We start from the raw sequence: 70,844 nt of genomic DNA, 5'->3' as shown, positions 1-70,844 counted from the left end.
TGAAAAAGCTGTGCAGCCACAGCGGCCCCACTGTTCTGGCTGGGCCCCTTAAAAATCCTGGCACAACCTCCCAGAATTCTCCACTGTAAACAGCTCTGGCCACCACCAGCAGGGATCATATGATTATCTGCAGGCCTTGGAACAAGATATTATCTCATTCACTGTACAGATGAGACTTGCAGACCTTCAATTCTCTCTCGAGTGAGAGAACAGGACAGAGTGAAGACACGTAGAGGAACAACATGTGGACCCCAAGGTTAGAGAAGCAGAATTTAGGTCCCAGATGGGAGGGATTGAGGAGATGCCTGACTCTTGGGCTGAAATCCTCTTGTAAGTCTATGGGAAAGATAAAGTTGATATGTCAGACTCTATTTCCCTGTAACTTGTTGAAAAGCACATGAAGGATGAAATGTTTCAATTGTAGACATGAGCAAAAGCATCCATGCTGAACAAACAGATATTGAAGTAGCTTGAACAGAGAGAGATGAGAATGATGAAGACCCTTTACCCCAGGGAAGAAGAAGAGAAACTCTGTTCCCAGAGATGAAGATGATCTCAGAGACAGATGAAGAGAACCTTTGCTTCTGAGCAGCTCATCCTTAAAAGTGTACCCCATTAGCCAAAGATTGAGCCCTCAAAAACAATTGTGGAGAAAGCTGTAGGTCGAGGGGAGAGACTTTTACAAAGTGATGAGATTTCCATTCTCCTGGGCAGCTGATGCACTGTGACTTTGAAGCCACGAGAGAATTGTCTCTTGTGGAGAAGTCTCCATAACATGACAAGAGAGACTCCTCTCCCTAAGTGAACTGGGAAGACTATTTTAGAGATGGTAAACTGGCTGAATTGTTCCTGCACTCTGTCAGTAGGAAAGAAAAGAAGGTGTGGAGGGAGGAGAAGTGTTGTGAAGGTTTTATTCTGATTCTTATTATTCTTTTAGTTTTATTAATAAAGTTCTTTCTTTATACCCTTTAATGTTTGAGCCTGCTTTGCCTTCCTCCTAATCCTATCTCACAGCAGGAAATGAGTAAATAATTCTAGTGGAAGATTTGGCCAGCACTAAACCTGTAGTAGCTAACAGCTGGCCTGGAGGCCTTCCAGTTATAACTAATCCCGATTGTAATTTTATAATGTAAATAATTCTATAACTACCATAATGATATAACTTGAGCAGTCTGGGCTGTTGGGGAGCAGGTCTAGGCCATCTGGGACACGGACAGCCATTGGCCAGTTAGCCAGGTGACAACTAATTTAGCCAAGCTGAGCTAACTGTGCAGACTTCAAAGGGTACATAGGGAGAACAGCCCTCAATAAAAGTTGGTTTTTGTTGCACGAACAGGGAGGTTTTTGTCATCGCTTCTGTCTCAACTGCAATGAGTGGTGACCCCGATGTGATAGGCAATAGCCCGGCTGTGGGGATCGTGGTGGAGTTGGAACCCCAGTGGGGGAAGGTGACTGGGAAGAGCTGCCAGCAGTCGAGAGCTGTGGAGGTCCAGACCTTGTAAATACAAGAACCTGCTGGGGACCCTTGTAAATAGAAGATTCTTACAAAAAGAAGAAGCAGATGGAGATACAGGAATGTGATTTTCCAGAGAAGAAATAGAAGGGGATCAGAGCCATGGACTGGACACAGCTGCAAGAGCTGCAGCAGAGACACCATGGGCAACGTCCACCAGGGAAGTAGCTGGTCAAAATTGGATGTTTCTGCCACTCCTTCCCAGTCAGGCTCACCTCAGCCTCCAGCAGAGTCAATTCCTGCAATCCTCCCATCACCCTGGCAATGGACTCAGAATCTGTCCCCACGTGTCCCAATGGCATTAGGGTACACTGTGCACCAGGATCAACTAACACTCTATATTTCTGTGGCTCTGATGTGCCAGGACATCAGATCCACACCACTCAAAAGACCCAGTTTTCCTGTGCCTCTCCCTGGCTAGAGGCAAGGCCCCTCTAGCCCTGGTTATTATTTCCTTCCTGGGCATACATACCAGAGGTTCCGTCAAGCGGATCCGACAGATCATCCTCCCTTCTGTAATACCCAACACCTCGGTCACGGGAGGTTGAGGCTACCTTCACTTTAGTGGAGCTCCCTCAGTTAGTGTTTCCCTCCTTGAGTTGACACACCTGTGCTGCCAGGACAGAAGTGGGTTTCCCATCCCACCTTCTCATGTCTTCCCCATGGCCACGCAGAAAGAACCGCAGGCAGCTCATGGGGTGTATACTCTCTCTAGCTGGGGGATGTTGGGTTCTGACTTTGGGGCCTGTGACTTGCACAAGTGCCATATGGGAAACTGTTCCTCCTCACCTCTTCCCTCATCTCCTCTTGGAGGCTCTTAATCACAGCACAGACATGAGCCTGCATCAGGCCATTGATCATACTCTTGTAGTTCCTAAGCTTGTTGGCAACAGAATTCACTGTTTCTCGGCTGTTACCAGCATTAATTGTTGCATTCAAGGTGGTGTATTGAGATGGGCCTAGGCTTGCCAGATTCCACAGCATCTGCCCTGTGCACCTGGCCTTGTCAGGGTCATTGTCATGCTGTCCATCCCTCCCAAAGAGCACCTCCAGCACTGCCACTTCTCTCAGCTCTTGGATCCCTTCCTCAAGGGTGCTCCAGCGCATTCTCTCTCTGTGGACAAACATCGCTCTTACACTCATTAAAAGTCGCTCCCAGAGGGAAAGGGATCTGAGTCCTGGGTCAAAGGTCCCAAATTCCTTGCCTCAGTACCATCCAGTTGCACACCTGCACCCATAGGGCCTTAGACCCAAAGTAACCAGGTTGTTTAAGCCTCCCAACCTTCCCCTGTTCAGTTGTGTAGACTGTTAGTAGCAAGTTCTCAGATCTCGTTGTTCCTATTGCTTACTTTTCGCTGCAGGAATTATAGTATTGTTAATTGCTCTTTCCCATTGGATCTCTCCCTCAGACCCTGCCTTAATCCCTCCCTGCACCCAAGTGTATAAATATCCCTACCCTACCCTGGACCCTGCTTTTTTCCAGTTCATTCCCAGTACAGTGCACGCCTTCCTGTTTGTTGTTTTCACCTCATTAAAATTCTTTTTCCAAACAATTGGATCAAAACTGTCTCTCTCCATAAAAGTCGTTAGATCCATTTCCCGGGGAAACCACCGGTCAGACTGTACGGGCTTGGACCGGGGGGTTTCGAGCCGAGCAAAAACCCCACGGTGCACAGAGAGAGCCGCGGAAAACCCGAGCAGCGAGGCTTCAAAACGCCCGAGGAATGAACAAGGAGCCTCTCCCCGCCCCGGCCCCGCACACATCCCCTCCCGGGCTGCCGGGGTTTAGATACAATAACCATTCTTTGGGCACAAAGCAGAGGATCATGGAATTACCATCACAAGAACTCACTGCAAGAGAATCGTGTATACAATAATCACATATATCTATCTGTAAAAGCACGTACTTCACTGTGGATCTGATACCGAAATAATGAGAAAAAGGACTAATGTAGATATAGTAGTAGTCATGCTAAGGCTTAGAAAACTGCAGTTCTCAGACAGGCCCTGGGAACCAGCCCTGGGAATGAGCTGGGGACTGTGGAAACAATAATTAAAGATAATTAAAGAATTTAGTGGAGCATATAAGAACATCTAGAAACTTTCAGGATAAGGCTGAAGTATAATAATAAATAAAGGGTTCTGGTGATGGGAAAACATGCAAGGGGGAATTAAAGGGGGGTAGCCTATAGTTTTGAATAGACAAGCATGCAAAATTTATAACTTTTAGGAATGATATCTACAAGATTTATGTATCTGTATTGTCTTGAAGAATGTGTACCTCTGCACGTGGACTACTTTGTAAAAAGGTATAAAAAACTTGACGAAAAAGGGAACTGTGGGACCCTGACTTTGGACGCTAGTCCGCAGGTTCCCCGGGCCCTGAATAAAGCACCGCATAAACTGACACTCTGTTAGTTTGTGTTCTGTTTGGGGCATCGGGCAGCAAAGGGAAAGCTACTCTGCACGCCACTCCATGCAAACAGAAAATCCTGGATTTGGGAAAAACACTGGCTTAGGGCGTGCTTTGTTTTCCTCCTCCCTTTTGCCACCTCCTGCCTTTTTCTCTCTCTCTCTCAGTGAGCACTAATTTTTGCTGTACATTTTCCCTCAGATAATTTAACTGCTTACCATATCAAGTGTAACAGTTGTTCTCCACCCAAATTTAACATGAGCAGGTGCTACTTCTCTTTCAGGTTAAAATAAGAGCCTGAATGCAGTGATTTCAAAATGAATAAATTACCTTTCCCTCTTTCAGTCCAAAATGAGCTACTGCCACCTGCACTTGCCCTTCCCTTCCTCTCCTGAACCACCGAACAGCCCCACTGGGATGGCAGGAGCTGGGCCTGGGAACTGCTGCCTTGGAGTTGCATCTCCTCCTCCCGTGGCCGCTGCTCAGAGCCCAGAAGTGCTCTGAGAACTTGAAGTTGTGGCAGCTGGGTTAGAGCCTACATGGGAGGAGGAGAAGGTTCACCAGAGCCCTTCTCCTGCCGTGCCAGCTCCAGGGCAAGGAGTGCAATGGAAGCCAGCCAATGTCCAAAGCCCATCTGCTCTGCCAGTTCCTGTGGGAATGAGCTGCTGCAGAGGGGAAGATTTGGGTGGGAATGTGGTTCTCTAAGAAGGCCATAAGTAAATGCTTGCATGGGGACTTTGGCTTCTGGAGCAGTGGGGTAGGGCTGTTGTTGGTTCCTACCCCTCCATCCCATGATGATGTAAGGGGTGAGGGATGCCATGTGTGCTGTGCACTGGCAATGATCCTCAAGAAATCCTTCTAATCCTCTTCTTCGAGCTAGTCAAGCTCCTGGAAATGACAGGACAGAAAAAAAAAATAAAAAGGTGCTCAGTTTTGTGCCCTTCTTCCCCTGTGTGGTGAGGGGCAGGAGGCAGAGGTCCAGCTTGGTCTCTCTCTGACCTTTCCTTTGAGACAACACTGTCTGCTCCCACCACAAAGGCACAGAGGGTGCTCTTTGTCCCCACCAGTGGGAAGTGGCTCTGCTGACCCCACTAAGAGTGCTGGAAGATGAGTCTGTGAACTAAACAGTTGAATATTGCCTAGAGGGGGGTAGCAGGCAGTAGATGTTGCCACCATTCTCTTTCCAGGAACCCACTGGGAGTACTTGAACTATCGACGATGAGAGAGAGACGGGGACACTGAATGGTGATCAAAATCCAATTTTTACTGAGCACTACATGTGCTTATATACCATTTACAGGAAGGCTGGTAATATTTTACTGCAATCACATAGACAAACCTTACATAGACAAACTCTCACATAGACAAACTTTACATTTGGACTTAGTAAAATCTTATTTCCCATAACCCAGACTTGATCCAGTCCTCTTGCAGTCAGATCTCTGTTTGCTCTTGCCAGGCATCCTCGTTGTCAGGCTGCATTTGCTGATTAAATCTGCAGTACTATCAGTCTCATTTGCATTACCCATATCCACATCTCCCCCGTTTCTTTTAACTAAAAATACACTCTTAAGCGATTTGTCTATTAAATTCTTAACACACTGTAAAATACAAGGAATAACTACTACAATGCATAATATGATGCCTAATACATGCAAACCTATTTTAACTAAATTCCTGACCCAGCCAGTGAGTCCCCAGTGCCCTAAGAGCCAGTTCAGCCAGTCGTACCCATGATCTACCCGAAGTTTATTCACACCTTCTTTGAGGGCTTGAATGCTGGCATAGATGGGCTGGGAGTGGTCAGAAAGGTTAAGGCAACACATCCCATCGAATTCCTCAGCCACAGGCGGCGGCGGAGCTCGGAGGCGGCCCCAGCGCAGGTGGGAGCCGCGCTCGGTTGTGCGGGGGCTCGGGGCTCGCTGCGGGCCGAGGGGGCGGCAGGGGGCTCTGGCGGGTTGGTTGTGCCGGTGCCGGCCCGTGTTGGCGCTGGGCTGAGGGCGCTGCGGGAGCGGCTGCCCGCGGTCTCCTTCCCGCTGGGGCCTCGGCAGGAGCCGGTGCCGGAGCAGCGCTGGCTCGTCCCGGTTGCTGTGGGTGGCACAGAGGTGTCTGCCCTGTGCCCGGGGCTGTGCGGGAAAATTCCCGTGGCCAGAGGTTTGTGTGCCCGCAGGAGACAGAGGAGTCCTGTAAAAGTGACTTTATTGATGAACAAAGAGAGAGGCCATGCGGCATTTGCCATGCGGTCTCTAAAACGCCGCCTCCTTTTTATCCTCATTTTCCCGGCTGCGTCTCCCTGTCCCTTTCCCCGCTGGCTGAGGTACTTGGAAGGTTCCCGATCCGCCTACTGCATGTCCTCGTTAATATGCACCCCCTACTACGATATTAATCTTACTGCTTTCAATCCCTCCTTTTCTTATTTTCTCAAGAATTGCCTTTTCAAACTTTTAATTTCCATTGACTCAGTCTCTTTTCCTGCATCCTCTTTGGCGCAAGGTGTCGTGCATGGTAAAAAGCTGAGAGTTGCTGCAGCACGTCAGAGGAGCAGCAGCATTCGTTTAAGCCATGGTCAGCCAGAGAACCACGGAAACGTGTCCCATTCCCATCCTTTCTCCGGAATACGAGATATTTTCATATTTCCTTTGCTATCTGTTTAACCACTTTTCGGTTATCATCTATTTGCAAACAGCCGTTTGCGTCATTTAATTTTCCACAAACTCCTCCTTCTTCTGTTAGTAGATAATCTGATTCCATCCCATGGTGAAATGTCTCGTTCCTCATTTCAGTGGCTTGGTCAGCAGGAAGGTCAGGAGCTGGAGCTGTCTGCTTGGTTATTATTTCAGGGATACTTTTTAACCTAATTATGCCACTCAAATTATGGATGGGTTTTCTGTGTCCTGATATGAATTCATTCGGGATCGCAGGGGTTGGTCCATGGTGTCGTAGGATTTGTTCTGGTGGCCGTTCATCTTTTTCCCTTTTTTGGGTGCTCCCTCCGTCCAGGGCTGCATCAATTGAACACTTTTATCTTATGAAATTATAAAATGTTTGGATTCCCAACTCATTTCTCTGGACTAGCAAAAACACCTCATTGCTTTGGGGAGAGGGATGATCCCCCCCCACACACTTTTTTTCATGAAATTTGCTCAATATTCTCCATTTGCTGTTTCCCTTTGCAGCTTAACCAATTTCTGTTTCAGTCAGATATCCTCACTATGGGCTCTGCCTTTAGTTGTGCAAATTCCATCTGTGCAAGCAGGCAGAGCTGGGGGTGAGGGGCAGATGGACTCAGGGAAATTCCTCCCCCAGGCAAGAAGGCCCTTGGGCATTGTCCACACTTTTCCAGAGCAATGTTAATTTGCATTTCTATAACTCCTCTCCTGGCTGCCTGGAACTAGGATTTTCTTCCAGAGCAGCCTTTAGGTGATTCACACGTCCACCCTCACAATCTGCTTTATTTTTCTTTATTATTTTTTTTAACGATTTTTTATTAACTATTTATGCGTTAAAGCCTCACCATTAATACTCTTCTAGGTTTGCAAAATGCAACTTAAAGGTGAGCTTCTAAAGATCCATTCTGAAATTCTGCCGTCATTAAGAGCCACCACAAATATATAGAAAAATATTCCAATGCAATCAAGTATTTTCTACATCTTCTCCTAGGAGTAAAAATTGCTTGTCACACCCCTGGCCCAAACCTAACTGACAGTCTAAATGTAGGATTAATGTGAAAATTTTTTCTCATGGTGTAATCTTGTCACTGAAACTGCAGGGACAATAAAAAACTCTCCAGCAATATCTTTAGTGTTAGAGAGTTAAGGCATTACTTGATTGTGGTCAGGATGTGCAACAGAAATAATTTCATCCACACATAGCCCGGGTGTGCAGAGAAAATCATTCCATGAGATGTGAATTTTACTAGATTTTTCCTGAAATTTTACAGTCTGAAACATTGAAATCCATTGTTTTAGTGTTTATTGCTTCCAGGTTGTGTAGTTTTTAGTCTTTAGTTTCCTACTGGACCTGGATTTCTCCTCCTGTGATGTTAATGAGGTCCCACTCCTGGATTTCCTTCTCAGCCTTTTCCAGACCAGGTGTCTCCATCTATGGCGGGTGCAGTGTCTGGGGTGGGTGTTCCTTGATGTTTGCTGATGTTTCCTTGATGTTTTGTTGATGTTTGTTATGTTTGTGGATATCTTTTGGGCTATTCCCAGTCTGTTGAGATATTAAACTCATCTCTGTTGAGTGGTCTAACAGTCCATAAAAAATACCTTTTAAATTTTCTTTCCTGAGAGAAAGGCAAACCGAGCCTGACTAGTAAAATGAAATGTAAAAAAATTTAAATTTGGTATACTTTCCAACAGTGGAATCGCAGGCAGCCCAGTGTGTGAGTGTAATTGAGAGGCAGAGTCCTGGGTGGATGCTGTGAACAGCAAAGTGCCAAGGCAGGCTCTGTGCCAGCCCAGCTTCCTGTGGCAGAGATTTCACAAGAGACAGGATTCTGGCCACAGACTGCTTGAAATATACATCCCTTATCTCCAGCCCGCACTAGGGGGAGAATTCCCAGGGTAAGGAATTGCAAAGATCAATTCCAAGGGAGAGAATTGAATATCTGCCCTGGCTCTGGCCAAAGGTTATAATGGCCGGATGCTTGGCCTTCAGCCAAGGGCACACACTGACTCAGAAAACACTTCCTAAATGCAGCAACATGTTGCATACTCATAGACCTTCATGCATTATTCAGAATCATTGTCCTCTGACCTGTAAATCATTATTTTTTCCTTCCCTGGGGTTTTGGTGTCCCATAATCCAGGAATGTGAAGAATTTCCTGATTATCTTTTTTACCATTCTCTGAGTTAGTTACATGAACAAAAGATTTTTACATTAAACTCCAAGAAAAATATATTTATCACACAAGTATTTATAAGTTTTTTTAATTGCAGAACTAAAATAAACTATATTCATACAGCAATGTTTTCCAGCATATAGCATTCATTTAAATATTTGCAAAAAGGCAATAGTATAATGTACACTTATAACACACATAGAATTCAAATTTCTTTTTTGCAGTCTGGAGGAGACATAGCTGGTGGTCCAATCATTTTGTTATTTTCCATTTTCTCAGGTTTATTCCCTTTTCTCCTGTCCATAGCACAACACTGAGGATATTTGGGTTTAAAAAGTCATACAGTGTTGTGGCTAGAGCAGAGAATCTTCAATGCAGGTCCTGCAATTTCCTATTAATCCTGAGAATTCTTACAGCTGCTTTTTAGTCCTGGATTACTTCTGAGATTCCCTGGTCCCTCTCTGGGTCAATACACCTCAAACCCTTAGTTAAAATATGTCCCAAATATTTAACCCTTTTCTCCACCATTTCCTCTTTTATTTCAAATACTCAAAGATTATTTTTAGCCTGAACATTCAGCCATTTCACAGAGGCTTCTTCTGCCACTTCTTGTCCTCCTGATTGGGGAAAGTCATCCACATCCTGCATTAACCCAATTCCTAGGTAAATCCTAGGGAAAAATTCTTATGATATTTTCTGCAAGATTTGCCACAATAAGGCCGGTGCTTCCCTGCATCCCTGCAGAAGGACCGTCCATGTCTTTTCCATTTTCCCTTCTATCTCTTGTTCCCACTCAAAGGCAAAATCCAGTTTACCATCCTGTGTAAGTGGGCATCCCCAGAAAGCATCTTTGCCATCAAGGACTGAATGGTGTCAGTGTGAGGAGGGCACCTGGTTCAAGATGGTGTAAGGATGTGAGAGCCCCTGGGTGCTGGAGCCCCCTTGGACCCTGGGGTTCATCCTTCAGGGGCTGTAGAAACTCTGCCATGGCCTTTGCCTTCCCCTTGGCCTTTTCCTCCTCCCTTCTTGCATTCCCCTGCTGTGCCTTTGTGACCAAGTGCTCCAGGGGCTTCTTCTGCCCCTCCTGCAGCCCCCTCAGTGCCTGGGGGTGCTCATCCTCTGACAGCTGCTGAGCTTTCTGCTAAATCATTCCTTTCTGCAGTGACCCAAGGAAAATGCTTAAAAGCTGATCTCGATGCTTGCCCGTCCAATCGCCATTTCCCAGCTGTTCCTTTGTCCTGCTGCTCCTTGTGCTGTGGCTGCCGTGGCCAGCCCGTATCCCAGAGCCGGTGCCTGTCCTGCCGCAGTGTCCAAACGCGGCCCCCCCGGCGGGCAGGGCCGGCAGCTCCACGGGGCCGGGCAGCGGCCGGGGCGTCCCGCAGCCTCCTGGGGGCCGGGGGCCACTGCCGGGCCTGCAATTGCCGGGGGGTGCTGGGCTCAGGCAGCGCCCGGCGCTGAGCCCCGGCTGCCCCACAGCCCCGGCCCGGCCCCGCAGCTCCCCACAGGCCCCCAGCCCGTGCTCCCGGTGCCGCCCCTCTGCGCCCGCTCCTGCCGCTGCCCAGCACAGAGAAACCCCCTGCAATCCTGACCTCCTTGTGTGCCTGTCCTGGCAACCGGGGATACAAAGGATCTGCAGCAGCTGGCAACTTTTGACGAGAAGAGCCTGCTGAAAAACATCCCCATCCTCAGTATTTTTCTCTTCCTCCTCTTTTCCATCATTCTTTGTCTTCCCACATAGATTCTTTCTGCTGCTTCTTGCCTGAACCATATTCCCTGCACTTCTCATCACACCAACACCATCCATCCCCTGTTGTCTAAATCCCTTCTGGACTTCCCTTATTGCTCCCCTGTGTCTCCCTGTCCTTGATTACCTCTGGGAGAATGGGCAAACTCCCTCAAGATGCTCCCAAGGGACCCTTCAGAGATATTTTGGGATCATCATCCCTTTGGCCCGGATCCCTTCCTGGCTTTCCCTTTCTACCCTCCATGGGTGCCCTGCCATGTTTAGTCCCCGAAGATCCCACTGTAGTCCCTGCTGAGATTTTCAGTGCTCTCTGGCTGCCGACTCTTCCCAGCCCCCCTGATCTGTCACTCGTCTGTCTCCTGGCCCCAGCGCCCCCCGGCAGGGGAATTTGGGGAGGTGGGAGGGGGGGAGCGCCAAGGCCGGGCCCCCCCGCGCTGTGGTGGCGGCAGCGGCTGCAGTGGGGAGCGAGTGCGGGCGGGAGCGGCCGAGAGCCCAGCGCTGCCCCAGCCCGAGCTGCCCCAGCTCCATCGCTGCCCCTGCGCTGGGATGCTGTGGGTTTGGGGGGAAGAGGGAGCCGGCAGTGGGTGCTGGGCCTGGGGGCAGCAGGAGAAGGGAAGGAGAAGCAAGGTTGAAGAACAAAATGGTCAAATAATGCATATGGGAGGAGCAGGTGGGATTGTGCATGAGAAGGAGGAATAGTAGGAGGAAGTGAAATGTGAGGAAAAGCAGGGACACAGGAGAAGGAGGAGCAGAAAAGAGAAGCAACACAAGTTTCCATCCCTCCCTCTATCTACAGCCTCACCCCTGCAGCCCCAAGTTCATTGCCCCCCTCCAAATGCAGCAGGTGACCAGAAAGGGGGATCTGTGATTTTCTGAAGGATGAATCTTGGTGTTTGAAAGCTTTATTGGGGTAAAAGTTGGTGTTTTATTTCTTTTGCGGGTACTGAATCTTTGTATTTCAAGGGGATTTTGGCTGAATCTTGCTTTGTGGGGCGCTTTTGATGTGTATCTTGAGGTTTGGAGGATTTTGGGGCTGAATCTTGGTGTTTCAGAGGTTCTTACAGACACAATATGGCCAATAATTTTCTGGGATGAACTTGGGCAAAGGGGAACCGCCAGCTCAAGGCACTCCCCTCTTGTTTTTTCCCCAAACCAGGATTTTTCATTCCCAAGGCATTGGCAGATGGAGGAGGAGGAAAAGCCCCAGAGATCTCTCACGAGGAGGGGCTGCAAACCCAGCCCAGGGAGCTGCGAGGAGGAAAGACCCTCCCTGAGCCGGGAAGGCGGCCGGAGATCCAGGCAGAGCTCAGAGCTGGTGGAGAAGCCTCCTGGAGGGGAGAAGCCCCACAGGTGCTTGGAATGTGGGAAGGGTTTCAGATGGACCTCCGACATGATCCGGCACCAGGTGATCCACACTGGAGAACGGCCCTATGATTGTGGGAAATGTGGGAAGAGCTTCAGGACTATTTCTCATCTGATGGAGCACCAAGTGATCCACACAGGGGAACGGCCCTACACCTGCTTGGAATGTGGGATGAGCTTTGGGTGGAGCTCTGACCTGAGAAGGCACCAGCGCATCCACACTGGGGAGAGGCCCTACGAGTGTCCCAAGTGTGGGAAGAGGTTTCACACCAGCTCCGATTGCCTCATCCATGAGCGGATTCACACAGAGGAGAGGCCCTTCCGCTGCCCCGACTGCGGGAAGGGATTCAACCGCAACTCCCATCTCACTGTCCACCGGCGCATCCACACTGGGGAGAGGCCCCACGAGTGTCCTGAGTGTGGGAAGAGCTTCTCACAGAGCTCAACTTTGACCCGACACCAACAGAGGCACCACTAAGGGAATCCCTGTGAGTACCCCAAGAGTGGGAAGATCTTCGTGCTCTGCTCCAGCTCCATCCCCCATGGGAGGATCGGTGTTGAATGATCCCCAGTGACCCCCGTTGGGCAGAGCCCTGGTGATCCGTGGTCCTGGTGATCCCTGTTGGGTGGAAGGAAGGGGTTGGAGAGATTTCTCTCCCTTTTCCTTGTCCCGCTGTGATTTGGTTGGTAATGAATTCCCTCGCTGTGCCCAGGCTGGCTCTGTTGTTCCCGTGCCGGTGCTCGGGGCGGGATCTCTCCTGTTCCTTCTCTCACTCCCGGGCCTGTTCTCAGCCAATGAGAGAATGCGATGAAGAAGATTCAGCCAATCAGGGAGAGCAGCTGTGATGACTCACCGCTTGCCGGGCAGACCCGCAGCACCCAGTGTTCCCCACCTGGACCCGCCCTCCCCGCCCAGTCACGATCCCCACTCCGGGGTCCCCTCAAGTCCTTTCCTAGTACCCCCCACTAAATGAACTGGGTGTAACTGGGAAGCTTTACTGGGAACACTGGGAGCAGCTGGGCTTAGGCAGAGTTCCAGCAGGGCTGGGGGAGACCCACTACCCTCCCAAAATCAGTGTGTGGATGGAGCAGGGGGTCCTGGCCTTCCGTGAGTTCATGGGGAGGGGCTGCGGCCGCTGCCGGCTCAGGAGCTCTGTGGGCAGAGAAAAGGGGGTGACACCCGGCTGGAGGTCCCCAGGAGGAGCACACACACTCTGGGGGCGGGGGAATATGAACCCGGGGTCCTCCCCTCAACTTCTTGCACAGGTAGAAGCCGAGCCCCAGCGCCAGGAAGACGAAGCCCAACACGGAGCCACCAATCTCCGTCAGCACATTGCTGTGAGCGGCGTCTGGCGGCATCTCTGGGGGACCACAGGTGTCAGGGCCACCCAAAACCTCTCACGGACATTTCAAGCCTCTCCAAGAATCCTCCCAATCTCCCCCAGCCCACCTAGGGCTCCCTAAAACTTCTAATTCTTCTAATCTCTTCCTGGCTTCCTTGGGACCCACCAAAGCCCCTCCTGTCCCTTTCAAAATGCCATAACTCCCTCTCATTTGCCCCCCACTGCCCCAGGACCCCCACACCATCTCCCAATCCCTTCCCAGCTACAGTAGAACTCACGAAGATCCTCCCAGTCTCTTTGCAGCACAACCAACCTCATTCCAAACCCTGCTTTCCAATCCCTGATCTTTTTCCAGCTCCTCCACGTTCACTCAAAACCTTCCCAGTTATACCCAGCACCCCCAGACTCCCTCCCAGTGCTCTCCAGGACCCCTAGAACCCCATCCCACCCTCCCCAACATCCTTCAAACTCATTCTCAGCCATTCTAGACCGCCGATCCATTCTCCTATTTTAATCCAGGCTATCTCAAACTCCCTCCCAGTTACTCCCAGCACACCTCAATCCCTCTCCCAGCTCCCCCAGTGCCTCCCCCACGCCCCTCCCATTGTGAGGTCCGGGCCGTGCTCCAGGCTGATGTGCTCCACCTGGTAGCTGGAGCTGACCCTGTGCCAGGGGGGTTTCCAGCAGCACCAGGAGCTGGTAGAAATCCAGTCCCCATTAGGGACCAGATTGGTGGCCACCACATGCCCCGGAGCTTCTGCTGGCCCTGGAACCATCTCAGCTGGATCTCGGCAAGGCAGAAATCCATCACAGAGCAGAGCAGTCAGCCGGGTCCGGGCTAGGAGCTCGAGGGCCACAGTGAGATGGGCACTGGGGAGCGCTGGGAAAGAGCGGGGACACACTGGGATCAGCTGGGGGGAGACTAGGAGAAATGGAAGAGGGCTGTTGAGGAAGTGAGAGGGACTGGGGATGAAACTGGAGAAAGTGGGGGAACACTGGGAGAGAGTGGAGTGGATTGGGGAACGGGAGAAAGAGTGGAGGTTCGGGATTGGACTGAAAAGGACTTTGAACAGATTTAGAGGGATTGGGAGTGCACTGGGAGAGAGGGTGGAGGTCTGGGAGTGCACTGGGAATGGAATGGTTGGGGACCGAGAGGAATTGAGAGGGACTCTGGTGAAACTGGGAGGGACTGTGAGGACACTGGGAGGGACTGGGATGGACTGGGAGAGCCACCCGAGTCACTTGGGTTGAGGGGCAGGAGGCCTCGGGAATGGGCACAAGAAGGGCTGACGTGTCTCGGGTGATTCCCAGGGAGGTTCTGAGGGGCTCCAGGGTCATTCCCAGGGCAGGGCCCGAGGGGACACGCTCTGCCCCACGCTCACCTCTGCGCTCCACGAGGAACGGGCTGGACAACTCGTAGTTGTGCCGGCAGTGCCTGTCCACCGCAGCCCGTCTGTACTCCATCCATTGCGGGTCGCTGTTCCAGTGCCTGGCAGCCTTGTCCCCAAAGGAGGTGTCCCCACGTGCAGCCCCACATCGCTGCCCAAGTGCAGGAACTGCTCCCGCTTGGAGATGTTCCTCTCCACGAACCTCAGCCGGTCCGTGCCGTGAATGAAGTGACACTCGGACTGAACCATCTCCTGGAACAGCGCTGTGTGTGCAGGACACAGGTCCGGGGGTGTCCCCCCAGCAGCCCCCCAGCAGCCCACAGTAGCCAAGAGCTCCGGGTCCCTGCCACACGCCCCATGGCCAGCACTGGATAGGGTCTGACACCTCCCCCCTGTTGGAACCCTGGAAACTGAGGGGTTTGGGCTTTCTCTGCTGACAGACATTGACCCCCAGGAAAACTCTGCTTTTGACCTGAGGCTGTGAAGAAGCTTTCCAGAATTGTGATAGAACTGGGATCACTGGTGTGTAGTTTGAATAGAAGTGTGTAATGTCCCATGGTGGAAAATTTAGAATTTGTGGTTTTAGACTATATTAATACATATAAAACAAGATGGAGGTTTTAGGGTGGAGTTTTCTTTCTTTTTCACCTTCTTCACGGGTCTTGCTGGTACTTTTGTAATTGGATAGAAAATTCCACAGTGCAGGTCACAGGTGATTGGTTGTTGGGTTAAAAGTAAAAAGAATTTAGCTGTGTGTTCTTAAGTGGACAGATTGGCCCTTAAAATGCCTTGTAGAGAGAGATACGTGTCCATTTTTGGCCTGTTAGCTAGAAGTGCTGTAGAACTCACTGTAATATAGATAAGAATAAAATATCTGAGTCCGAACACGAAATTCCGTCTCTAGAGCATTTAATCCCGGCTCTGTAACAACAAAAAAGAAGATAAAACGCGATACCCCCTCCCCAAATTCTCCTGGCGGGGGGCGCTGGGGGCGGGGCGCGGGTGGAGTCCAGGTGAGGAGCTCTGGGCGCTCTGGGACTGCCTGAGGAGTCATCAGCGCCGCGCGCTCTGATTGGCTCAATTATTTTGGTGCCTTCTCTGATTGGCTGAGGAGAGGCCCGGGAGTTGAGAGGAGGACCGGGAGAGATCCTGCCCCAGGCTAGCGGTGGAAGAACATCCAATTAACAAGGCATGCAGATCATTTCCCAGCGGTGCCCACACTCCTGTAGGAACTAAATGCACCGAGGATCTCACGAGGGTCACCAACTCTCTGGCGGCCAAATCCAGCCCTGCGCTCCCTGCGGGTGCGGGCACTCTGGGAAGGGCTCAGCTGCGGGTCAGATGGCCGGAGAGTGGCTTGGTGGTCACCTCGTGTGTGAGGCAGTGATGGGCTGGGGAGATGCGTGGACACTGCACATAATCACTTCCAAGCAAAAATCATTCCAGGAAGGAGTAACAGCTTCTGACAGAGACCAAGTGTTGCCACCAGGTGCTCCTGCCAACAGCCGCCTGCAGAAAGGAGCACACACACCAATGCACGGGGGCTTTGGCTGTCCTCTGACAGAGAAGTCCCCAGGGGACACAGGTCTCTGTGGCAGGAGCAGGCACCAGCATTGGCAGGCCTTGGGGGCGGCAGGTCTCCTTTGGCAGGGACTCTGCCACACCTGCTGATTTCACTGCTCCCAGGACTCAGAGCAGCATTCGTGCCCTGGGCCATACGTCCCGTGTCTGTGTCACACTCCTGTGTGTGTGACGGCCACCCAGCACCGGGTCTTGTCCCAGAGCGGCCCTGGCAGCTGCTGTGGAAGGCCCCGATGCCCTTCCTGCTGCAGCTGCATCGGCAACCGTGGGGGCTCCTTCTGCTGCCCTGAGCAGGCAGAGCAGAGGAGCATCTGCTTGTTGTTTGAGCCATTCCTAAAATTCCTGTCGGGCTGTCCTCGAACCTTGGGGGAACGTTTTCCTTGCAAGCTGGGCCACTTTGGGGGGTGGGGGTGTCCCCAGGGCACGTGGAGGTGTGTCCTAGGGCTCTTTGTGACACAGTGCACCGTGGTCACCGCGCAATAGGAAAGGGACAGAGCGTACAAGGGTGACCCTTTGTGACACATCGTGACATAGGTGCTGGCGGTGACACGGCCACACCACAGTGCTCGGTGTACTCGTCGGGACAGGACGGAGAGAGCGGTGCTGTGAGGAGACCCCACACAGCCAGCTTGTTCCTTACTGACCCGGAGCTTTTCCAAAGCGTTTCCTCTGCAGGTGGCCTCGAGGACAGACTGCAGGACACGGTGTCCTGTAGCCTTCCCAAGGCTTCTCTCTTGCAGCTGCCTACAAGGCACAGCTGCCGCACTTGCTCATCTGGAGCTTTTCCAAGACATCTCTCCTGCAAGCAGTCCCAACTCCATACACTGACATGGAGCAGACACCACCCAGAGTGCCCAAGCTGGCCTGGGTGAAGGAGGAGGAGGCTGCAGCTCCCTCAGCACAGCAGCCTGAAGAGCTGGAGCAGATCCAGCTGCTGCAGGAGGGTGAGTAGCAGAGCTGGGCCACAGGGGCTGGTGCCTGCAGCCAGCTTAGCCCCATCCCATCCCATCCCATCCCATCCCATCCCATCCCATCCCATCCCATCCCATCCCATCCCATCCCATCCCATCCCATCCCATCCCAAACATGCCCATGGATAGGACAGAAGAGGGGCTGGGGCTGAACCCCCTGGCAGCCACACCCCATCTCTGGGGCATCCCAAGGCTGTCCCTGCCTGGGAATGCAGGGCTGGCCTGTGTTCTCCGGCCTCTCCCACAGCCCCTCAGCCCTGGCTGCGCTCGCTCTTTGCCAGGTGCCGCCATGGACCCGACACAAGAGCAGGACCCTGCCCGTGGCCGCTTCCGCAGAACAGCGCAGGTACTGCAGCCATCCCCACCTGGGCTGGGCATGCTGTCACTGCTCAGCCCAGCACCCTGCTCGGAGCACTCCATGGATTCTCCCTCTCTTCCTGCCCTTCTCCTGCAGATGATCTATGAATTCATCATGTGCATTTGGCGGGAAGAGACCACCGGTGTGGGCACTGGGCTCTTGGCAAACTTTCCCCTCTTCACTGCTGAGACTGGGGCTGCCATGCTGGATTTGCTTGTGGAGAAGGGGGTCTCCAATCCAAAGCAAGTAAGCAGCCTGTGGCCAGGGCTTGATCACCCCAGGAATTGTGTGGCGCCTCAAGCCAGCTCTGCTGGGTTCCTTCAGTCTTTGAGGCCCAGCCCAATAGGCTGGGAAGGGCAGCACTTCTCAGGGGAAGCTGGGGAACCTGCTGCTTGGGCAGGTGTCCAAGTCTCCCCAGGCCTTCTGCAGGTGCCAGCCATGGTGAGGTACATCCACAAGTGGCTCACGGCCAACGAGTCTGCTGGGCACAGGCTGGACAAGGCCCTTCTGGAGCTGACCAGGGAATACCCCTGCGATGTGCTGATGACTCTCTTGCGCTGGGCCCCATCGGGTGACAGGTACGGCAGCCCCACCTGCCTTGAGGGTTTAGGGTTCCCCGGCCCGTTACCCTGTAGAGCCTGTCCCTGGTGACTGCCAGACAGGGGGACAGTTCCAGGAGCCTCTGGCTCCTCCGTTTGCCAGTGCTGCCATGTCAGCCCCTGAGCGTGCTGCCACGCTCCCTCCCTGCCCCTCAAGATGCCTGCACCCCCGTGGGCTGGCTGGGTGCTGCCAGCGAGGGCCGGTGGGCAGAGGCAGGGCTGACGGCCAGCGCGGGCCCCTGCAGCAGCCCAGGCCACAGTGCTGTGGCCCAGACCCCCCTGACACAGAGCTCTGACCCCACAGAGCTGCTACGGCCATGTGGGGAGTGATCATGTCCTCCACTGGGACTGCGGAGCCGGCGCTGCAGATACTCCTCAATGTGCTGAACGCCTGGCCAGTGGACAGTGTGTACACCTCCGATGGGGACAGCACAGGAGTCTTTGCCCTGGCTGTGAGTTCCTGCAACTGACCTTGGCTTGCCCCTAGGCCACCTCTCCAGCAGCTAGCTCTCTGTCCTCCCCCCAGCTGCATCTCTCTGCCTCAGGCACTGGGCTGAAACCTGCCTTAGGGGCAAGGTTCAGGGGCACCAGGCTGGGTGACCCCGAGGTGTCTCCCCTGGCCTCTCCCTGGCATGCTCGGGCTCTGCCACACGGATGTCCTGGCACTGAGTGTTGTCTCTGGGTGATTCATTTTTTGCAGGCAACCGTGACACTGTGGAGGGTCTTCAACCTGACCTGGTGCCCACCTATAGTGCTGGAGTATTTTCCCCGTCTCTTTCTGTGTTTGCTCTTCCAAGTTTACATCAGCGCACTGGATACGCCAGAGGAGGTTGATTACCTTCTGGAAGGGGTGCCAGGAACAACTGGGCCTTGCCACCAACCCCCAAAGGTGCTCCATCCCAGTCCTCCCAGTCTCCCCATCCCTTCCAAGGCAGGAGCCAGGGCTGCCAGCATCACCTGGGCTTTGCTCTGCACACAGGTTTGCGGTGCAGACCCTGAAGGTCCTGCTCTGCCGAGTGCACTGTGAGCGTGTTGTGGTAGCCATGGAAGGCAAGGCTGGCTGGGACACGCTGCTCTGTACTGACACCCACCACTATGCAGTGGGACTCCTGGCCAGGTGAGACCCCCTTCTCCCTGCTGCCCCCGGCACTTGTGCCCAGGGTGCCCCACACAGTTCCCATGGGCATGGGTGAGAGGGCTTTGTCACAAAGAGACGGACGAGCAGACTGGAAAAGGCTGGCACAGGAGGGTGCCCGGGAACAGCCGCCTCCCAAAGCGCCCACGGGGGGCTTGGGAAAAGACCAGAGCTCCGTGGGTCACTCCTGGGAGAGCTTTGCCCTCTCGGCTCAGGGGCAATGATGCCTTTTCCCCCCCACCAGGGAGATGCGCTGTGTCTCCATGATCTGGTGTTGCAGCTTCATCTCCTGCCTCTTGGAGCTCCTCAGCCAAGACATTTCAGACTGGCAGCTGCCTGCCATGGCGTTCCTTGTGGAGGTGAGCCCCATGGGCAGCACAGCTGAGCTGCCTCCCACCTCTCTGCCCTCTCACAGCCGCAGCTGCCTGGGACGGTGCCCGTGCCCTGTGCTGCTGCCTTGGCTCAGGCCTGTGCAGTTCTGAGCTCCTGCCAGCTGGGCACCCCGGTCACTGCTTTGTGCCTTTCAGGTCCTGGACCTCCTGGACATCAAAGAATGGGTTGACAGCCTCCTGGAGATCATGGCAAGGCGCCTGCAGAGCACGTCCAGGGAGATGCGTCGCCTGGTGCTCAGAGGCCTCGTGCAGCTCAGCAAGGACCCCTCGATGGTGAGAAGACAGCAGCGGCTGAAGCTGTGCTGGCAGCGTGGGGCTGGGGAAAGCAGCCCCTTGGGCTTGGCTGGGCATTGGGAGCTGTGGCAGCTGCTCCCAGCTCTCCTGCGTTGCTGTTCAGCTGCCCGAGTGCTTCAGGACAGGCCTTCGGCCCCTGGGCTCCACGGCAGCAGCAGCAGTGTGGGCTTGCCCTGCCTTGTCTTCCATGCAGAACATTAGAATGTACAGCCTGACAGAAAGCCTTGTGGACCTGTTGCGGGATGCAGATGAAGACATCGTTGAGATGACCGTCGCGGTGCTCAGCTTTCTGCTCTCGCACAGACACCTCGCAATACCCAGCCCCATCGCCCTGCGGCTGGCTGGCGCGCTCTGGCCACTGCTGGACAACGTAAGGCTCTGTGCCCCCAGCCACGGCCACTGGGTGCTGCCCCCAAGTGTGGGGCCCCGTGGATTTTTGGGCCTGTGCACAGAGGGGTCTGGAGCAGCTGATGAGGAGGGCTTTTGCTTCCTTTCCAACAGGACAACCGCCATGTGCAGCTGCTCTCCATTCGCCTCTTCCAAGAGGTGATGAGGTTGGTAGCGGCCAAGGGTAAAAAGCCCCTCAAGATGCTTGTGAGCAAGAGCCTGCTGCCACTCTTCTTCAACTGCCACGATGAGAACATGCGTGTGGCAGAGGTGAGGACTCCTGGGCGCTGCTGTCCTCCTGGCAGGGGGCTCAGCTGTCTCCCTGCACCCGGGCACCTCATGGGCTCCAGCCTCCTCCTGGCCTTGGCACAGGGAGGCAGCTCCTGTGCCCTGGGCTGCGGTGCCATCTCTGGGTCTCTGCTGCTCTGCAGGCCTCTTGTGAAACGCTGCTTTCTGCGCTAAGCTTCCTGAAGAGGAGAGATCTTGAGCACCTGCTGATGGCGGATCAGATGTGGAGGTTTGGCGAGTGCTTGGTAAGAACGCTGCTCCCTTCCCTGGGCTGCCCACGCGGGCTCTTCTCCAGGCTCCTCTGGCCCCAGGCCAGGAGCTGATGGAGCCCCGAGCTCCATCAAGCCCGCGCCTTGCCGGGCCCTCTGCCCCGCTCAGGGCTGTGCGGGCAGGCCAGGCCGGGGCCAAGGGACAGAGCCCGCGCCAACCCTTCCCTCCGTGCCCTGCCGCTCTCTCCAGCTGGCACAGGACAGGAGCCGAGCGGCCGAGCTGCTGCGCCAGGCGCTGCCGTACCTGCGGAGCCCACAGGAGCCCCTGCGAGAGGCGGCCCTCAGGTTTCTTGGTGAGCCACAAGCCCGGCTCCCTCCCCGCCCCGCCGCAGCTCGGCCCCCAGCCCCGCCTGCTGCCCCGGCAGCGCCATCCGGGCCGGGGCTCTGGAGCCCCGCCTGCCCTCGGCGCCGCTGCCGCCCTCTCGCAGCCGTGTCCTTGGGCGTCAGGATGCGGCGAGGGCCGGGCCTGAGCCCTGCAGGGGAAGGCGCTGCTGTGGCCGCAGGGCTGGCAGCGCCGCTGCGGGGCAGCTGTGCGGCTGGGGCCGTGACAGGCTCTGTGTTGGCAGGGATGGCCGGGCGGTTCCTGAGAGAGCAGCAGCGAGAGTTGCAGCTCATGTGCAGGGGTGAGTGAGGCCAGCGGGCTGTCAGCGGGGGCTGGCGCTGGCAGCTGCGTTCCCTGCCCCGGCTGGGAGGGCTCTGCTCCCTGCGCGCACGAGGGGCGGCGTGGGCAGAGCACAGAGACCTTCCAGGGGCCTGCGGGAGGGACATTCGTGGCCAGCGCCTTCCAGCTGATCCTTGCTGTCTCCTGCTTCCTCCAGGCCATGGCAAGAGCTGCCGTGTGGGAGGGATGGGGCAGGAGGGTCTCCCCAGGTCCCTGCAGATGCAGGCTCTGACTGTGGCTCTGTTCCTCTCTCTTCCAGCCCTTCAGGACATGACAGATGACACCAGCCCTGCCATCTCATGCCTGGCTCTTCAGACGCTGTACATCAACACAGTTGTACAGAGCATTCCCTCCTCCCGACTCCAGCAGATGCGAGATGGATTCCGCCGCCTCTGGAAGTCACGGCCTTCTCTGTGTCTCAGGGGCTGGTTGTCCTGCGTGAGCACTGTGGAGAACTGATCCGGGAGGCTGCGTCTGCTGGGGCCACCTGAGTCTGCAGGGAACACCTCTGCTCTGCAAGCACTTTGTTTCACGCCATTGTAGGATTAGTAAATTGCTGTTGTCATACACAGAGGTCCAGGAGCTTTCTTTTGGTGCCCAGAGTCTTCAGGCCAATGGGGAAGAGGGCAAAAAGGGGGCTTGTGCTCGCCAAGTTGGCCAAGCGTGCGGTGTGGAAGGGAAAGTGGCCAAAAGGCCCTTGGCCTTTGGTGGTTCTGTGGAAGCCTTAAGGCTTCTGACAGAGCGGGCGGGCAGAGGCCGGAGCTGCGGCGGGGATCCCTGAGAGACCGGTCCCTGGAGATGGCCAGCACCCCTCTGCCAGCCTGGAAGCGCCATCTGTGTCCTGCCCGTGTGTTGCTGGCTGGATTGCTGAGGGCTCTGAGGTGCCTCTCGATGCGGCTCCTCTGGAGCTCCTTCAGCAGCCAGGCAGGCCTGGGGGAGGCGTGGAGGGCACGGGACAGTGGGAGGCCATGAAGGGCTGCGGTGCTGCCAAGGCCTGCCCGGAGAAGGCAGTGGGAAGGCGTGAGGGGGATGCGTGTGGCGCTGGGTGGCGGGAGGCTGTGATGGGCCAGGAGGACTTGTGTGGATGGGTTGGTGGGAAGCCCTGAGGAACTGGGTGGCAGAGGCCATAAGCAGCCCCCAGACAGCCACCTTCTTCCTGCCAGCCGGCTGCTCTGGCGCTTCCCCGACGCGTCTCTGGTGCCCGTGGCAGAAGCCCTCGAGGCCTGGCCTCAGCAGGACGGTGGGGACAGCCCCGAGGTGCCCAGTCTGGTTTGGCTAGGGACAAGGAGGGACAGGGATTCCAAGCATGCAGGACTTCTTCTAGTTCTTCTTCCTCTTTTTCTTCTTCTAGTTCTTCTTCCACTTTTTCTTCCACTATTTCTTCTTCTTCTTCTTCTTCTTCTTCTGTCTATACTTATAATGATTATGGCATTTATTGCTACCACTATTTCTTCTTCATCTTAGTAGTTTTATTATTCTTCTTCCTATTTTTTTTCTCTACTACAATTATTTCTTCTTATGGGTTTCTTTTACCTGTTCTCTTCCTTCCACATCTTATTCTTATATTCTTTTATTCTTATAGTCTTCTTCTACTTCTTCTTCTTCTTATTATTATTATTATTGGGTTTTTTTCCTTATTCTTAATTCCTATTCTTTTTCCTATTCATTTTTAAATTATTATTCCTATCCTTTCTGTGTCTTGTTTTCTTGTTCTCACTCCTTTTCCAGTCCTCCTGCTGGGGCAGTGGAGCCAGGCAGGGGCAGCGGCAGAGGCGGCGCAGCGCCCGCAGTGCCCGCCACAGCCGGGATCGATGGTTATTGATGGGTGCAGGCGCTTCCACACGGGCAGGGCAGGCACAGCACGGGCCTGGGGAGCTCGGCTCAGCTGGTCCTGGCTCAACCCAGGCCTGGCGAGGGGCAGCCAAGGGGAACCCGCCTGCTGACAGACCTGCCCATCTGCGCTCTCTCTCTTCTTTGTCCTCACAGAGCTCGAGGACGCTCACTCCATCCCCCTCAGCCTCTTCTTATGGGGATAGCTTCTGCCCAATGCACGCTTCCTCATGGGACGCTTGATGGTACATGCTGGTTTCTGCTGGGGACAGCTCCTGCTCAATGCAGGCTTCCCCTTGGGATCCCTCATGGCAGCTGTTGCTAAGGTTGCTGCATGGTTGCAGGCCTGAGCTGTCGCCTGTCCCCAGCCCCTGCCCGCTGAGGGCCTGCTCTTCCAGCCTGCTGGGCATGGGGCTGGCTGCTTTGGAGTTGGGATTCACCTTTTCCTTCTCCATGTGCAACTGGAGCACAGAGATCCCGGGAGCTGCTTCCTCCTGAGCCAGTGGCACTCCTGGCACTGGGCAGCGCAGGGCCCTGTGCCCCGTATATACCCCTGCAGGGCGGGGCTGTGCCATGTCACCAGGACAACAGAATGGCCAACAGCACCCAGGAACCCGATAGAACGGCCCTGTGTCACAAAGGGCCCAGCCCAGCACCCCTTCAGCAGCCCAAGCCCCTGGAAGTGGCATGGAGCAGCAGCCAGACTGGAGGGCTTCGAGCCCCTTGTTCTGATCCACTGATGAAAATGATCAGAAATGGCTCTGCCTCAATTAGGGTGCAAATGAGAGCATGTGGCAAAGTTAATAGTGTGGGTTTTACTGAAGAGTAAATGAGAGGCAGAGAAAATAACAGAGAGAGAAAAACAGAAATGGAATAGAGGTGGGGGGAGAGAAAAAGAGTGAAAGAGCCAAATTAAGTAGAAAACCTCACCACTCTGTGGATCCCAATGGAATTCTGCTCTCTGATGGAGAGCATCCACAGATGTCTTGGAGATGGATCCCAGTGGCATACTGTGGATGCTCTACATCTCCATTTTCTTGGTGCTGAGAGTCCCCCAAAAACTCGGAGTTTAGGGGGTCCATACACACTAATACATGATAGATGTATATTATAGTTAAAACTTTCACAAAATATTTAAGTAGAGGCTTTGTATTGTGCATTATAATATTAATATTTGCATAAATAAATGTAGTTGTGAAATAATAAATAATACTTTTATTTTTATAACTAACTGACGATATTTAGAATAACTCAAATATATTTGTGAAATGGCTATGTTGATTCCAAGTACTTATAATAAACTTACAGTAGTGGAAATAGCTGAAACCGTCTGCATGTTCAGACATCATTGAAAGAACCATGCAGATAACATTGAGAGAACAGATGTAAGGAGGACTCTGCTGCTGGCTGTCAATAACTGTCACTGAAATTACCAAACAGGGGACCCCTGTGAGCAAGTGACACAGGACCCTCTAAACTGCACAGAAGGGGGGACAGGGGTCGAACCAAGCTAAAGAATTTTCAGATGTAAACGAATTCAAAGCAATGTTTGAATATGTATAATCCTTATAAATATGTATTTGACCAATGCAATGAAAAAGTTGTTATGGTTAACCAGTGTGCCTCTGGCTGTGGCTACACACCCAGCACTGTTATTGTCCCTTTTATCTCATATTAAACTTTTAAAAATTTTAAAGAGTGAGGCTGGTTCCTCACAAAACCCAAGGTGCTCACCACTTTCTTTCCCCCCCAAGCCAGGATCTGTCAATCCCAAACTTTGTTCAGATGTTGGAGGAGGAGGCTGCGAGGAAAAGGAAGATGCCCTGGGTAGGAGGCAGGTGAAGGGGCAGGTGCCCCTTTCCTCCTCTCCTCTGCTCCATCTCCCAGCCCAGCATCACCCCCGGCTGCAGGACAACCCCGCTGCCGACACCTCCTGCCAGGGACGGATTGGGGGGGATCTCCTTCCCCTTCCATCTGCAATGGAGGCAAATCCCATCCTCTCCTTGTCCACCTTCCTTCCTCTCCTCTTCCTGTCCTTCATCCATCCACGTTCCTTTCCCTTCTCCTTCCTCTCTTGCTCCTTCTTGTTCTTTCCTCTCCTGCCTTTTCCTTTTCCCTTCTTGCTGTCCCTTCCTCTCCTTGTCCTTCCTCCCCCAGACATTGAGCTGCAGACAGAGACCAGGGACAACAAATCCCTGGCACAGAACCTTGTGGAAGAGGCCGTTTTGAGTGGCTCCGTGGCACAGAAATGCAACGGGAAGGAAAAGTCCCAGAGATCCCACACAAGGAGGGGCTGCAAACCGAGCCCAGGGAGCTGTGAGGAGGAAAGACCCTCCCTGTGCCAGGAAGGCAATGGGAGATCCGGCCAGATCTTGGAACTGGTGGAGAAGCCTCAGGCCATGGAGAAGCCCCACGGGTGCTTGGAATGTGGGAAGGCTTCAGGTGGAGCTACAAGCTGAGGAAACATCAGAACATCCACACTGGGGATTGGCCCTACGAGTGTGGGGACTGTGAGAAGAGCTTCAGGCAGAGCTCAGCCTATTCCTGCTGCCTCCAAACACAGCAGTTCCAGATGCAGAGATCCCCCTGCAGACCCTGGAGATCCATGGGGATGCAGAGATCCACCCACAGCCCCCGGAGGAGCCACGCAGGAGCGTGGGGATCCCTGAGAGGAGGCTGTGACCCCGCAGACAGAGGGGCCCCCGCTGGAGCAGCCTGTCCTTGAAGGACTGAGCCCGTGGCAGAGTGACCCACGCTGCAGCAGAGTGAAGGGGGCTGGTACCCATGGGATGGACTCAGGTTGGAGAAGTCCAGGAGAAGTCTCCTGTGGGAGACACCCCAAGGTGCAGCAGGGGAACGACTCCTGTCCCTGAGCAGAGGGAGAAGCCACTGGGGATGAACTGACCATGGCCCCATTGAAGCGTGGAAAAACACTCAATAACCCACAAAATGAGTTATAAGAGTAGATGTGTATTTATTCAGCGCTGAGGTGCATGGTGGATAGCTCTTCCAAAAACATGCACACCTTTGGCGACCTGGCCTCTCCTTTTATTCTCTACAAACTAGGACTACACAACACACCTAATACATATGCATTGCCTATCCCAGCTTCATATTGAAATTACTTTCACTCCTCTTTTCGACTGAGCATTTGTAGCCGTGGAAAGGTGTTTTAACCCTTTAAGTGTGGTATGTGATAACTGAGAAAAGATTCATGTTAATCACAAAAGCATTGGGGTTTGTATAAACCAGAATACTAAGCTCTGAAGTGAAGCATGGACACTAGATAAAGGAAATTATATGATAAAATCATTCTGTTTAAAATCACATTATTATGTTATATTATGCAGTATTATGTTACATTATAATATGTTATGCTATATTTTGTAAATAAGTTGTATCGGCTACCAGCTTACAAAATCAGACTTCCCAATAGCCCTTCCTGCCTTTGTCTGATCAATACTGCTTATCTCAAGGACCAGACTCCCAGAACTTCTCTGGTGCTTATCTACAAGGACCGGATGGCTATCTGTGACTGATTATCACCCAAAGGCTTTGTGTAAGGATGTTTATTCAACCACCACAGCTTATGACAACAAAAAACCAAAAATTATTGATTTCAATGAGAAACCACAGTATAAGAAGAGGCTGCAAACCAAGGTTGGGTGGAGCGTGGAGTGGGCGGTGACCCCTCACGTTCCCCAGCGTGCTGCTTGCTCTTTCTATATCAAATAAAGCAATCTAAATTTTGCTGAATATCGAGACTTTTGTCTCTCATTTATAACAATTTGGTGCCGATACCCGGGACGTCCTTGGAGCCCTGAGAGGCACTGCGATTTCGGGGAGGCGCCCCACTGCTGTGGCCCCGGTTCGTCAGTGATTCTCGGGACCCATCGACGTCCCGCACCATAGAGACTGAGCAAGGAAAATCTCCCCGGGAGACCGCGGCAAAATCACCTGGAATTCTCGTGCACGAAGAGCCAGACAGGAGCATCGGACTGTGAGTATCTGTGTGGTTTGGTGGGGATGACTGTGTGCTTGCCTGAATGAGACGTGGCCTTTGCTGCGAAGCGAGAGTGGAGTCCTTCTATCCGCGTTTCCAGCATCCCGCGAGGGACCTGGCCGGTGACCGGACGAAGCGAGTGAGCACAAAGGGAGAGACTGCTTTTCTTGTCCTAGCCCAGGTAGAGGCTGGGTCCTTCCCATCCTAGCCCAGGCAGAGGCAGGACCCGGGAAGGGGGAAGGGAGAGGAAAAGAAAAGCCGATGGCAACACACCAGTCACGGAGGGAGAAGGGAAAAGCTGCTTTTCCCATCCCAGCCCAGGTAGAGGCGGGTTCCAGTCCATCCTGACCCGAGGAGAGACAGGGGTTCGGACAGAACACATCGGGGAGTACAAACACCTCAAGACAGTCCCTTGAGGTAAAAATGGGACAAAAGAGGGAGTAAGATTCTGAGTCCCAAGGACCCACGAAGAGGTTCAAGTTCATTTGGTCCACAAGGAGACCGGGAAAATAAAGACAAGACAAGTAGGTTGCCAGAAATAGCACCAGGCAGCCCTTTGGGAGTAATATTAAGATGTTGGGACACAGGGGCGGTATACAGAAGAAAAAGTAAAGAAAAATTGATTCAATATTGCATGGTGGAATGGACCAGAGAAATGATCCATAAAGATAACCTATACTGGCCCATGTTCAGATCATTTGAAGGTTGGATTTGTCGGGCATTAAACACATATGTGGCTCATAAAGAACCATTTAACAGAGAGAAATGTGAGTATGCTGCCCTGGGGGCAAAACAGTCCAAGCCATCCTTGATATATACTTTAAAAGAAAAAGAGGATGAAGATAAAAATAAGGTTACCTGGGAACCCCTTGATAATCTCCCACCTCCGTATAATACAGAAAATACAGGAGACCCCCCCCACGCACCCACTTCTCCTCCTGGTACTCCCATAGCTCTAAGAACTCGCTCCAGTCAAAGGAATACCAGGAGAGATGGTATCACCAGAGAGGAGGGAGATAAACACAAAGGCTCGCCTTTACCCCCTGAGGGAAGTGCCATTAGCAGGACAACAGGCTGGATTAATTGGATTTGTAAATGTTCCCTTGAACACAGGGGAAGTGAGAAACTTTAAAAAAGAAATGGGAAAACTATTAGAAGATCCTATAGGAGTGTCAGAGAGAGACTAGATCAATTCCTCGGACCAAGTATGTATACTTGGATGGAATTACAATCTATATTAAGTATCCTATTCACCACGGAGGAACGGGAAATGATCAGACAGGCTGGAATGAGGGTATGGGACCGGGAGCATCAGATTGGACCTAGGGGAGACCAGAAATGGCCATTAAATAATCCTAACTGGGATAATCAGAATGATGTCCATCGCCAGAATATGATGGACTTAAGATGGATACTCGTTAAAGGTATCTGAGAATCAGTTCCTAAAGGACAAAATATTAATAAAGCCTTTAGTGAACAACAAAAAAAGGACGAATCCCCAACTGAGTGGTTGGAGAGGCTGAGGAAAGATCTCCAAATGTACTCCGGGATAGACCCTGATACACAAGTGGGTCAGGCACTCCTCAAAACCCAATTTGTTGCTCGATCATGGGGAGATATTAGAAAGAAATTAGAAAAGTTAGACGATTGGCAAGATCGGGGGTTACAAGAATTGCTAAGAGAAGCACAAAAAGTTTATGTAAGGAGGGATGAAGAAAAGCAGAAAGCAAAAGCAAAAATCTTTATAGCTGCAGTTCGTGAAACACAGAAAGAAACCCAGCAGAAAGGGGGAGGGAAATCACTAAAACCCCCACCGAAACAAGGAAATGAAGCAGGAAATTATTCACCAAGGCGAACCTGCTTTTACTGTAACAAGAAAGGTCATATAAAGAAAAACTGTAAAGAACGGATACGGGATGAAAAATTGTTCCAAGAAGACGAATAGGGGTGGCAAGGGCTGTATGTATTAGGGACCATACCATCCAAAGAGCCCTTGATAAATTTAAAGATTGGTCCCCAGGGAGAGGAGGTAGAATTTTTAGTAGATACAGGAGCCGAAAAATCCACAATTAAACACCTACCAAAAGGGTGTGAGCCTAGTAGAGAAACAGCACTCGTGGTTGGAGCAAAAGGTGAACCATTTCGGGTCCCTATTATTAAAAATGTACAAATTGAGACCCAAACCAAAATTAAATTAAAAGATCTGCTGTTACTGCCAGAGGCAGAAAATAATTTATTGGGGAGGGATTTAATAATAGCATTGGATTTGAAAATTGAAGTATCCCAAGGTCAGCTTAAAATTCTTGCTTTAACCCAAAAGGACGAGGAGCAAATATGTCCTGAGGTGTGGTACACCCCTGGAGAAATAGGGAAGTTAAAAATGAAACCTATCAAAGTGAAAATCACTGATCCCGATTTACCTATCCGAGTTCATCAATATCCAATATCTCTGGAAGGGAGACGGGGCCTTAAGCCTCTCATAGAAAACCTTTTGCAACAGGGGGCTTTGGAACCATGTATGTCCCCACATAATACTCCTATTCTGCCTGTCAAAAAGACAGACGGGAATTACAGATTGGTACAGGATTTGAGGGCTATAAATCAGCGAACTGTTACCAAATTTCCTGTAGTAGCAAACCCTTACACTCTCTCAAAGGATTTGTCCCCTGACTACACTTGGTATAGTGTAATAGATCTAAAAGATGCCTTCTGGGCATGCCCGTTAGAGGAAAGTAGCAGAGATTGCTTTGCCTTTGAATGGGAAGATCCTGATAAGGGCAGGAAACAACAACTGCATTGGACAGTATTGCCTCAGAGCTTTACAGAATCTCCCAATCTGTTTGGACAAGCCCTAGAAGAATTAATGCAGTGAAGGGGTGTGAAGGTAACCCGTTCATTATAAAAAAAAAAGGGTGTCCATATTGTACTGAGTTGTGGTGGTGTCATTCCTATGGTGGGTATCCCCCATTCGCATTATGTGTTCAATGTAGAAGAAATGAATGTAAGGAAACTATTAAGGTACTTAATACCCTATCAGCACAAGGAGAAATCGAAAGTGATGATCGTGAGAGGAATGTTGAATTTGTCTTTACAAATGAGCTGTGGATTTGCTCGTAGATAAGGCTAGCACTGAGAGATAAAAGAAACAATGGGATGGATTCCACTGATTGATGAATGGAAAAAGATGTTTGCCTTTACAAACTGTAGGGCTGCTGATAAATGAAATTGGATATCAAAAGATGAAAGAAGCAACGGGGGGAAAACTATGAATTCTATAAGAATTAAAAATTAAAAGGGAGGGTTATACATTAGAGGGGAATTTCAGGTATCAGGTGTTCCGGGAAGTCTGTGCCTCTCAAGTACCTCAGCCAATGGGGAAAGAGAGAGGGAAATGCGGCCGGGAAAATAGGATAAAAAGGAGGCTGTGTCTTCCAAAAATTTGAGAGATGCCAGGGGAATGTCCCATGGCCTCTCCCTTTATTCGAATAAAGCAAAAAGGACTCCTCTGTCTCCTTTTTGGACATAAACCTCTGGTGTTTTTGGATTAATTTTCCTGACATAGGTGACCCGGGAGGGGGACCTCCCCCCCAATATCTTGGGCGGTCCTGGCAGGGTTTTTTTGAAAGGGTGAGGGATATTTGGAGCTCACCCGAAGTATCTTTAGTTCTCCCGGTTTGTTTTTTTCGGGAGGCGACGGGCGGAGCGGTGTTTGCATCTTGCAGGGCTCCAAAGCTGTCCCGAAATCCCCTTTTGGGGGATCCTGCGGGGTCCCCGGGTGGTTTTTTGGGGATGTCTGGGTGACGGCTGCAGACAGAGCCCCGGCGGTGGGTGGGGGATGGAGGTCCCCGGAGCCCCGTGGCGATCGCCCGGGACTGGCAGGGCGAGGGGAGCAGCCTTGAGGGGGGGAAAGCGAAAAGGGGAGAGCCCCGGGAGTGCCGGAGCCTGAAATGGGGGCCTGGAGAGGGGGGACCCCGAGAGCCGGGAGTGAGGGGAGTCTGGAGAAGGGATGAGCCTGGAGACGGGGAACCCCTGGGACACCAACGTGGGGACCCCAAAGCCTCCCAGGGCTCTGGCCACCCAGGGGCTACAAGGCCACGAGGCCGGGGCTGCTCCGGGCCGCTTCCAGGCTGTCCCTCTGCTCTTGGGTGCCGGGGGTGGCCCTTTGTGACACGGGCGTGTGTCAGGGCCCTCGGTGATGCGGGACATTGTGGTGCTGTCATGAATGAGAGCGTTTGAGATCACTTAAAAATCGGTGACAAATGCATGAACAAAAGTCAGATTTAATATTAAGCAACAAAGTACAATAAGTTTGTTGGCAAGACTCACTCTACTGCCTACAGGACAGGTGAGGCACAACAAGGCAAGAACAACACCAATTAAAATCCATGCAATCAGAACAGAAATTAACGGGGAACTCTCTAGGGGAGTGTGTGTGGGTGTGTGCTGTGTTTAGGTGCATGCAGGGATTAAAAGGAACACGGCCTAAAAACTTAACAACTTAAAAAAAAAACTTAAAAAAAGAACTTAAACAACTCTTTAACTTCGACCTTAATTTGTAACTTAACTTATACCTTAGGCCTAGCAATTCAACAGACAAACAACACCGAACTTATACCTAACTTAACTGATGAACAATTCCACAGAGCAATAATACTTAACAGCGTTTAAGCTAACTTACATCTATAACTTCCAAGTTGTACTTAGCAACTTAATACAAAAACAACCCTGATTACTTACATTTAAGAACTTAGCAAAACACTTAGCATTTAACAGCATTTAAGTATGTTCATAACTATAACTGAACCTTGATTCCAGGCATAACTTAGATATCCAAGGTACTTCCACATCTAGGAAATCTGTATTTCTCCCAGATTTGCTATAGCATATGTGCAGGGGCACACACACAGACAGGAACAGTCAGTGCAGGCAATTCCCCCAGAGCTCAGTGAAATCCTCCTTTCAGATGTTTTTGCATCTCCCACTGGCCGAAGGATGGGGCCTTGAGCAGTGAGGGTATGGGCCCAGGACACGCCGTGTTTCAGCGATCCTCCAGGCACAGCAAAGCCGAGGGTTTGCTGGCTCTGAGAGGCCCCTCAGAGGGAGACTGCTGGTCACAGCCCACGGTGGCCAAGGAGAGCTCAAAGGTCTCCTTTTGGATTTCTGTTGATAGAGAGTGGGCTCCAGTCATAACCATGTTTCATCCTGGCCGCAGTTTGGGTGGGACTTTATCTAGAACTGGGGGAATGCATCCCCACACTGGAATCTCAGGGGTGCCCATGGCCTGGGTGACACTGGCCCGATGCCAGGCACCCACCAAAGCCACTCTGATCCTGCTCCTCCAGCTGCAAGGGAAGAGAAAGTTTAACCAGGAACTCCAGGATCAGATTAAGACAGGGAGAGCAAACACACAAAACAGCAAAACGGGTGTAACAGACGCAGCCTGGGCACAGCGAGGGAATTTATTACAATCAAATCATAGCAACAGAAGGAAAAGAGAGAGAAAACTCTCCAACAACTTCCCCCCACCCAATGGGGTTCAGCAGGACCACGGATCACCAGGGCTCTGCCCAACGGGGGTCACTGGGGATCATCCAACACTGATCCTCCCATGGGGGATGGAGCTGGAGCAGAGCACAAATCTCTTCCCATACTTGGGGCACTCACAGGGCTTCCCTTAGTGGTGACTCCGTTGGTGTCGGGTCAAGTTAGAGCTCTGTGAGAAGCTCTTCCCACACTCAGGACACTCGTGGGGCCTCTCCCCAGTGTGGATGCGCCGGTGGACAGTGAGGTTGCCATGTTGCTTGAAGCCCTTCCCGCAGTCGGGGCAGCGGAAGGGCCTCTCCTCTGTGTGAATCCGCTCGTGTAGGAGGAGATTGGAGCTTCTCTGAAACCTCTTCCCACACTTGGGACACTCGTAGGGCCTCTCCCCACTGTGGATGCGCTGGTGGTATCTCAGGGAGGACATCCACCCAAAACTCTTCCCACATTCCGAGCAGGTGTAGGGCCGTTCCCCTGTGTGGATCACCTGGTGCTGGATCAGGCTGGAGCTGTTGCTGAAGCTCTTGCTGCATTCCCCACACTCGTAGGGCTTTTCCCCAGTGTGGATCATGTGATGCTGGATCAGCCTGCACTTGTAGCTGAAACTCTTCCCACATTCCGAGCACTCGTGGGGCTTCTCCCGTCCAGGAGGCTTCTCCACCAGCTCTGAGCTCTGCCTGGATCTCCGGCCGCCTTCCCGGCTCAGGGAGGGTCTTTCCTCCGCACAGCTCCCTGGGCTGGGTTTGCAGCCCCTCCTCGTGAGAGATCTCTGGGGCTTTTCTGCCTCCTCCATCCCTGCACACCTGAGGAATGAAAATTCCTGGTTTAGGGGGAAATAACAAGAAGACAGCTCCATAAACTGGGTGTTCCTCCTTGCCCAAGTTCATCTCTGGTAGTCATTGAGCATCTTGTGTCTGTAATATCCTCCCAAACACCAAGATTCCTGCCCAAAATCCTCCAAACTTTAACACACGGATCAAAAACTCCCCAAATATCAAGCTTCAGCCAAAATCCCCTCCAAAATTGTGCTGATTCGAAAGCAAAACCAATGAGAGAATCAGTCAGAAATACAATTCTATAGGAAAAAAGATAAGAGAAAAAAAATACATGCAGTAGTACAAAAGAAAACAACTGACAGAATCAGAATACAACCTGACACCCCGCTAGTTAGGGTGGTGGTAGCAGTCCAGATGAAGTGGTCTTGTTGTAGTAGTGATGCTGTAGAAAGGTCTGGTAGCTCTTGTCCTCTGGAAACAAGTGGGTAAGGGCTGCCTTGGTGTTCCAAATCTCAGATTTTCTCTAGGTAGGAAAGGCTTGGCTCCTCCCCCTGGCTGGAGCATCTCCCAATGGGATGATGGAATTTTATCAGTCATGCAGTGGCACTCAATGGCCCATTAACAGAAGATATCTTCCTGGAGGAAGGATGGGTTGTGGAAAAGATAAAGAACACTGCCCCACCTGGTTTTAACAGATGGCCCATTAGCAGAGGATATCTCCCACACAGATAAGGATCAGTGCTCCACCTGGTTTTATCCACCACTCTTTGTTCTTTTGTTTCTTCCCAGGACCTCCGACTGGTTACTTCATGTTTGCTGCTGATTTCTTCTCCCTTTTGAAGATGAAAATGGTAAAAGTGTCTTTGACCTGCCTTGCTGGATATTGTAAAGAGGAACAGTCATCTACTGCAAGTGGAAGTGTCACAGGTGGAGCAGAGTTCTGTGAGTGCTGTATCAAACCAGACCTCGTCAGACCTGCCAGAACAACTGGTCCATGCTGCCCTTCACTGCTCTGCCTGTTCCCCACTGTTTCATGCCAGAGTAATTTAACTGCTGGTAATTGGGTGTGTGTTTCACTCGAGCCAGTGCAGCAGAACCAGCAGAAAGCAGCCCTAGAATGAATGGGGCTCTGCAGAGGAGCCCCAGACTATTCATCAGCCTGCCTGCAGAACTGGCTCCAACTCTGAACCCTTGTGACCACACTCTGAAGAAGACACACTTCTGATATTTCTGAGGCACTTATGACTGAGGCACTGCACGTGCTTGTGCAGGCAAGAATCCCAAAGTTCTTTCTTACTTCAGGAAAAACCCTGCAGCAGTGCATACCCAGCATCTGCTATCAGCACATCCTGGCTGCACGTGCAGGAGAAGCAGCAGCAGCATTGTACACGTGGGTTTGTTAAGCTGAATTCCCCTACACTTTGAACAGTGCTCATCACAAACATATTTAATGGCACACCGGTTCCATACATTTCTCCTAAAAGCCTCCCTTGTAACTAAACTTTGCTGGAAAGTTAATGCCGAGGATGAAGGAGCAACTTCGGTCTCAGTGCGGAGGTGGAGGGGTTCTAAACACTGACTTTCCGAGAGCAGCATCTCTCCTGAAGCGCTCGGGGCCACCCGAGCCGCCGCCGGGAGCGCGGTGCAGAAGCCGGCCCGGACTCAGCCGCAGCGCCGGGCACCGCGCATCGCTGCTCTGCAGGGCGGCCCGCACGTCCTCCAGCAGCTGCCGCAGGCTGCCCTTCTCCTGCTGCAGCTCGGCCATGCGCTCCTCGGCCCGCTCCAGCGCCACCATCTCCTGGCAGCGCTCTCGGGAGCAGGGCCCCGGCGGCCGCCGCTCGGGCTCGGCGGGGGCTGCGCGGGCGGATGTGGCTCTTCTGTGTTCAATCCTCTCTTCTGGTGGTGCCCTGCTGGGCAGGGTGGAGGAAGAACCCCCGGCCCGTGGCTGGAATTGAGTGCAGCGGGCGCTGGAGAACAGCCATGAAACCAGAAACTCATCACGGCTCCTCTGACTAAACCCTACAGTCCTCACCCAGCCCCCAGCGTGGCCTTGAAAGACTCTTTATTGTAAATAACTCTGACTGCCCCACCTGGGAAAAATCACAAAACCCTCTTCTGCCCGGGCAAGGTATTAACTCTTTCAATGCCCAGAATAAAACTTTACAGATACTTTATTCTCTCTCTCCTAAATATAAATAAAAAAGTAATACAAGTAATACACACAGAAACAATATAAAAACATCAAAATCAAACAAAAAGAAATGTCAAATCCAAAAGAACTGCCTTTTTAAAAATATGGCGAAAAACCTCTTGTTTCCTCTATAACATATAAAAATATTACGAAGTGAATATTACTGTTCTAACTGTAAATATAAACCAATGCAGTAATATTAAACACACGTTAAAATTGCTGTAATCTCGTAAGTTTAAATAATCAAGATCCCTCTGATGTTCCCCAGAAAAAAAAGAAAAGCAAAAAACCACTGTACTCAAAAATAAAGTAAGCTTTTCTTAAAACTATTATAATCCTTAAAGTGTGCCTCATAAATTAATAGTCCTTAATAAAAGTTGTGAGAAAAACTGTTAGTCTGAATAAAGGGTTTTTAGATAGTAATCAGATTTCCATTCTCTTAATCACTGTAACATCCAAACCACAAGAAAACTGTTTGTTGTGAAGAAATCTCCATAGACTGAAAAAAAGTCTCCTCTTTCAAGTAAATTAGTGAAAAACTATTTTAAAGATGGAATACCTGAGTTGTTTTTCTATGTTTCCAGTATCAAAAAAAAAATGTGTGGAAGAAAAAAAAGTAGTCTAAAGTTTTATTCTAAGTTTATATTTCTTATGGTTTCTAGCAATAAAATTTCTCTTTCTACCATTTAAAGTTAAACCTGTTTTTTGTCTACTTCTTAATCGTCTCTCACCACAAAAAAAGTTTCACATGAATAAACCAAAACCACTACATCAAACCTCAGTGATTCCAGGATTTTGATTTCCTATTGCCCAGGGGTGTCTTCTGCAGCCAAATGGTGATGGACTGGGGCAAAGACCAAGATTTTGGAGACAGTGGGGTGGAAACTCCTCCAAAAATGTTCTTCCCTCTCTCCCAAGCACGTGAATCCTCAGCTCACACAGACATGGAAATAGTTTTATTTTGGCCTTGATTTGCTTTTCATTTCTCTTCATCCCTTTAAAACATCCAACACTGGGGTGAAAATAAAGACACTGAACTGAGACATGGGTGGGGACATGGGGGGACAATGACATGGTGGGACACAGACCTGGAGAGTGACATGGGGACACATGGACATGGAGGGGAATGTGGCCATTCGTGGGGACATGGGGGGACACGGGCATGGATGGAGATGTGGGGGACAGTGACAGGGATGGAAACATGGTGGGGACACAGCCATGGGTGAGGACATGGTGGGACATGGCCAGTGACATGTGGGGACACGGCCACGGCCGGTGCCATGGGGGGAACTTGCAGGGGCTGTGGGGGATGCTGGCTTGGAGGGAGTTGAGGGTTCCTGGCAGGGTCTTGGGGCTCGCTGAGGCCTTTGGGGACCCCAGGCCGAGCGGCTCCGGCTGCGCTGGGAGACCCTGGCGGAGGTTCTGGGGCAGCTGCTCAAGGACCCCCTGCCCTGGAGCCCCAGCCGGGCATTGGGCTCCTGGAAGGGAATGAACGTCCTTGTCCCCAGCAGGACAGATTTCTTATTTCTTGCAGGTGCAAATGGTTCTCTTACCAGAATAGCTTGTTGTGTTAATTGTTTTCAGGTTTAAGATTGTTTTCACATGGGAACAATCAAGTAACTTAGCTGCACATAGAAGAAGTGACAGGCTAGCTGTTAATTTAGCAGAGAGCAAGACCTGATTTTATGAAGCCTGCCTTTTATAATTTGTCTACCTGACTGCAACATCTCACCCTTTTTCATTAATTCAAAGAAGGTTCATATGTTCTGATGATAAAATAGCTCTCTCTTGTGAGGGTGTTATCTCATTAAGGTTATCACTGGTTATCTGTTAGATATGGGATAAGATACACAAAAGACAGATTACAATCAACAAAACTTAGCAAATTCTATCATGTCATTGACCCAGGGTTTCACAGCATGAGAAAACAAAAGAATAATGTCCAATGTCTCCTAGGGAAATGGGAATAAATGACTATTGTTTTAAAGTTCAAATAGTCCATTAGCTGGAAATGTTGATCTTTGACATCACTGAATGTGCTCTTGGATCCTGGAACAGGGAATAACTGAAGAAGGTTAGTAGGAACACTATACCATGATGTTGACACAAGGCTTTTTTTTGCGATTTGCCTCTAAATTTCCAGACACAGCCATGTCTTGGCACTCCTACTTCTGGTTTTGTTCTGGCCACGAAGGCTGCATGGTGATTAGGTTCTTTTTCTTCTCACTGGGCTTCATTTTCTTGGAGGCAACTGATGTTTGGCTGAATGAACAGGTGACTACTCTGAAGTTGTTGATGATAAAAACACATGCATACCTTCTCCTTAAGTTAATGACTTAATTAGTCTTTGTAAATTCAATTAATGAGGTTTACCTAAAAATATTTTCCTTTTTTTTTAATAAATATTGCATTATTCATATTTCCTTAGGTGTTAATTCCCCCTTCCTTGTTTTAAAAACAGCATGCGTGACTCTTGCCATGAACATGAAGGGAACATCAAAACAAAACAATATATATAGTAAAACCAAACACTTACAGCAATCGGGAATAATTCAGATACAATACAAAACATTTCTGATAACAGATATAATTAATAAGACATCTGAAATTACAGGATTACCAATCATTACAACATTGTACCATCAGCCCAGTGTCTGCAACAGCTGATAAGCCTCAAATCAGTGAAGAAGTGGATAATCATCACCGGAAAATGATTTGGGACGAAATGAGCGCAGAGCCGCCTGTGGCTGCAGTGCAGAGGCAGCTCCCAAGTCGGGCAGCAGACGGCGGGGGGAAGCTCCGGGCCCCGCGGGGAGAACGGGAGCCTGAGCCGGCGGCGCTGAGCAGCGGGGGCTGCAGCCACCCGAAAGGAGGGTGGGAAAGCGCCACAGCGGGGAACGGGGGGGCTGTGATACCCCCTGAGCCGGGGCCTGAATCCTTAAAAACCGGAATAATCACGGACGGAGACCCTCTAACTAATTAAAGTTACAAAGTGGTGTGTTTATTCACCGGCACGGGAGTCACCTCCCAAAGGCGTGACCGCCCCGAACAAGGTTCTTTGCCCTCTATTTATTGCCCAAGATCTTACATACAATACATGTGCATAACCCCAGCACCTCCCATCCCCATCCCATATTAAAATGAGCCCATTCGTCCTTCACGTGTGCGCAGTTCTTCTCTTGAATTGGGTCAGTGGTCTCAAAGGATGAAGTCAGGAGAGTCTTCATCAGGTCTCTGTGACCCCCTGGAACAATCCAAGGCCTCTTGCTTTGTGATTAACTGTTGTGTTCTGTCAGTGGATTCAGGATCCAGGGTGGTGTGTCGGTGCATTGCCTCTCACAACTGGTCTAGAAATTCAGAAGGGACCCTGTTTAATAGCATACAGGGCTGACCAGTTTATGGTTCTAGGAATTGCTCTTTCCAGCCCCTTCACTATTAATTCCTGGTATTTTGTTAGCTGTGCTGATTCCTCTGGCCTATTAGGGTTCCAGCCTGGATCCTGAAGGGGAAATAAATCCTTAATGTCCTCCTGTGTTGTTCTGCAATCATCCTCAGCCAGATCTTCAGCCACCTTCAAAGCCAACTGCTTCTCTGAGTCTGTTAAAGAATCAAGCAGTAGCTGGAGGTCAGTCCAACCAGGCCTGTGCTGTCTAACCATAAACTTCATTCTCTTAGCACCACCCATTGGATCACTCTGATAACTCTTAGCAATCTTTTCCCAGGAATCCAGATCCAATGCAGAAAAGGGAACTTTAACTGGCACTGTTGTTCCCTCAGAGGTTACTGTCTCCCTCAGAGGAGTCTCTCTAATTTGTTTTCAGGTCCTTGATGCTGTGGGACCCTGTGGGGAGGGCCCTTCCTCCTCACTGTCACTGGGGGTGACGGTGGGTACAGTCAGGTTGGTTCTCATGCTTTGGGAATTGGGGGAAATCCTGCTTTAATTCCTGTTCTCCCGAGGGAAGGTGATGCAGGGGATGAAGTGGGGATAGAGGCTGGAGTTGATGGCTACTCTGAATCTACTTTCTCTATCACCCCTCCCCTTTCCTGCCTTTTAGAGGGTGTTTTAAGCAATTCTTCTGTTTCTTTTTCCTGAGCTTCCATACTATGTATCTTGTCAGGATGTGTGCACCTTTGGTTTATTGAACACTTACTGCAACGTCGCTTGGATTTTCCCCTGTTAGCTTTATTATCTTTTTCCAGAGCCAACACTGAAGGGTCAGATGGTGGCATAATCCCACAATCCCTTTGCCACTTGTAGTGATTCCAAAGGGTGGAAAACTTCAGCATAATAACCTCCTGCAATTTTTGTTCACGCCTAAGTAAAAGCATTAGCTGTAACAAAGTTTCATAGTCACGCATCCCGGCTGGTGGCCATTTCACCCCTCCTCAAGTCTATAAAGTGGCCACCACTGCGGGCACAGCTTAACAAGCTCTCTCTTGGTTTCTGTACCACCATGGCCCACCAGCTCTTTCCAACGTGTCAAAACACATCCCAAGGGGCTGTCTTTAGGAATCTCTCTGCTCTCACTCGCCCCCATGCTGAGAGTTCCTCCTCTCTCAACGCCTTTTAATCTTGTCCCAACTCCGAAGCTTCACCTGGTGATAATCAGGTACAAAGGTACACTGAGCACACTCACCCCTAAGGATCTGTGCTGGTTTCTGTGGGGTTCCTGAAATCCCGTTTTCTAACAGCTCAAATATTCTATTGCTACCGTGTGCCTCCTGACCAGCGACCAATAAAATCCATATAACTATCTGGGTAGCCTTTTATTCCTTTCTGTGACAAAGATCGCAAATTCCATTTCTAGGCATCCTCCACTTGTGTACTTGCCAGACCCACAGTTCTCGACAAATTACACAACGAAACACAACCCACGGGTTACAGTCACAGCTCCCCCTTGGACAGGGAAGTTCCTTTGGCCTGGGATCCCCCTCCCTGAACCTTCTATTCCTAGGCATATAATTTTACCAGCAGGAGAGAAAGGGAAAAGATAAAAGCAACTGAAGGAAAAGGGTTAACAGTGAAAGCAGCGAACCAAATCACTTAAGCTCTGCAATTATAATCTTTGACACAAGATGGTTGTGTTGCCTAAAGAATGAAACCCTTCAACACAAAATGGCGATATCTTTCTAAAATACTCACAACGCGCACTACACAACTAAAAAAAAAAGTTCCTTTTTATTCACCTCTAAAGGAATTAATGTATCACAACCAAACACTTCCAAACACTTCACTCACAACACTTTGACAAAATGGCAAAATGCAAAACAAAAATTCGTTTTCTCCCCCTTCAAATTTCTGATCACAGTTCGCTGGCAAACCAAGCCTCTCTCGTTGTACCTTGGGCTGAATATTCACAAAGCCACGCCGAAAATCCGGCAAACTTCGGCCAAGGCACAATTCCTCTGCGGGGGGAGGGTAGCTCTGAACTCACGTCGCTGCCTCTCCCCTCCGCACCTAGGGACCAACAACAATTGTCAGAATAGTGCCCCACACACTGGTGATTTTGAAGCCTCACAAACAACTAACTATATTTTCTCGCAGTTAAAACAGCCACAATTAAAACTTCGGGGTTGAACGGAAACCGAGAAATGTTGCTCAAAGCTGCAAACCCGCAGTACCGGGTACCGGGGTTACTCCCGACTGTGCCGGATGTAATTTCAAACCGCACCCACACTGCTCGCTTCTTTTAAACACAAAACAAACAGCTTAAACACAAAACTGCCGCTCTCACCCGGTAATACACCGTTCACAATCTGACTGCTTGCACACACACACCCAAAGCTCACACACAGAGCCAAAACTCACACACACACAGCCAAAGCTCACACACACAGCCAAAGCTCACACACACACAGCCAAAACTCACACACACACAGAGCAAAACTCACACACACACAGCCAAAGCTCACACTCACAGCCCAGCCCCCGCGATTCAAGTGTAATACAGGTGCTTTGGGTTCCTCCGCCCTCCCGGGTGTAAGTATCCCTTCTGCTAATCAGCCGCAAATCTCAAAATTCTTCCACAACCTACACATACATAAATTCAAAACACATACAATACTTTGCGAACATGCTCCCAAAACCACACAAACCAAAGTGCATACAGCACACCGCTAACCCACAGTCTAAGCACACAAAACAAGTTCCATCCACACGCTCAAGAACACACGCACATCTGGAGCACACAGACTGTGATCACCATATTCTGCAACCCAAAAATGGAGTCACCCACACACCACCACTCGTGACGGATCCCTCAAGCTAAAAGCCCACCACGCTGCTTTTAAACCACAGATAGAACTGGAGCCACCACAGCTCCCGTACCACAGCCCTGCCATGAACGCTGTTATTGCCCTGCCCCAGCTCTGCCCACGCTGCCGGGCGAGCTCCGCTCCCCGCGGCCGCCACCGGCCCCGCTTCGGGACAAGAGTTCCTGGGGCTGTTACTGATCTCACCCGGAACACAAACCACTGCCAAATTCCACGGAAACTTACAAACAAATCCACTTCAGGCTTTTTCACTGCGCGCCTGACGTCTCGCAGCATCTTATCAGTTTGCCTTTCTTAAAGGTGGTTATCTTTAATTTTTAACCATACCTTTTTTGTCCGTATCTCCGGCAGATCTCGTTTTTTCCCCCGGGGTGCCAGCGAGGAAAAGGAGCCCTCTTCCTAGGAAGATCCCAGGTGGGCGCCCAAGAGGGGTCCCGAACCTCGCTGGCCCTCGGCCAGAGAGAAGAGAGTCCTGCCGCGGTCACCAAATGATTTACCAAAATAAGAGTATTGGCCTATTACTGATACCCAACTGTGACGGACAAAAGACTCTTTAGCAATTTAAAGTTAGAAAGTGTATGTTTATTCAGTGCTGGGCAGCAGCCTGAGGTAACCCTCCAATACACACTGCAAAATTACAGGTGATCACAGAGTCGATTTATTGACAAAAGCATCAAACAAATTCATAATACCAGCCTCTCCCATCTCCCCGCTTCCTGTGGTAATTAGCTTGAATGGCTATTAAACATGCGTGGTTGGCTTCTTGAATTAAGTCTGGGGTCGTTTTTGTGGGGAGGGGTCTTCAAAAGAGGAAGAAAGGCGAGTCTTCCTCGCCCTGAACTCTCGACCCTTTCTATCGACAATACAAATGGCTTCTGGGAGAACTCAAATTTTCCCCCCCTTCATGACTTTGAATAAGTTTCTGCTTGCAATTGAAACTACTTACTAGTTTCATCTGTTCCCGTTGCAAGCACAGCTGAGCAAACATAAAATGACAGTCAATAAATTATTTAAGTTTCAGATAACCATCTGAAGGCCAGTTTCTTCTAACTCTTAATTATTTTCAGCAAGGCCTATGTTTATTCAGGGCCGTTTAATAAACTCTAGTAAATAACTAACTTTTAACTAATCCTAATTTCTCTAAGACTAAGTGTTTCACTTGGGTGACACATTGTAGTGTATGCACCCCATGCCACAGCAGCTGTACACAAACTAAAGGGGGGACATTGGCTGGCCGGGAATAGGATGCTTAAATACCAATCGCTGTTATTAGAGCAGGATGGTGTTACCTTGGGAACAACTTCTGTTGTTAAGCCTGCCATGTTTCTGTCCTCCACCTTAACTGACGATGTGCCTGATCAGGACTGTTTGCAGACAATTGAAGAGGTCTATTCCAGCTGGCCAGACCTGAAGGACGTGCCCCTGGAAAATCCAGATCAGGAGCTTTTTACAGATGGCAGCTAGCCCAGAGAGGACATGAAAACATTTCAACATTTTTGTGTTGAAAATCTTTTGAAACATCTAAAACAGGTAATAATAGGAAAAGGAATGACTGACATTGTACAATCAGTAGTGAGCAAATATAAAATCTGCTGTAGAAACAACCCGGATATGAGGAAAAGAGTTGTGTTAGGAGTAACAAAGGCCAGGCATCTTCCTGGAGATTACTGGCAAATATATTTTGCAGCATTACCAGGCAAAGAGGGACATTGGTCCATACTGGTATTAGCTGACACTTTCAGTGGATGGCCGGAAGTTTTCCTCTGTTGCACTAACACAGCCAAGGAAGGAGTGAAAGTTTTGCTCAATTATGTAATTCCAAGGTTTGGGGTTCCCTTGGGGATGTCATCAGATAGGGAACAGCACTTTGTCACAACAGTGGTTAAAGAAGCGAGCCAGATTTTGGGAATTACTTGGGATCTGCACACACCTTACAGACCCCAAGCAAGTGGTGAAATTGAATGTATGCATGGGACCCTCAAAACACAAATTAGTAAACTTTGTCAGGAAACATCCATGACATTGGTTCAAGCCTTGCCTGAAGCTTTACTGAGTATCCACATCCAACCGAGGTGGAGGGAAAACATCAGTCCCTATGAAATACTGTATGGCAGCCATATCAGATTCCACATGTTCCAGGTGAAATTCACATGAAGGGCAAACTTGATTCACAGAGATATCTGATGGCTTTGGCTCCACATTGCAGAAGCTCCAGAATTACATCCTGCTATCCAGACCCATAGGACTGGACACACCTGCACATCCCTTCCAGCCTGGAGATTGGGTCTGTGTGAAGTGGTGGGACAGTGATCCTCTGCAAGCCAAGTGGAGAGGACCATTCCAAGTCCTGCTGACCACCCTCACCTCAGTCAAAGTTGCTGGCAAAGGACCCTGGACTCACTGCTCCAGAGTTAAGAAGGGTTCTGCTCCGGAAACTACTAAAAGAACAGAGATTGATGCAGATAAAAATATGTTTTCAATTATTCCTCTTTTATGCCCAAAGAAATGTTCATAACAATCATTATTCTTCTTTGCATGATAGCCAACTGTGCAAGACATTTCTACTGTTAGATATTTATCTATTATTAGATATTTATCTGCTGATATTTCTTATTGTTATTTACTATATTTTAGATACTTATCCATTATTAAACACCTATTATTAGCAGATATTTAGAATAGAGACTTGACAAGGTAAAGGCCTTGTTAAGCTTTTAAAGGGGGGAAAAGATGCCTTAATTTTCAATTTTCATATTTTTCAGATTCTGTGCTGCCCTAGTGCGTGACTCTGAACTTCAAATAAAATCTTAGCAAGTTCTCTTCACAGCTTAGTTAGACAAAACAATCCTTTTCCAGCCTGAGAACCAAGGACACCATTGCAGCTTCAGGCCCAAAAATTGTGAACAACAATGAATTGAGGAGAGCAATCTGGGTGAATGAGACTTCATAACCTGGAGCTCCAATTGAACAATTAACCCCAAGATGTAAATCGACCAAAACTGATAAAAGTGTGGAAATCTGTGACCACTCGTCCATCTTGGGTAGAGCCACGGCCGGGCTCTTGTGCTGCCCAAGGTGAATCCTTTGAAGGCCTTTTAGTAAAAACCTCCTTGACTCCTTTAACTCTGTCCAGCCTCTCTGGGCATCAGTTGGAGATTCCCCAGTGACCCTGGTGATCCGTGTTGGGAAGACACCTGGCTGGGGGGCTCCACATCTTCCTGGCTCCCTGTGGACACCTGGATGAATGCAGGGGCAGGAACGTCCATTGGGGCCCAAACTGACATTGGGAATTCCTTGGGGAGAGCAGATTTGTTGACTTTCAACCCCAAAAAAATCTTCTGCATCCAGTCCTATCTTCTGGTGGCATCAAAGAATATTGAATGGTCTTGGAGGTCTTTTCCAACCTCAGTGATTCCATGGTTTTTATTTCCTATTGCCCAAGGGTGTCTTCTGCAGCCAAATACTGATGAACTGGAGCAAAGACCAAGATTTTGGAGACAGGGGGGCGGGAACCCCTCCAAAACAGGTTCTTCCCTCCCACCAAAGCACATGGATCCTCAGCTGGCATGGACAAGGAAATCCCTTTCTTTCAGCCTTGATTTGCTTTTCATTTTTCTTCATGGAGTAAAAATAAAAAAATAAAAATTCTTCTTGAGGTAAAAATAAAGACCTTGAACTGAGATATAGGTGGGGACATGGGGGGATGTAATAATTATGTTGAGATGGACATGACTGGCATCATCAGCAGTCCTTTATTAAAAACTTTTCATGCCTTATTTCAATGGACTTCTCTTAGGCAACTCTGACTCCTTCCCTCACAGGCAGCTCCACACAGCTCTGACTCCTCCTCTCCTCTCTGCAAGTTTCCTTCTTCCTTCTACATCACTGGCTAAACCCCAGCCTGTCCCTTATCTGGCCACCTAACCCTGTCTGTCACAACAACTTCTTACCTTATCTGTCCCTGGCACAACCCCATGTCCCTTCTCTCCTCACAGCACAGCCAGCAGACTCCACCCCAAACTGCAGCAGATCCTCAGTCTCAAGCTCCAACTGTGACTGTAACTGTGACTAGTGGCCAGCTAGCCCACTCTTTTATAAAACACCCATCCTCACTGGTCAGGCAAGGCTGTTTCCACTCCTCAGTAATCAGTACAGGTGTAATTCATTGGGAAACATTGCCTTCTAGCCTTTCAACCTATCTTCCCACAAATTCCCCCTTTTTTATTTAATCAAAATAAATTGACATGATGACACATTCACATATTTCACCTCAGACTAACAGTTATACAATTGTTTGGGCAACACATCACAATAAGGACATATACTTGAAATCTCAGTTCTCAAATATCACAAGTAGTTTGCCTAGCTTTACTTCATGATTGTTTCCTTCAGCAAGTTCTTATATAAGAAATAATTGTCTGCATGCTGTAGATTGATTAGACATTTACCTTTCCCCAGAGCCGAGAGTCTTATTATTTTTCTCCTCACATATAACCAATTTATTCCAGTTTCATTACCCAAAGTGAAAGTTTACAGCAGCATAACAACCACATCCAATTAATTCTGATTGATTCTTCATTCTTTTCTCAGTGATTGTTAACTTTCTTTTTAAAATTACTTTGGTTTAAATTTGGCTTTTAGCAGTACAGAACATCAACCTAAGGATTCTCTTAGCTCTGAAATGCCTTTGTGAATTAAGCTTGATACATTACCCAGATTCACACAGTACATACTATTAAAGCTCAAAAAGCAGAAAGCTGCAATTCATAAACACAATATATATATTTCAGCATCAAACAGACACATTGCATTCAACAGCAGAACCACCATCTCCAGCTTTTCCTGTGTCTTGTTCCTTTAATTACTTCACTTTTTCCTTCTTCAGCTTAGTTGCTTTTGTAAAGTTATTTTAACTAACTTCTGTGCAGGAGTAACATATTTGAACTTGACTCTTAATTCAGCTTTTTGGGGGACACAGAGGCAGCTCTGGCAGGCTCTACTTCAGGGACAGGCACATTCTCAAGCTGAACTTCATTCTTCTCTTGCTCCCCATTAACTTCAATTTCTAGCTCTGATTCTTCTTCTACCTCCTGCTCTGTTTTCTATTCTTTTAGAGTCTCATAGAGCAATCTCCAGGTGGCAGTCAAATTTGCAGCTGCCTTGTCCCCTTTGCATACTGCATCCCATGGTCTTTCCCCAACTTCTTTCCATACTCTAACACCACAGGAAGTGCTTTCATCAACCTTAATAACATATTTTTTTTCCCCCAAGTGTTTTTTTAATACACATAAAACAGTCTGTTGCCAGTGGCTCATCTGGATAAGCATCCCTTCAGGTGTCACAGACAATCAGGTTCAGACCAGCGGCTTCCCCCACTGCTCTCAGCTTCACTGGGCTCCGTCTCTGGCTGTACCTCACCCTACAGCCCAAGTCCAACCACGCTGGCATCACCATTATGTAGTAACTATGTTGAGACGGACTGGACTGATACCATCATCAATCCTTTATTAAAAACTTTACATGCCTTCTTTCTGTGGACTTCTCTCAGCCAACCCTAACCCCTTCCCTCATAGGCAGCTCCACACAGCTCTGACTCCTTTCTTACAGGCAGCTCCACACAGCTCTGACTCTGTCTCTCCTCTCTGCAAGTTTCCTTCTACATGACTGGCTAAACCCCAGCCTGTCCCTTATCTGGCCACCTAACCCTGTCTGTCACAACAACTTCTTACCTTATCTGCCCCTTGCACAACCCCATGTCCCTTCTCTCCTCACAGCACAACCAGCAGACTCCACTCCAAACTGCAGCAGATCCTCAGTCTCAAGCTCCAACTGTGACTGTGACTAGTGGCCAGCTAGCCCACTCTTTTATAAAACACCCATCCTCATTGGGCAGGCAAGGCTGTTTCTACCTCTCAGTAATCAGTACAGATGTAATTCATTGGGAAACATTGCTTTCTGCACTATCCTTTCAACTTATCTTCCCACACTTATTCTGTAAGGCTTTTCTTATTTCCTATAGTTATGGTCACCATCATCTCATGGTCATGGTCACCTCACAGTCACCTCATGGTCACAATCGTCTCACAGCCATGGTTGTGTCATGATCATCTCATGGTCTTGATCACCACATAGCCATGGTGTGTTGTGGTCATCTCATGGCCACCTCTTGGTCAAGATGTGTCATGGTCACAGTCATGATAATCTCATGGCCTTCAGTATTTCATGGCCGTGGTGGTGTCATGGCAATCTCGTGGTCATCTCATTGTCACCATCATCTTGTGGTCATCTCATGGTCACGGCCATCTCATGGTCATGGTCATTTCCTGATCACCGTCATCTTATGCTCACGGTCATCTCACTGTAATGGTCACCTCATGATCATGTCATGGTCACCTCATGGTCATCTCATGGCCACGATCACATCAGGGTCACCCCAAGGCCATGGCTGTGCCACAGCCAACCCATGGTCATCTTTTGGTCCAAATCATCTCTTGGTCAGGGTTGTGGTTGTGTCATGGTCATATCATGGCCATGGTCACTCTCATCCCATGGCCATCTTGTACTTGTGTCATGGCCATGGTCATGGCCAGGGAACTTCTCCAAGCCCCAGTTTTGGAACACTCAAGGACCACTGGGGGCAACGATGCCTGGCCTGACCCCTCTCCCATCCCACTGCCCTTCCAGGAGCCTGACGTGGCCAAACCTGTCGGGGCTTGGCCTGCCCTGACCCTGGGCTGGTGTCAGTGAAATGGCTAAATAAATAATAAAGGGACAGGAATGACTAAAGGGCTAGAAACTGAAAGTGTAAGGAGAAATAAAAAGGGTGCACAAAGGCCCCTTTAGAAGACCCTAAAATGGGGTTGAGCAGACACTGATACAGACTATGAAGGAATGTTCTAGAAAGCTTCCAGCCAATCACAGACCCTTGTGCAGTCTCTATTTGCATGGTTATGCCCAGTAGTTCCCATAATCCTTTTCTTCTCCTCTACTGCTCGCCATAGTGTGACTGGATGTTGTCTGTCTTGGCTCCTCAGTGTCCAGGGTTGTTACCTGCTGTGGGGCCGGTTCCCAGCCCGTCCCTTCCAGGATGGACTGCTACACAGACTCTCCTGGGGACACATGGGATATGGGACATGGAGCAGGAAACAAAACCTGGGGGATGGAATTGGGTGTGGCTGAGAAGCCCTCATTTTGCTCCAGGTGTCCCCATCCCAGTCCTGGTGTCCCCATTTATGTGTCCCCATCCCAGTCCTGGTGTCCTCACACTGATCCTGGTGTCCCCATTCCCATGAATGTGTCCCCCACCCTAGTCCTGGTCTTCCCATCCTGCTCCTGGTGTCCCCGTCCCAATTCCTGCTGTCCCCATTCCCATTCCTGCTGTTCCCATCTCTGTCCCTTGCTGTCCCTATCCCATCCTGGTGTCTCAATCCCCGTGTCCCCATCCCTGTCCCCAGTGTCCTTATCCCTGTCCCCAGTGTCCCTATTCCCACTCCTGGCTCCCAGTGAGGAACTGTCGGCCACTGGAGGAGGGAACCCGGATTTATTGCCCCAAGAAGGATTTATTGCCCAAAGTAGGATAATTTCACACCAGAAAAAAAGCATTGGGAATATTTGTAATTCTTAGCTTTAAAACACTGGAAAATGGGAAATGTATCTGTTAGCAAAAGCTGAGGGTGGATGGGAACAGTGGGATGAGCTCTGCTGGCATCTCCTGGTTTCCTGGGAAGAGGGAAGGGGCCGGATCCAGCTCCATGGATCGCTCAGGCAATGATTTCTGTCAGGATGAGAGAGGGTCACGGTGTCACCCTCTCCATGTCCCCATCCCACAGGATGGACCTGGCTGGAGCCCATGGAGAGTGGGAGCTGTTTCGGAATCCCACCTCATCCCGCCCCAATCTTGCTCCATCCATCCCACGCGATCCCGCCCCATTCATTCTGCCCTAATCCCACTCTGGAATTCCACCCAATCCCTCTCCATCCATCCCACACCTACTCCATCCATCCATCCATCCATCCATCCATCCATCCATCCATCCATCCATCCATCCACCCCAACTCACCCTGCTCCATCCAACCTGCACCAATCCTGCCCCATCCATCCCACCTGATCCCGCTCCAGAATCCAGCCCCGATCCCACTCCACAATTCCATCTGATCCTGCTCTGGACCCCTGCATTGATCCAGAATCCCTCCCTGATCCCAATCTGTCCATTCTGCCCCGATTCTCCTCTGGAATCCCACCCTGATCCCATTGTGTACCTGCACTCAAGGCGTTGGTTCCCACGTCATTTCCTGCAGAAAGAGAAGATCCATGAGATTCCAGCACAGATCCAGTTAATCCACTGGGAATAACTCCAGGATCCATCCTGGGATCCAAACAGAGAGGACTCAGAGCTGGATCCACCACTGGTACTCACTGGCTGCCATGTTGCATCCATTCCTGTCCCTCCTCCCTGTGGAAAAACAGTGGGATCGGCGTTGGTGGCACAGGATTCCCAGAACAGTGCCAGGTGGATCCATGCCCTTTCCCAACCCCCATCCCGTGTGTTACCGGATTGGCACTTCCAGATGACAAATCCAATGAGGGCAATGAAGATGATGATGGCAGCGACGGACACAGCGACCACCACAGTGAGATTCCTGCCAGATGTTGGCTCTGAAAAATGTGGGATGGTGAGGAGGGGGAGGGGAATCCCCATTTGGGAATTCCAAATTCCCAATTCCCACATTCCCAGCCTCACCCCAAGCGTAGATCCCGGGTTCTGACATTCCGGGATGCTCCACCCGGCACCGGTACTGCTCCCGCTCCTCCGGCCGCGCCTCGATCCTGGCCCAGGTGTGGAAGGTGCCGTCGCTGTTGGGAACGATCCCGCCCCACTCCGTCTCCTGATCCCAGATTTCATCCCCCTTCATCCAGTTGACTGCGATGGAGCTGGGGTAGAATCCGTACGCGTGGCAGGACAAGATCAGCGTCCCCTGTTCCTCTTTTCCAGACACATGGACATCAGGGGTCTCTGGAATGGGATAACGGTGAGATACATCCATGGAATTCTATTGAGTCCATGGGTGAGATCTGCCCCTGGAATTCCCACTGGAATTGGATGGGGGTGAGACCTGCCCATGGAATTTCCACTGGAATAGGATGGGGTGAGATCAGCCCGTGGAATTCCCACCGGAATTATCACGTTCCCAAGTCCTCCATTCCCAAATCCCACATGAATTCTGCTCCCACCTTTGCGGTCCAGCTCCTTCTGTCCATATTTGACGTATTTCTGGAGCCACTCTGGGCATTCATGCTCCAGGTAATTCGCCTGCCTCTCAACCTCGTTCGTTTCACTTTCCCAGTACCTCCTGCTGATCTCAGCAGCGCTGTCGGCCGCCACGAATCTCCTGGATCCCAGGTCAAAGGAAATGAGTTCCCGCCCATCGTAGCCATTCCGGAAGGACCCACGGACGCTCCCATCAGATAGGAGCTCACAGCCAAAAAGCCATTGTATGGTGTGGAGACCTGGGGGAATTGTACCCACAGAGTCCCAGTCCCACAGAGCCCCATTCCAGCCCTATGGAGCCCCAGAGTCTGATGGGGACCCACAGAGCCTCATCCCAGCCCCATGGATCCACATCCCAACCCATGGATCACAAGATATCCCATACCAGCCTAATGGATCCCCATCTCAGCCCCTTGGTGCCTTGTGAATCCACATCCAAGCCTCATAAATCCCATTCCAGCCCTATGGATCCCCATCTTAGCCTCATGGAAACCCACCCCAGCCCCATGGATGCCATCCCAACACCATGGATGCCACCCCAACCCCACAGATCCTATCCCAGCCCCACAGATCCCCCCCACTCACCCCTGCTCTGGTTGTACCGGTCCCGCAGTATATCCAGGTTCCTGGCATCCATGTTCTGGTTCCCCACGCAGATCTGGGTCTCCCTATCCCAATATCCCGGCCCGACTCTATCCTTTATCCACTGCGTCAGCGGCTCCATCCGGCCCCGCTCGCTGTCATAGCGCACGAAGGGGATCCCATCCAGGTACCCAATCATCATGAACTGAGGGATCCCCGGGCTGGGCTCTGACACCGCCACATCCAAGTAATACAGGGAGTGAAGAACTGGGGGGACACAGAGATTTGAGGGGATTGAGGGGGTCATGGATCAATGAAAGGGTAACTGGGAGAGACGGGAAGGGGGTGCATGGGGTCCCAGTGTCCAGGAATGGTGGCTCAGGGGACTCCCACTATCAAGGAAAGGGGGATACAAGGACTGTGAGAGGTGGGATGGGAGTTCCAGGGGATTCCTGTGCCCTGGAAACGGGGCTCAGGAGTCCCCGGTGTTGAGGGAAAGGGGGGGTTTGGGAGCTGGGAAAGGCAGGAATGGGGGTCCAGGGGGTCCCTGGTTCAGGGGAATGGGGAATCTGGGGCTGGGAGAGGCGAGCGGATCTTGGAGGCGCAGCCTGGGAGACAGGAAAGACACCGAGGAAGTGCGGTGGGGGAGGGGACGGAAGGAAAGGCCGAATTCCAGGGAGTTCATCTGGATCTTATTGGATTCGCGCTGCGACCTCCCCTGAGACCCCTGGGGCGGCCGGGACCCTCTGGGACCCCGTTTCAAATAGCGGCGGGAGTGGAAAACGGGGGAGACACGAAAGTTGGGAGGTCCGAGGCAAAGGTGAAGGGCGAGACTGAGGTCTGGGAAAGGGGGATGCCCGAAAAGGAGGTGCAGGGTGTCCCAGGCCTTGAAATGGAGATTCAGGGGTGTCCCAGTGCCCAGGAATGGGGGTTCAGGGCGGTCCCGGTGCCTGATGAGGGGGTTCAGGGCGGTCCCGGTGCCGGGGAAGGGGGAGTCACAAAACCCAAAATGTGGCTATGGGAGGTTCCCGAGTCCAGGAATGAAGGTTTACGGTTTAGCCCGGAAATGGACGTTCAGAGCGGTCGCGGTTTTAGGGGTCCCACTCACCTTTCGTCGCTCCCCCCGGGTCCCAGAGGAGCCCCAGGAGCCCCAAAAGCGGCCCCAGACCCAGCGCTGGAGCCATCGCGCTGCTCCGCTGCGGGCACGCCCGGCTCCGCCCGGCTCCGCCCGGCTCCGCCCGGCTCCACCCGGCTCCCCCCGCCCGGCTTCGCCCCAGCACTGGCCCCGCCCCCAGGGCGGCCCTTTGGCCCTCCGCCATTGGCGCCGCATGTTCCTGTCCGCCAATGGCAACAGTATCTCTCAGTGACGTCATCAGTCGCCGGGTAGATCCCGGTCTCGCAGGTTGGGGCGCAGAAGCGAAAGAGACCGAGAGAGCGCGGTGGGGAGAGGGGTCGGCGGAATTCCAGAGAATTCCTCTGGATCCCTCTGATCCCCGCTGCGATCCCCCGACGGCCCTTTGAGAACTACCTGCAACTCCCTGAAACCCCCCTTAAGAAAGCTCTGGGAGTGGAGAACTGGAGGGACACGGAAATTTGAGAGATCCAGGGGTACAAAGGTGAAGGAAAAGGGAGGGTCCGGGGTCTGGGAAGGGCGAAATGCCCGAGAAGGAGGTGCAGGGGGTCCCAGTAGACGTGACGGGGATCCAGAAGGGGGTCCCAGTACCGAATAAGGGGGTGCAGGAGGTGTCCTCATGCCCAGTAATGGGGGTTCAGGGGGTCCCAGGATCAAGGAAAGGGGATTGAGGGCAATGGGGGTTCCAAAGGGTCCCTGTGCCCAGGAAAGGGGGGGCACGGGTTGAGGAAAATAGAGAGTGGGGGCTGGGAAAGGCAGGAATGGGGGTCCAGGGGCTCCCGGAGTCAAGGAAAAGGGGGACTGGGGTCTCCGAGAGGGAGAGGGTCGGGAAAGGGGTGCGGGGGGACATTGGTGCTGGATGAAGGGGTTCAGCTGGGTGCCGGTGCTGGATAAGGGGATACAGGGGGTTCTGGTGCGCGGGAATTGGGGCTTCAGGGGAGTTCCGGTCCTGAATATGGGGGTTCAGGGGGTCCCGGAACTGGGGAAGGTGGTCTCAGTTCCTCCGAAATGAAGATTCAGGGAAGTTCCCGTGCCCAGAAATGGGGTTTTCTAGGAGTTCCCATGCCGGTAACTCGGGGTTCAGGGGGTCTCGGTTCCCAGGAAATGGGGTTTCGGGGGGGTTTCCGTGCACGAGAATGGGGCTTCAGGAGGTTCCACGTTCCAGGTAAGGGGGTTCAGGGTATTTTTCGACTGGGCAAGGGGGTACAGGGGGTCTCGGTGCCCCGAAATGAACGTTCAAGGGGGTCTCTGTGCCCAGGAAGGGGAGTTCGTCCGGAATTGGAAGTGCAGGGGGGTCCCTGTTCCCAGCAACGGGGTTTCAGGGGGGTCCCGGTGCAGGGGGCGGTCACCGGTCCCCGGGCGGATCCCGAAGCCGCAGCTCGGGAGACGCGAAAGTGATCGGGGAACGCGAGGAGGGGGAGGGGACAGAGGAAACCCTGGGAATTCCTCTGAATCCCCTCCGGGACCTCCCAGGACCCCCCGCAGGACGAGCGGAGGGTGGAGAACTGGGGTGGACGCGGAGACTGGGGGGTCTGGGGGCGTCCAAGAGTCAGGAGCAGAACTGGTAGATTGAGGAAGGTTCCAAGGTTCAAGGAAAGGACTGGGAGAGGCGGGATGGGGGCTCCAGCGGGTCACTGTGCCCAGGAAAGGGGTCCAGGGGTCCTCGGTTTTGAGAAAAGTGGAGTTTGAGAGCTGGGAAAGGCAGGAATGGGGGTCCAGGGGGTCCCTGAGTCACGGGAAAGAGGGAACTGGGGCTGGGAGAGGCGGGCGGATCCCGGGGACACAGGATGGGCGAAGGGAAATCGAGACGGGAGGAAAGGGGAATTCCAGGGAATTCATCTGTTCCCACTGGATCTCCTCTGAGATCCCCTGGGACCCCCCGGGACCCCGGGGGACCCTCTGAAACGCCCTTCCAGGAAGCGCCGGGAATGGAGAACTGGGGAGACGCAGAAATTTTGGAGATCTGGGGGTCCAAAAGCCGAGGAAGAGGGCGCATCTGGGGTCTCGGAAGGGCAGCATGGCCGGGAATGGGAGTGCAGGGGTGTCTCAGAGCACTGACGGGGGTGCGGGGGAATCCCAGTCTCGGATAAGGGGGTGCAGGGGAAAGGAGTACGGGGCTGTCCCCGTGCCAAAAATGGGGGTTCAGGGGTTCCCGTTGTGGTAATTGATAAAAGATTCGTGTTAATCACAAAAGTCTTGGGGTTCGTATAAACCAGAATACTAAGGTCTGAAGTGAAGCATGGACGCTAGATAAAGGAAAATATATGATTAAATCGTTCTGTTTTAAATCACCATGTTACGTTATGTTGTGTTGTGTTATGTTTCCCAGATAAGTTATATCTGCTGCCAGCTTGCAAAATCACACTTTTGGATAGTCCTTCCTGCCTTTGTTTGATCACTGCTGCCTATCTCAAGGACCAGACTTCCAGATTTCCCTGGTGGTTGTCTACAAAGACCAGATGTTTATCTGTGAGACTGACTATCGCCCAGAGGCTTTGTGAGTTTGGATACAGATGTTTATTCGACCACCACTGCTTACTTGGCAAAATTATGACAGAAAAAAACCCAAAATTAATGATTATAATGAGAAACCATAGTATAAGAAGAGGCTGTAAACCAAGGTTGGATGGAGTGTGGAGTGGGCGGTGACCCCTCGAGTTCCCCAGCGCTGCTTGATCTGTCTATATCAAATAAAGCAATCTAAATTTTGCTGAATATCGAGACTTTTGTCTCTCATTTATAACAATTGGGAGGTGAGAGGAGTGATGGGATCTGGGGAGATCCAGACCATTGCCAGATCGTGGTCAGCTCATGTTCATCACGTGGTCACTCATGGTCATCTTATGGTCATCTCCCAATCACCATCATCTCATGCTCATGGTCGCCTCATGGCCAGGATCATGTTATGGTCATGGGCATGCCGTGGTCATCTCTTGGTCACAATACCTCATGCCCATGGTCATCTCACAGTCATCATCATGTCATGGTCACAGTCATGGACATTTCTTGATCACCTCATGGCCATGGTTGTGTCATGGTCATCTCATGGTCACTACATGATCCTGGGCACCACATGGCTGTGTCATCATCATCTCATGGTCACAGTCCTCTCATAGTCATGGCCGTCTCTTGGTCATCTCACAGTCACAGTCATGTCATCATCACAGTCATGGTCATTTATTTCCTGATATCCATCATCTCATCTTCATGGTCAACTCTCAGTAATGGTCACCTCATGGTCATGGTCATCTCATGGTCATGGTCATCTCCTTATCGCCATCATCTCATGGTCATGGTCATCCTGTGGCCACAATTATTTCATAGCAGTGGTCATATTGTGGTCACCTCATGGTCATCTCCTGATCTCCATCATCTCGTTCACAGTCATGGTTGCATCATGGTTATTTCTTGTTCTTGGTCATCTCCTGATCCCCATCATCTCATGTCCATTGTCGTCTCACTGTAATAGTCATCTCAGGATGATGGTTGTGTCATGGTCATCTCATGGTCATGGTCATCTCATGGCCACAGTTCTGTCATGGTCATCTCATATCTGGGGTCGAGGGTGGTCCCCAACAATCCTTTTTAGGCTTTGCGGATATCAGGGCAGAAGTGGCAAAAATTAAAGAAGAACGGAACAACAACCACAACTCAGAAACATAAAAAAATTTATTAATAATGAAAGTAAATGTGGGATGAGGTCCAAAAATCCAAATACAACAACTGAGAGGACAAGGTCACTTTAGGAGCCTGGGGTTGAAGACAAAGATACAGGGAGGTCCAAGGTGTAAATATGGGGTAAGGGAGGGGGTAGAGTTGGGTCCAATGGGGAAAGGGGAAAGTGGGGCAGAGGTGGAGTAAGGGCAGGTAGGATCCAATGGGGTAGGTTGGGTGGAACATTGCATCAGCTGAGGGCCAATGGGGATACAAGGAAGGGAGAACAGTCTGGAACTGGGAGAGGTGATAATTAACTGGGAAATGAGGGTTAGGAATATGCATGAGGTATTAACATAGGCAATCCCATAACTCTTCATAACATTCTTCTGAGGTCACCACAACTTAAACAAATGCCTCCCAAAGTTTAGGGTTGGGATATAATTTTTCTTTGGTGATGGTTGCCTGTCCTGGGATACTGGTCAGGCTGACTCCCACATCTCCCCCTTTCTGTTTAACTGTAAAAATAGAACTGAAAGATTTTTGTAAAACTCTGTAAAAACATCCTAACAGACAAGGAACAACTCACAGTATAATGAAAACACTTATGAAGATAAGTAACCCCGTATTCATTATAGACAACACCTACCCCTTGATTTCCCAACTTTTAAAGAGTCCATCAAACCAGTCTTTGTCATCATAAATTCTTAACTTTTTGACTCCCATCTTTGAGGACTTGAATACTTTTGTGTATAGACTCACTATGGTCTGAAAGGTTCATGCAGCACATGTCTTCGAGGTCTTGGCATCCGTGTGCCAACAGCAAGAAATCTATGGCAGCTCTGTTTTGTAACGTTGTGTGTGTTAGGCTGTCAACATCTGTTAAAAGGTCATTTAGAGATAGAAGTAGCATTGGTTTATTTACATAACCAACATCCTAATTTTCCTAATTGCGTTATTGCTTGTGCAGCACCTACCCACGGTACAAAAGCAGAGGCAACAATCCTCTGTCCTCTATTCCAAAATTCTATTTCACTGGTACAGTCGAATTGGAACTGATGTGCAAAGCGGTTTATTTCCCTATTTTTGTCATTGCCAATTAGTGTTGTGACATTGGGAGTTAGTAAAGCAAGCCTACCAAGGCTACATGGGCTGCCTTTAATACGAGATGGAATGGCAGGCCATGCTCTGTCCCCACAAATAAGAAACGTGCCTGGTGGTAATTGCAAAGGGGCATCGATTTAGATGGATGTCATGAGGTATAATTGCACCATAGGCTCTCATTTTTATACCTTGGATGGTGGGGAGAAACATCCCACAGTGCTGGTTCATCTGGTTTTACAATTTGGGGCTTAGCACCATTAGATGTTACCAATTGAACTCTTTTTCTATAATGAAAGGTAAAGCAGTAATCCATTCGAGCTGAGCCAAACAGTTCCAATTCTTGAGCCTCTAATGGTGCATGTGGAAGGCTGCGAGGCCACGAATCTCAAAAATCTACAGGATTGTATTTCAGCTTACCAATGGGACTGTTCCTTTGCATATTACAAAAGGCCTTTTTATTTACTGGCCACTCATCTATTGCCAGACCTACCAGCCATGTTGAAGAGGGGTTATTTGGGGTGGGAACAGATAATCATAAAGTCTCCTGGTGTGTTATGTTCGCTAAAGACTTGCTGTTAGGAGTTGTGAGTACTGGAATTTTCTGGTGGGTTGTCCTTTATTGGCTGTAGGTAAGGTTTGATGGTTTTGGCTGGTATCCACCGAGGTCCTCTATCTGTGGAGACACAACTGTATCCCTTCCCCCAATTATTAATTGAAATGGTCCTAAAATTTGATTTGTTTCAGGCTCTTTTACTAACACTGGTGGTCATCAGCATCATCAGCTTGTGGATTTCTGTTACAGCACGAGGCTGGCTCATGCTCCAGTGCAAGTTTTTTTGATGGCAGCCTGGGGAAATTGCCTTTAAAAGAAAATTGTTTAGCCGGGGGTTCGTTTTGACCAGGAACTGCGTATCTCCCTTTTCTCTGTGGACAGTCTTTTCAGAAATGCAAAGCATGTGGGTTGGTACTGTGATTGTGGGCTTTAAAAGGAAACTGCACAGCCACCAGGGCTTTTGCAACTCCTTGCCCCATGGCCTGGGCCTGTCCTGCTGCCACATTCATCCCGAGACGATTGCACGCCTCGATCATCTGGAGGATCATCAGTGGTGTTTCTCGTGGCAGGGCGTGCAAGACCTTTGGACACTCAGAGTTACCATGAGCTACTGCCAATGTCTCTAACAGTTTGTTGCTGGTCCTATCATCAGGGATTTGTTTTTCCAATGCTTGTTTTAACTGGTCTATAAATTCCATGTATGTCTCTCCTGGCTCTTGCCTAATATTAGTATACTCTGAGTTAGGATTGCTGCCATCTGATACATGGACCAATGCTTTTAACAAAAATTTTTAACTTCATTGAATACTTGCCTGGGGACTGCTGCTGCTTGCTCCTCAGGTTGGCTAAATTGTCCTTCCCCGGTTAGGTGGCCCATCATTTATGTTGTGTCATTCAAACATAACTGAAATTTAACCCAAACTTTACTGAAACAAGCCCACATTGGCTGCCTGTCACTGCAGTGTCACTGTTGATGTGTCCCTTGACCCAGTCAGCTCTCTGATCATGTGGTGTCCACGCATCTCCCCAGCCCATCACTGCCTCACACACGAGGTGACCACCACCCCACTCTCTGGCCATCTGACCCGCAGCTGAGCCCTTCCCAGAGTGCCTCTTGGTGGATAAAAGTGAACATAGTGAACAGGATTTAACAAAAATAGAAGAGGCCCTTATTCTCTAAGGCGTTCCTTATTTCCTACAGTTATGGTCATCACCATTACCTCATGGTCATGGTCACCTAATGGTCACCTCACAGTCACCTCATGGTCACAATCATCTCACAGCCATGGCTGTGTCATGATCATCTCATGGTCTTGATCAGCACATAGCAATGGTGTGTTGGGGTCATCTCATGGTCACCTCTAGGTCAAGATCCTGTTATGGTCATCTCACAGCCTTCAGTATTTCATGGCCATAGTGGTGTCAAGGTCATCTTGTGGTCATCTCATGGTCACGGCCATCTTGTGGTCATGGTCCTTTCCTGATCACCATCATCTTATGCTTCTGGTCATCTCACTGTAATGGTCATCTCATGATCATGTCATGGTCACCTCATGGTCATCTCATGGCCACGACCACATCAGGGTCACCTCAAAGCCATGGTTTTGCCATGGCCAACCCATGGTCATCTCTTGGTCCAAATCATGTCATGGTCAGGGTTGTGGTTGTGTCATGGTCACTCTCATCTTACGGCCATCTCGTGCCCATGTCATGGCCACGGAACTTCTCCAAGATCCTGAGCCCCAATTTTGGGACACTCAAGGACCTTTGGGCACAATGAGGCCTGGCCTGACCCCTCCCCCCATCCCACTGCCCCTCCAGGAGCCCAACGTGGCCAAACCTTCCTGGGGACACCTCGGACATGGGACACAGAGTGGGAAATGAATCCTGAGGGATGGAGCTGGGTGTGGTCGGCAAGTCCCAATTCTAGTCCTGCTGACCCCATCCTGCTCCTGCTGTCCCCATTCCACTCCTGGTGTCCCCATTCCCATTCCTGCTGTTCCCATCTCTGCCCCTGCTGTCCTTATCCCACTCTGCAGTCCCCAACCCTGCCCCTAGTGTCCCCATCCTTATCCCCAGTGTCCCCATTCCTGGCTCCCAGAGAGGAACTGCCAGGCACTGGAGGAAGGAACCTGGATTTATTGCCCCAAGCAGGATTTATTGCCTCAAAGCAGGATAATTTCACACCAGAACTGAAGTATTGTGAATATTTGTGGTTCTTGGATTTAAAATACTGGAAAATCAGAAATGGATCCATTAGCAAAAGCTGTGAGTGTCTGGGAGCAGCAGGATGAGCTGTGCTGGCAGCTCTTGGTTTCCTGGGAAGAGGGAAGGGGCCAGATCCAGCTCCATGAATCACTCAGGCGGTGATTCCTGCTGGGATGAGAAAATCTTCCAGGTCACTGATGGCTCTGCAGGAAAATCCAATGCAAACAGTCAAGTCAGGTGCCTGAAGGATTTTCTGACCTGTGCCACAACAGGTCCCTTCTGTGAGGTCAGTGTCCCGTGAGGAGGGAACATGTCCTGGAAATGTCACGGAATGTCAGTGGAGAATGGAGGCACTGGCAGCTCGTGGCAGCCCTGGCAGGGACTGTCACTGATCTGTGTCCTCGGGGGTGACCCTGACAGGGGCCTCTGAGCTGGGACAGCAGCGCAGGACCCTGGGCTGGGAAGGTCAGCCCCAGCTCAGGGCCAGCGCTGGGACCAGGGCAGGACAGGGCAGGGCCATCCCTGGGGCCAGGGGAGCTGCGGGAGCTGTGTCCCAGTGCCAGCCCGGTCTGGAGCCACAGCCCTGCTGGGCACAGAGCCCCTGGGAGCCGATGGCTGGGCCAGCTCAGCACAGCGGGCTTGGGCTGATCCAGCAGGACACGGTGGCCGTGGCTGTGCCAGGGGCTCTGCCCGGGGATCTTCCCCTGGGGGCCTGGAGCAGTCTGGGGCTGCAGGGACAGGAATGGGCTGGAGCCGGGCACTGCCACCACCCCAGCACTGCCACAAGGCTGGCCCCGGTGTCCTAGTGCCACCATTGCCCAGTGCTCCCCAGGGCACCTGCAGGGACTGGAGATCCCGGTCCCCCAGCTGCTGCCATGGCCCCTGACCCCGCTGTGCTCCCCCTGCCCCTTCTCCCTGATCCCGGGGTGCTGCTGCCCCAGGAAGAGGGGTCAGTGCAGCCCCAATGAGCCCAGGGGCTGCAGTGGGAACAGGGACAATCCTGCTCTGACACTCCAGGTTTGGGGCCGGGCTCAGCTCCGGGGTGTCCTGCAAGGAACGCTCTGGGAGGGGAGGGGTACCGGGAGATGGGGGGTGTGGGGCTGGGGGCTGTTGGAGGATGGATTGTGTTGGAGTGGGGGTGTCCCCACAGGGTCCCCAGCTGCCTTTGGATCCCTGCCTGCCCCCCTCGGCCCCCCGGGTGCCCGGTCCCCTCCAGGGGCAGCTGCCCCGTGCAGGAAGCTGCAGGGATGCGGGGAGCGGGGCTGGATCCGTGCCACAGGCGGGATGGACTCTGTGCCAGGGCTGGGCTTGTGGCCAGGGCTGGGGGCTGTGCCAAGCCGGGCTTTGGCCTGGGGGCTGTCAGGGAGGGCGCAGGGAGGAGTCCCGGCAGGGATAAAGGTGCTCCTGCCCTGCTGCAGCCTCAGCCAGCGCTGCCCAGTGCGAGAGGAAGATGAAGGTGGCTGTGCTCAGCGTGGCCCTGCTCTTCTCCATCCTGCTGTGCCTGCCGGCACAGAGCGAGGTGAGGCTCCAGAGCCACGGGCTGGGCTCAGGTCTGAGGGCTCTTCCCAATGCAGGGGCTCCGCCGGGCTCCCCGGCCCCGGGCCGTGCCGCTTTCTCCTCGCCACCATTGCCTCTGTCCTTCCCCTTGCCGCAATTCAACTCCCGCTGCCAGAGCCCGGCTTCCCCACGGATGCTCGGACCCGGCTCCTCCCTGCGAGGGCCCCAGAGCTTTCCTGTGCTGCTATCCCCAAATCCCGTCCTTTTGGGCCTCCCCATCCCATCCCATCCCATCCCATCCCATCCCATCCCATCCCATCCCATCCCATCCCATCCCATCCCATCCCATCCCATCCCATCCTCTTGATCCCCTCGGGCATCTCCCCAGCATCTCCTCTGTTGCCCACACAAGAACAAAGACCAGTCCCAAACTAGGCTGAAGTGGGACCAAGAGGTCCAAACTCATTTAAGTACAGACTAGGCTGAACTCGGCCAAACTGGGATGAACTGTTCCAGTCCCAAGCCAGGCTGAGCTGGCACAAACTGGGAAATGCCTCCCCTCCCCTTCGCCCCCTGCTCCCCTCAAGCCCCCAGATGATTCCCAGGATCTTCTTTCCAATCTTTGCCCTCAGTTCATTGCCTTCCACCCTGCAGTGATGTTCCCAAATCCCCTGGCACCCCCTGCTCAGAGCAGAGGACAGCCATGGGTGGGAGGTGGGGGGGCTGGGGACTCCTGTGTCCCCCCAGCCCCTCAAGGGCCAATCCTGACCAACCTTTTGCTCTCTTTGCCCAGGCCACCTTTGATGGCAGTGGTGGAGCTCTATGTGCTGGGGTAAGTCCTGGAGCTGGGTGCACCAGTGTGGGAACTGGGGGGAAGTTTGGTCACCCCCAATCTTTACTAGGACTGGGGACACCCCAGTGACATCTCATGCTCTCTCCACAGCGAGTTGGTGGCATTGCTGTTGGCGATGTGAGTATCCTGAATTTTTCTGCTGAACCAGAGCCTCCCCTCTCATGGCCATGACCCTCCAGGCCATCCCAGTGCACCCCAGTGCGTGCCTGTACACCCCAGAGCTTCCCAAGGCTGCCCCTTCCCCAGGGTCCCCATTGTATTCCCACCCATCCCAGTGCACCCCAGGCACCCCAAAGATCCCCATACCCAGTCCACTTCCTCTCCTCTTTCCCTCCACTCCCTTCCCTTTCTCATTCTCCATGACAGTATCCCCAAATCCCCCTCCTGGACTCCCAAAGCCCCTCCCAAACCCAACAATTTTGGTTCTCTGCCCCTGCTTTCCCCTGTCCCACCCACCTCCCACTTCAGCCCCCATGTCCCCCCCCTGGAATTCCTGCCTCCCCACCTGCATTCCCCCATTCCCATCCCTTCAACACCCCCAGCCCCATCCCGAGGGGCCCCAAACTCCCCCCAGTTCAGTGTCTTTGGGGCCCTCACATCCCACTCCATCCCCTCCTCCTTGGAGGCCCCAAGTTCCCCTCCCTCTCCTCGTCTCCATCCCCATCGTGGTCCCTGCAGGAACAGGGATCGGGTGAAACTGCCTGGAGTGGGACTGGGGGGAGCAGAAGGGATTTTCCCCCTCAGATTGGGGACAGCCACAGGGCGTGGGGACACCTGTGACTCTTGAATTCCCACAGGGGCCATTCCAGACTAAACCTTTGCTCTCCATCTGCAGGTAGTCATAGGAGGAGCTGCAGGTGGATGCATTGCGGTAAGTCCTGGAATTGGGGCACCAGTGTGGGAACTGGGGGCCAGTTGGGTCCCCCCGTGCCTTGCTGGGACTGGGGACACCCCGGTGACCAGTGACATCTCCCCATCTCTCTGCAGAAGAAGAACGGCGTCCAACGAGTGAAGAGGTCTGAGGTGGGTACCCGCAGTTCTGCTGGGCCCAGAGCTTCCCCTGTCCTCGTCATCACCCCCAGTGCACCCCAGCACACCCCACTGTGCCCCAGTACACCCCAGCCTGCCCCAGTATCTCCCAACCAGCCCCAGTATCCCCCAGTGTGGCTCTAACCCCCCTTTCTCCCCAGCCCCTCGTGGCTGAGCAGGTGGAGCTTCTGCAGGAGTGATGCCCGGCTGCCCCTCTGGATGCCCTGGTGAGAAATCTTGGGGGTTCTCGAGCCCCACAAAAGATCCTCGGGGACCAGGGCAGATCCCTGAGCCCTGTGGGGTGGGCAGAGCTTGGGAAAGTCAGAGGGACTTGGAGGGGGCTGTCCCTGATCCATGTGCTGGGGTTCGGTGGACAGAGCTGTCCCCAAGGCTTTCCTTGCACTGGGGGGCTCTGGGGACACCCAGTGTTCCTGTGGGAGCAGCAAGGGCTCTGGGAGGTTTTGGGATATTCCAGGGTGAGAGGCTCTGGGAGCCCCATGGATGTCAGGAGCCAAGTCCAGTCCCAGGTGTATCCGGGGCTCCAAATCCCTTCTCCTGCTGCAGGTCCCTGCAAAGAGAGGGGTGGGAACAAGGTCCCTCTCGTGTCCCAGTGGACACGGGTGTCACGACTTGGGCTTTGCCTTTCAGGTCTGGAACTGGTGATTGGAGCCAGATCCTGTCCCCCTCCAGCAGCATGAGGAGATGATCATCTCTGGATAATCCCCCTGATCCCCTGGGAATGTCCCTGGAATAATCAATAAACCCCTTCAGCAAAACAACTCTGTGTATGCACGTGTGCCTGTTCTCATGTCTGGGTGTGTGTTCCCATGTCCCTGTGTGTTCCTGTGTCTCTGTGTGTTATCTCCATGTGTGTTCCCATGTCCATGTTCCGTGTCCCTGTGTGTTCTGTGGCCCTTGTTCAACCCTGCGAGTCTCCAGTCCCTCCCCCACCATGACCAGAGTGACTCCAGGGGCTCCCAGGGGTCTCTCTCTCCCCTCCCACCACTGTGTGCCCTGGGCAGGGCAGGCTGGGACACCCTGGAATGTCCCCCTGGAGCTGGGAGGGACGAGGGGCACCCAGAGCAGCCTCTGGAGCCCCCAGGGTTTGGGGCACAGAGGGAAACAGGTTCTGCCCAGGGCTCTGGGAGCCCCATCCCCAGGGAGCACAGGCTGGGCTCGGGGCAGGAGAGGATCATGGCCAGGAGCCTGGAGCCCTGGCTCCCCTGCTCCGTCTGGGAGTGACAGAGCTTCCCTGGCCAAGGATCAGCACTCGTGGCTTCATGGCTCTTGGCAATGAGGGGGTTAAGGTCACTTGAAGAATCTTGGGCTGTTCAGATCCCATCCTTGAGGTGCCTCTGCCCAAATTCAGGGGCAAATGGGACCAAAGTCAATAGTATGGGCTTTACTGAACAATAAAATGCCAGGGAGAGAAAGGAGGAAGGGCAGGAAGAGAGGGAGAAGGGAGGGAGATCAGTCAGAAGGTCAGCACCACCCATGGATCCAGCAGTGTCCTGTTGGTCCTTCTTCCCCTGGAGCTTTTGGGTGGTGGGGGGTCCTGAGGTCATTCTGAACTTCTCCCTGTTTATCCATTTTAGCAAACTCAGGAATCAGTGCTCATGGGCTACACCCCTCTCTAATGCCATTGGTTTAACGATTCCCTGGCCTTGGGTGCTGATTATTCCAGGCTCAGGCTGACTCTTCTGTTCAGCTGGAGGTTTCTGGGCTTGGTGGTGGCCATGGGTCAGTGGTCACCATCTGCCCCTCTGGAATTCCCTTTGACCCAGTCACAGCTGATTCCAGCACGGGTGCTGGCTTGGATTTCCTTGTCCACCACCAGGGTCCATTCTGATCCCCCAGCTTTGTTTACCTCCCCCAAGGTCCAAGATGGCCTGAGGACAATTGTCCCATCTTGATCTTACCTTAGGGTGCTCCATTCTGTGCTTGTCTCTTGGCAAAATCCCCCTGTGGGGACAGTGTTTGGGATGGGCAACTGCTGCTCCTTAGTCCCAACACCAGTGGAGCCTCCCCAGCCCCCAGGAGTCCTGCCTGGGTGTCCCCAAGGTGTCCCCTAAGTGTTCCAGCCCAGTGACCCCCTGGTGACCCCCTCCAGCCCCACTTCATGCAGCTCCCAGAGCACAGCGAGGTCTTTGAGGCTCTGGACTGTGACATCTTTGAGGCTCCAGAGCCGATGGCGCTGCCAGTGCTGGTCCCCATCGAGATGTGAAATGCCCTCAATAAGGAGCAGGGGTGGCCTTCATCATCACCATCATCTTCATCACCACAACCACCCACATCATCAGCCTTATCGTCTGCAACATCATCATCTTCATCTTCATCACCCACACTGCCATCATCATCTCCCAATACCATCAACCTCCATCATCATCACCACAATACCAACAGCACCATCTTCATCATCACCTTCATCTTCATCACCCACACCCTTGACACCATCACCTGACACTGCTCACACCATGTCCCCACAGCCCCCTGTCCCAGCATTCCCAATCCCCCTGTTCCCATGGGCCCATGTCCCACCTGAACCCTGCCCTCTGCTCATGGGTCACCTCCATGGTCACCTTCATGGTCCAAGGTCACCTCCAGCTCTTCCCTGTCCCCACTCTCTCACTTCCTGTGTCCCTTCGACCATCTCCAGGTGCTCTTGACCATCTCCATGCCCCCACTACCATCTCCCTGTCCCCTCCTCATGTCCCACCACCACATCCTGTTCAGTTTGAACATCTCCATATCCCCCTCATGTCCTCCCCATGTCCCCACCACCTCTCCACATTTCACTGCTCATCTCCGTCCCCAGTTCCATCTTCCTGTCTCCTCCACCTCCTCCCTGTCTCCTCCACATGTGCCACCACCATGTCCAGGTCACCTCCACGATCTCCAGGTCTCCTTGACCATCTCCTCCTGGCTACCATCCCCATCCCCATGACCCCACCACCATGTCCATGTCCTCTCCATGTCTCCAACTCCATGTCTGGGTCCTCTCTTCTCCCTGCCCCCACTGTCATCTCCATGTCCCCTCTGCTGTCCCCTCCACCATAGCTCGGCCACCTCGATCTCTTCCCTGTCTCCCCCTCGCAATGTCCCTCTGTTCCCCTCTTCCCCCATCTCCATCTTCTGCCCTCAGCCCAACCTTGTCCAACCCCTCGGCCACAGCCCCGCCCAGAGGAACACCCCTGGTACTGTCACCACACCCCTGGAACTGCCACCACACCACTGGAACTGTCACCACCACACCCCTGGCACTGTCACCACCCCCTTTCCACCCCACGCCTTGTTTTCCCTTTCACATTCCAGTGTTCCCTATCACAGCTACTGCGGGAACACCCCTTTCACTGTCACCTCCTGTCACCCCCATGTGTTCGTCACCCCCGATGCCGCTGTAGCCCCCCCCACGTGACACTGATGGGATGTGGCAGGGTCTGAATTAGGCGGGACAGGTTGGGGGAATCACCTGATGTCATCTGGTGTCACCCCAAGTGCTCCCCCCTTCCGTGGGGCGCCACCCAAGTGTCCCCAATGCCCTCCCCACGCTCATTTACTGTCAATAAAGGGAATTTCCCCTCCCTCATACCAAACCGCCTGCGGGTTTTTTGGGGGGTGGGGACCCCCAGGGCAGCCAATCACAGCCCAGGGTGGGGCATTGGGGCGAGGCGGGCCACGCCCCCCCAGGTAAGAACCCCCGAGCCCCAATTCGGGCTTCAGTCGCCTCCAACCCTGGACAGGTCAGTGGGGCGCCCCTCCCCCACCTGGGAGTCTCGGGAAGGGGAGGGGGGAGGGGTGGGTGATGTGGCCACTCCGGACCGGACTTTGGACCCCCCTGAGCCGGGGGGAAGGGGCAGCAGGGAGGAGGGGGACCCACCTTTTGGGTGCCCATGGAGGGGCGGGACCCACATTTGATCTCCTTCCTGGACTCCCAGATCCATCCCAGGACCCCAATAACTCCCAGAATCCCCCCTGCACCCAAAAATATTTTCCAAAATCCCCTTAGGACCCCAATATCTCATCCAGAACCCTCCTAGGACCCTCAACCTCCCCCCAGGAGCCGCCCAAAATCCCCTTCCCAGGACGCAATAACCTCCCGACAAGCCCTTCCCAGGACCCCAATATCTCTTCAAGGACCCTCCTGGGACCCTCAACCCCCGCAGCAACCCCTCAAAATTCCCCAAATCCTACAAAGACCAACCCAAATTTCCCCCTCAGTACTTGAATAGCCTGAACTTGGGGGATCGTGTGTTGGGTAACTCTAAATTTTGGTGTTTGGTGTTTGTCGTTGGGTGAACCCCAACTTTGGGGCCAGAAGACACCCTTGAATTGGGGGGCACTGGGAGAAGAGCCCGATTTGTGGGGATCAATCAGTGGCAGGGACCCCAATTTTAATTCAAAGACAGGGGGAGCCCCCATTTTACCCTGCCACATACTCTCCTGAGGGATCGGGTGTCGCTCTGGGGTTCCCAAAGACCCACCCAACTTTCCCCCTCAACACCTCAAAACCCCTCCAGACCCAAATATCTCCCTGAAAATCCTTCCCGGATCCCAGTATCCCCTCAAGGACCCTCCTGTAACCCTCAACCACCCCCCAGCATCCCCTCAAAATTCCCCTAAGGAATTGGTGTTTGGGAATTCCCAAGGACCCCCGTATTCCCCACACCCCTCAAAGACCAACCCAAATTTCCCCCTCAACGCCTCAAAACCCCTCCAGACCCAAATATCTCCCTGAAAATCCTTCCTGCATCCCAAGACCCTCTCGGGGACCCTCCTAGGACGCCAACAGCCCCTCCCCAAGATCCCAAGTCCCTCCCCACGCCTTCAAATCCCTCTCCATGACCCCAAATCCCTCTCCACGACCCCTAATCCCTCCCCAAGATCCCAAATCCCTCCCCACGACCCCAAATCCCACTCCCGCAGCCCCCAAGCAGCGCCTCTGTCTCTCTGCCCAGGCTCCCCCGGACCATGTCCCGCTCGCCCCCGGCCCGCTCGCCGCCCCCCGCCCGGGGCTGGGCCCCCCCGCCCCCCCCGCACCGCCTGCGCTCCCTGGCGCGCTCCTGGCTGGACGAGGACGCGCCCTGGCCGGACGCGGCGGTGGCGACCGTGGGGGACAGCGCGACCCGAGCGCAGCTGCTCAGCAAGGCCGGGGGGCACTCGGGGGGTGTCCTGGCCGGGGCCCCCTTCGCCGAGGCCGTTTTCGGGGTGTCGGGGTGCCGGGTCACCTGGAGGGTGCCCGAGGGGGCGGCGCTGCCCCCCGGGCGGGTGTTGGTGGCCGAGGTGGAGGGTCCGGCCGCGGGGGTGCTGGCAGCGGAGAGGGTGGCCCTCAATATTTTGGGGCGCTGCAGCGGGGTGGCCTCGATGGCCGCGAGGGCTGTGGGGGTGGCCCGGGCCCAGGGCTGGGCGGGGGTCGTGGGGGGCACCCGAAAAACCACGCCCGGGTTCCGCTTGGCGGAGAAATACGCGCTGGGGGTGGGGGGCGCTGACCCCCACCGGGCAGGTTTGGGGGGACTCCTCCTCCTCAAGGACAATCACCGAGCGCTGGCGGCGGCAGCGGGGGGGCTCGAGCAGGTGGGGACGCCGAACTTTGGGGGACAATTGGGGGGGGGCTTGAATTGGGGGTTCTGGGTGTGGGGGGACTCCAGAATTTGGGCGGTAATGGCGGCAGGATCCCTGGATTTTGGGGAAACTCGGAGACTGGAGGAGCAGCACCCCAGTTTGGGGGGGAGATTGGAGGGGTAACCCTTGAATTGGTGGGTTCTGGGTGGTCGGTGTGACATCCCCAATTCTGGGGGTGTGGGGAATGTGAGGTCTGGAGGTAATGGGGGGTTTTGGTGGAGGGGGCTCGATTTTGGGGGAGTGATGGCTTGGGGTACCCCGAATTTCGAGGGTGGTGGGGAAGCACCAATATTTAAAGGGGGTACCAATTTTGGGACAGACTCTTGGACTGTGGTATTCTGGGCGTGGACTGATGTAGGAGGACCCCTGAATTGAGGGGGATGGGTGCAGGGGTCCCAATTTGGGAGGGAAATTGGGGGGGGGTCACCCCTGAATTGGGGGAAGATCATGCGTTGAGTAACTCTAAATTTTGGTGTTTGTAGTTGGGAGAAGCCCAGCTTTGGTGGCAGCAGACAACCTTGAATTGGGGGACTCTGGGGGAGAGGACCCAAATTTGGGGATCAATGTGGGGGGGGAGGGCAGTGGGGGGGCCCAATTTTAAGTGAATGACTGTGGGGGAGCCCCCATTTTACCCTGCCCCCTACTGGGGCGTCACTCTGGGGTTCTCCCTGACCCCCCTCTTCCCCAGATGATTTTGGGGGTGCGCCGGGCCGGGGGCTTCACCCGCCGGTTGGGGGTCGAGTGCTCGAGTGCGGACGAGGCGCTGGCGGCTGCTGGGGCTGGGGCTGACATCGTCCTGCTGGACAACCTGAGACCCCAGGTGAGCCCCAAAACCGGAGGGGGGCCAATAGTGGTGGGACCCCAAGTGTGGGCTGGACCCCAAAAATGGGGGGTTAGATTCTAAAAATGGGGATAAACCCCAAAAATGGGACACAGGGGACATCCCGGGGTGAGGCTACACCAGTAAAATGGGAATCTGCTGTAAATCTGGGGCAGTCCTAAAGATACGAGGGGGAATCCCAATTTCGGGGGGAGTCAGTGGGTTGGATAATCCAAATTTGGGGGGTGTGGGTGAAGGGACCTTTTACTTGGGGAGTTTAGGTGTGGGGACTGTAATTTGGGGGTCAGTGGGTGGGCAAATGCCTGGATTGGAGACTGTATAGGAGGCCACAATTTTGGGGGGTTCTGGTT

The 70,844-nt window shown here is 52.2% G+C and overlaps 1 protein-coding gene and 1 long non-coding RNA gene across 2 annotated transcripts; one reads left to right on the top strand and one right to left on the bottom strand.

Moving 5' to 3' along the window:
• Nucleotides 1-49,752: 49,752 nt before the first annotated feature.
• Nucleotides 49,753-53,237, bottom strand: LOC148217919 (class I histocompatibility antigen, F10 alpha chain-like). The gene is made up of 8 exons (XM_088158427.1): nucleotides 53,113-53,237; nucleotides 52,008-52,271; nucleotides 51,386-51,661; nucleotides 50,895-51,167; nucleotides 50,705-50,809; nucleotides 50,571-50,606; nucleotides 50,413-50,445; nucleotides 49,753-49,927 (listed from the first exon to the last, which is right to left on the bottom strand). The coding sequence occupies exons 1-8, from the start codon at nucleotides 53,186-53,188 to the stop codon at nucleotides 49,914-49,916; spliced, it is 1,077 nt and encodes a 358-aa protein (XP_088014553.1). The 5' UTR covers nucleotides 53,189-53,237; the 3' UTR covers nucleotides 49,753-49,913.
• A 159-nt stretch (nucleotides 53,238-53,396) lies between these two features.
• On the top strand, nucleotides 53,397-55,851 carry LOC148217918 (uncharacterized). Its single transcript, XR_015800664.1, has 2 exons — nucleotides 53,397-53,620; nucleotides 55,466-55,851. It is a non-coding gene; the product is annotated as an uncharacterized LOC148217918 (long non-coding RNA).
• The last annotated feature ends 14,993 nt before the right edge of the window (nucleotides 55,852-70,844 follow it).

Source organism: Sturnus vulgaris, unplaced genomic scaffold (assembly GCF_052056855.1).
Source record: "Sturnus vulgaris isolate bStuVul1 unplaced genomic scaffold, bStuVul1.hap1 Scaffold_198, whole genome shotgun sequence".
Lineage (NCBI taxonomy): Eukaryota > Metazoa > Chordata > Aves > Passeriformes > Sturnidae > Sturnus > Sturnus vulgaris.
The sequence above is the reverse complement of the archived record's forward strand: the minus strand, read 5'-3'. Positions and strand labels throughout refer to the sequence as shown.

Excerpts from the sequence above, each read along its gene's own strand:
- LOC148217919 (XM_088158427.1), bottom strand. The coding sequence starts at position 53,188 with ATGGCTCCAGCGCTGGGTCTGGGGCCGCTTTTGGGGCTCCTGGGGCTC. Across the intron at positions 51,662-52,007 it reads CCGGTACAACCAGAGCAGGG|GTCTCCACACCATACAATGG; the intron begins GTGAGTGGGGGG and ends CAATTCCCCCAG. Across the intron at positions 50,446-50,570 it reads TGGATGCAACATGGCAGCCA|GAAATGACGTGGGAACCAAC; the intron begins GTGAGTACCAGT and ends CTCTTTCTGCAG.